We start from the raw sequence: 72089 nt of genomic DNA, 5'->3' as shown, positions 1-72089 counted from the left end.
CATATTTGCCCTAGATTAATCAATCTGAGAGAGGATGGTTATTCTGCCAATATTCGTATAACAAACAATAGCTTCAAAATATAGCTATAGAGTCCCTATAATTAAGTTTTGTGTTCTGATCAGAATATGTTGACTAGGCTTAGCATTTGATTTTCCTCTGTGGATTATGGCTTTTAAAGGGCTTTTTTTTTTTTTTTTTTTTTTTGTGGGACTGATGCTTGGGAAGCAAAACTTCCTCAGCTGTCCAGCTAAAATCAGTTCCAGCCAATACTGTGGTCCAAAAGGCAACCAAGAAGAAAGCTGTGGCTTAAACTCAGTAAGAGAACTGGCTTAACCTTCAGTCTATATGTACTTTTTTTCAATCCACACCCTCCTATACACAGCTTGAGGAGGATATTGAAGGTAAACTGTAGGATAACACAAGTATAATATAAGAACTGTACAAAATTCTGAAGGGGAATGGCGACACAAGTTGTATTTTACCATATGTCTGTACCAAGCACTGAGCACGATCTTGCTTAGTGCCTCCATGAGCTGTCAGACCTGCAATATAACTACTGATCACTGAGAAAAAATAAAAAATGTTTAAGTCAGAATTTGAAGGGAGGGTAGCGAAAGCTGGTTATTGTTTCATTTCTGTCTCAGCCCCTTCTGAACCCATAAAGATAGCAGAGGGTGTGTGGGGTTTCTATTAAAGAGATAATAATGGATGTGAAGTGTGAAAGAAATGCAGTTGGATGCTGCTTTGCACTCACTTTAATCACTTTTCCTCCCTACACGGCTGCTCTGCGCAGCCCCACTTTCGGGCTTGGTTTACCTCCTACTCAGCCTTGCTGTGGCCAATGTGGCTGCAGGAGCTGCAGGGAGTTGCATCTGGGGCAGCCAAGGGAGGCAGGGGTCATCATCCACAGTGGCAACCTGCCCTGGCTGTCTGTGCAGCAGGTGTTTTCTACATGGTTTCTGGGCATTGGTGCTGTGGACTTGGGTGCCTGTCCTCTGTCATCCATCCCACCACTGCTGAGGCACACTTCGGCTCCTCCTGCAGCAGAGCAGCCTGCCCTGCAGAGAGCCTGGCTCAGACAGGACCAGGCATCGCCCATTGCAACAGCTGCAAAACATCACGCAGTGTAGACAGATTCCCATGAGAACGACTGTCCCAGGTGTGTCACCCTAAAGCACATATTTTCTGGACAGATGCAGATCCACACTGAACATAGGTCAGAGAAGAAATCATCAGCTCTTCCTGTGCTTGGCCTCTGAAACAAGAGGCAGGTGATTTACATACAGAGGGAATCTGTTTTTTCTGATTATCAATTTTTACTAGAGGGATATGCTCAGTAAGGTCAGTGGTTCAGCATAGGGGTAAGGGTGGATAATTTCTTGATTTATTTCTGTGGGCTCACTGTGGGGTCTGTGGCTCACCAGAGACCCCAGAACAATGCAGAAACATAGTTTTCCGCATGTTGGTTTTCAAGTAAAGGATGAGACCCTTGATTTCACATGGGCTAGATCGAGGCATAGAGAAGGTCACTTCAGTGCAGGATTATTAAACTTCTCCTCATTTACTCCTCTGAACCACAGTTTGATCTACATGTCCGTAAAAGCTTTCCTGATTATGTATGTGTGTGTGCATGCCTGACATAAAAGAATTATGCACCAAAGAAGTGAAGATATTGAAAAGAAGTCCCATAAAATATTTTTACACAGAACAGCTGCATGTCTAGTCTCTTTAGCTTTATGTTACTTTCTGAAAAGTAGCTTCAAATTTCTCAGTACAAAATTCTTGTTCTTTCAGCTATTCTGTGAAACTTCTCTTTTAAGCCCAGGCACCAACACGTGGCTCTCTTTTCTCATCTTTCCTCATGCATCTGCATCAGACAGATGGTATTTGTTCAGCAAGACAGCTAAAGTCACTGCTTTTCAAACTTGTACTATGTATTACATTCTCCTACTTGACTCTCATTTTAAATAAACCTTTGTTCTTTGTCTACTCAGAGACCAGGAAAGGGACAATTTGACTGCAAAAGGACATGCTCTGGGATCAAACAGGGGTGCTTGTGGAATAGGTACAGCTCCACATCTGAGTTTTGATTCACCTTCATCCTCAATCATTTGGGGTTTTCTGGGTCGAGCAATAATCCGAGCAGCTCATTTTGACAGATTTAGAATGTTTCATACAGTAATTGGAATCTCTCTGCTTTAATGTCTTCATTCAAACATTTCTCTGATCATGGCACTGAAAGGGAAGTCTTATGCTATACATAGTTTTATGTGAAAAAATGAGGTTTATGTGATTATGGTAATAGTTCATAAAATCTAGCAGACAAAGAATAATTTAGAATTCATTTATTCGAAACAGCAGAAGTTAATATTCTTCTTGCCTACAAAAGAGTTTCAGACATTAATCTTTTCTCCTGGATTTCTGCTATTCTGCAGAGCTAGTTTAGATTGCTTCAGTATTACAGTTCCCCTAACTTCTTTTTTAGTCTCCTCAAAATATTATTTGTCATTAAATAAATAATGCTGATTCCATGAAGATAGTATCAAAGCTGTCTTCCAATTTCCCTGCAGATTTACGTAAGTATTTGGACAGAACACTGAATTTGTTTGGACAGAACACTATCTCTGTTTTGCAGCTAAGCATTTTACTGATACAGAATAAATCACTTCCCCACAACTGAAGATTTAAGATTTAAGCAACTTAGCATATCCTTTCACAATTTGAGAATTTCTTGCTAATAGTGCATTTGCTTCAGGAACAAGAACATTGTGTGTGTACATGTCTGTTTATATATGTTATTTGTATTATTTCAGCAGCATATTGCTTTTTTTGGTCTTTTTTCCATTTCTTTTTTTTTCCTTATCCAATGATCCTCCTCTATTTCTTCAGCATCTGTCTTATCTAAGATGCTTCAAACCTCCTTAAATATAATTTTAAACTGAGCTCATAAAAGGCTGGCAACAGCTTCAAATACTTAACTAGTTACTTGGGACTGAATTGTGTGCTCCCTTGGCCTGACTTTGTGGAAAGTCTTGTAGCTGAAAGCAGAAAAAATTTGGCATGTAGCCATGAGAGAATTGAAGAGCAGAGACCATAGGCACAGTGATTCAGATTAATCTCTGTATTAACTTCACTGAAGCAATACATCTGGAACACATTAAACCAATGTTGCTGTGTGATCTGTCAGTTATGTGCCATCATTCTAGAGAGCGGCCCTGTAAAGACCTGTCTTCCAGGTTAAATGAATTTAGTGATGATGAACTGACAGATCACAGGAGATGATTTTTCTTAGAGGTTTCTATGGGAGGAATCTGCAGCTTTCGGTGTTAGGCCCAATGCCTTTTCATGATTTTATTGGGGACCTGAAAATACAGGAAAAATTGCTGTTAATAAAATCTGTGGATGACCACAGGAATAAAATTTGCACAGAAATACGAGTATAGAGAAGGCAGGAAATTTCAAAACAACAAACTAGCCACTTGCCTTTTTCTTAATAGGGCTTGCTGGCTAATAAAAGTCCCTGACCACACATGCCTCTGTGTCTGTGTGTATGTGTGTACAAGGATGGAAATAACATAGTTCTCTTTTTTGTTAAACATTGGTGACCTCTGCTGAGCTTCTTGCATGCTCACTGTACCTGCGAGGTGCAGAGCTGGAGAAGGGGCTTTGTCCTTTGAGTCAGACAGGGGCTGGATGAGACCACTTGTTCAGGCCATTCAGATCCACAGGAGTGTGCCCCACCTTCCCTGGAAATCTCTGCAGTTTTTGAAATGTGATTTTTTTTGAGCTGTTTTTGTTTATGGCTTCATTGATTTACAGCTGTGAGTTACAGCTGGGCAACATTGCCCCGAGAGCTTTAAGAGAAGTGACCTTTTGGTTTATTCATTGTCACATACAGACTGTGAGGAGCAGAAACAAATAAGCTGTTGGTATCACAGAATTGATCTGAAGTGCTTTTGAGTTACAGTCCCCCCAAAAAAGAGGTGAACTCCTGACCTTGAAATTTATGGGCACTTGGCTGCTCGTTCTGAGAGTATGGCTTTCTTTCTGGGTCCTCCAGCTTCACCTATTCATCTAAAGCTAGGTACACATTTTTCATTTTTTTTTTTAAAAAAAGTCATATGCTGTAACTAAAAGGGGAAAAAAGTTCAGTTCCAACAATACACTCTGCCACAGAAAAAAGACACCTCTCTAGAACATAAGAAAAATCCCCAACAACAAGATGTACATCTGCACTTCACATCATCATTCCTATGATGCCTCATTTCTTCCCTTCTTTCCTTGCACAGGCTGGGAGACTGGCATTCCTGCCGGGATAGTCCCAAAAAGGCTGCCTGCAACAAGGAAAGCGGAATCAATTCATTGGGGTGATCAGCATCTGTCTAAAACGCAGAAACAGCACTGCTACCAATCGCTTGTCTGAGGTTTACGTTGGCATCCTTAGTCTCTGCCCCTGGCTCAGCAGCAGCAGTAGTACTGCAGAACCGGTGCGCTGAAAGGCTGTGCCAGAGCCGTGACGCTGTCGTCCTGGTAGGGCAGGATGCCAGGCCGTGTTCCTCAGCAGCAGGAGGAGGTAGCATCAGGACCTTTTTGCCATTTCACCCTTGCCTGGACCACCTGCCCCCTCACAGAAGCCTCTCAAGGCTGACAGCTGTCCAGTGCCCTTTGCACAAGACTTGGCAAAGGGCAAACAAGTTTCTCTGGGCAGCAGTGGATTTGATGAAGAATTACAGTCAGCCCAAGAGGAAGACCAAAGGCCATGCAGAAGTGCAGGACCAGTGAGCATGCAGCAGTATCTGCAAGGTTTTCTTCCTGGAATGGGCAGAGCTTGGCCAAGCTCTGTGCACTGCTGTGGGCTTGCTACAACCAACAGCAAGACTGGAAAGTACACGCCTGTTAATTAGTGGTGAGAATAAAATATTTCTGAAATAAGGTGTATATATACATGGTTCCATGTTGCTAAGCACAGTTTAAGGAAAATAAATACATCAACCAACAAAGGCACATTAATTTAATCTCACATGGGCCACAAAGATGAAATGTCTTTTTTAACAGTGTGCTGTCACAGTGCTGTGACAAATATGGTACGACTGCCAGGGTACAAGCTGAGCCTTATTGCTGGCCTGAATGTCCCAGACCCAGTTTCTGAGTACTCTAAGTTTATTAGCTTATGAGTGGAAAACTGTGTTTCTTGAAGTTTTGTCACGGATGATGCGTATTGTCTCTCTCCCCCTTCCCACCCCACGCTGCCTTTTGGAGTAACTGATTTCCTGGTGACACCCGAAGGCATGCAGGCACACCCCCTAGCCAGGGCATGAGCACACTGGCAGCAGATCAGCTCCTTGAGGAAGGATGAGCAAGGACTGGCTGCATTTACTGGTTGCAGGAATAAACACCCCTTCCCTTTAGAGTGCCTGTCCCAGTATGAATAATATTTCCATGTGTGATGCTTACGTTAGGTGAAGGGCATGAAGTATTTGGTATTTTGTTCCTCTGGGCTGAAGGTCCGATACTGCCCTCCTGCCCCCCACCCCGAGGGGTTTGGGTCACCATGTCTCTTGTGGCAGAGTTGTCCTCCACTCTTCTCCCACCCACACCCACCTCGACCCCTGTCCTTTGGTGGGCGTTTCCAAGGACTGTGACATCACATGCTGACGTAACAATCAGCCAGCAAGGCACGAGGGGTGGCTTGAGTGCTCACTGCCTCCAGGACAGCAGGGAAAGTGCCAGCACCATCACCATCATTGCTGGTTCACGCAGGTGAGCTGGGTTCACACCTCCCAGGGAGGGAGGGAACCGCCCTGGAAGGCCCCCAGCAAGGCCACCTGGAGCCCCCCACTACCCCCTTGATGCTCACAGCACACAGCCTACCTTGTACAAGCCTGCCTGACTTTTGCTCTAGAGAGGCGCAGACACACACAAGATTTATGTCAAATGGCAGCCTGCAAACAACCTTGAGACCCAGAGCCCCTGGATGAAGCACAAGGCTGTAGGAGAGGCTAGGTATTTCAAAAGGGTTTGAGAGTGTCTCACAAGCAGCAGGAATTGTCTGCCCCATTCATGGTGGGGCATTCATTTACAATCTGAGCAATGGCTTTCATGTTCTCAGAGATCCCTGACACTTATTTGCACTGGCGTAAGTTGATCAGTAGTGGAAAATTTACTGGTGTTGGGAAGAGGACAACCTAATTCAGGGAGCAATTCAGGGGATGAAGTGTGACAGGGAAAGATGGGGACAAGTCCTTTGTGACTATTTGCAAGAAGGTCTGTGACATTTAGGCACTTATTTGGGGCCTGGAAGACGAGTCTGGACTCTTCATTGTGCATGCATTATTGAGACAGTCTCAACCTCAAAAAGCTTCAGAAGCTTCGGATGCCTCATTCCTTCACATGCAGCAGTCATTAATTCATCCCAGAGCCTCACCTCCATACCTCCTTTGCCTTGCCTTGGGTCCCAAACTGTCCCTACCCCTATCTTGCCTGGACCCCAGGTGTTCTGTGTCAATACTTGTGTGATCATCATGGTTGTCCCATGGTGGAGAGATATGTGTGGGTGGTGCCCCTTGCTTTGCTGGAGACGAGATGTGTGGGACATGAGTGTGTGTCCAGCAGCTGCAGATGGTCCTCAGCTCCTTCCTTGCTAACTTCTTTTCTGCACAGCAGCAAGATGTCAGAGGTAGAAAACACTTTCCGTAAATTTGCGGTATACGGTGATACATCTGCCAGTGGCAACAACATGACAGGGAAGAACTTCTCCAAGATGTGCAAAGAGTGTGCTGTGATGGATGGGAAAGCTGTGACCAGCACTGACATTGACATCGTATTCAACAAAGTCAAGTGAGTGCTGCAGGGAGGCATGGTAGGCAGCACAGCTGGGTGGGAGGAGGGAATGGCAGGGGGCAGGCAGGCTCTCATGTGGTGGGCGGCCCTGGGGGATTCCCATCCTGCTGCCACCCAGTAGCAAGCAAACTTTCCTCTTGGTTTCCCCTCACCATAGGACAAAGGGTGCCCGCACCATCACCTTTGCTGAGTTCCAGCAGGCCATGAAGGAGCTCAGCAGGAAGCGCTTCAAGTGCAAATCACCAGAGGAAGCGCTGCAGGCTGTGTATGGCCTCATTGAGGGGAAGGAGCCCAGAAGTATGGGAGCCACGGTGAGTATGAGTTTCCTCACCTGCTGTGCACCTTCAGCTGCCAGGAGACCATTCATCCCTGCTGTAGGGACATGTGCTGTCTTCACACATAGGGAAGAGCTCTTTTGTGAGCTGTTTCCTAATGCCGGCTGCCTCTTGCTGGCCTCCTTTCTTGCAGAAAGCCACCAAGGTTGGTGGGGTCGAGAGGCTGACAGATACTAGCAAATACACAGGCAGCCACAAAGAGCGTTTTGATGAGAGTGGCAAAGGGAAGGGTCTTGCTGGCCGCCAGGATCTGACGGACAACAGTGGCTACGTTGGAGCCTACAAGGGAGCTGGCACGTATGACCAGACACACTAGGACTGAAACTGCATAAGGACACCAGGACTTTTCCCCTATAACATGAGAGGAGAGGCATCTCATGCAACCAGCCTTTTGTGTCTCAAATAAACATCTCATACAACCAGCCTTCTGTGTCTGTGTGCTCCAAATCTGACGAGGTGGGAATGCATGGGGTGGGCACTGGATGACTCCGAAGACCGGTACAGGTTCCCCATCTGACCACACTTTGATTCCTGTGTGTTGGGGTTAAATCCAAGCACAAGCTAGCCTTCTGGAGGAAATTCTATGGGCCAGCTAGTCCACTACCATCACACTCCTTTGCATTTCCAATCAAGTGAACATTAGGTTAGTTGCTCAATAGTCACTCATTACTATTTATTTTTATTCTCCCCTCCCAACCTGCTATACTTCTTGCTGTGATTTTTGGGGAGCAGTGTGTGCATGTTTTTGTATAGCTATGCTGAGTTACATTTGTGTTGATGGTTTCTGGTGGCAGACAGCCCACCAGTGGTGCCTGACCACATGTTGAAGAGCACTCTTACAGGGCATAGGATGCAACATATACCGCACTGTGGAGAGGGAAGGGGTACCAATAACACCAGTTCCTGCTTTTTGCTCTATCCTTCCCCAAGGTTAAACTCTGTCACCTGTTGCCAGCACTTGGCATGGTCGCTGGTTATTGTTTCCCCAGGCTTCAGGATGCTGTTAGCTGGGGAAGAGTTTGTGAGCCTGAAGAAAGCAAAGAGTTGTGGTGCAGAGGATCGGGAAGAAGGGGAGGCCTGTGTGGCGCCTGGCAGGTTCTCTGTATTTGGGAGAATGGTTTGCAAGCTCTGCCTGCACCCAAATCCTTTCCACAACTTCTCTCTCTTTCCCCCTGTGCCTCCCAGCCCTACTGCTGTGGTTACTGAGTTCCCTAGTGCTGACAAGGCCTAAAATCACACGGGCACTTGTTCTTTCCCCCTGGCATTTCAGCAGGCTGGTAGAATTATCAAGTCCCTTGTCTCTGGATCTGTGGCTGTGTGGCCAGTTTTGGGGTGCCCAATGTGGGGACCCATGCAGGACACACTGCTGGGCAGCAGAGGCCTGTGGGGGGCTCCTTAGGTGTGTGACTGGCTCTCATGCCACTGGGGCTGCCTTCCCTGCCAAGCGCTTTCAGTCTCCTGGATCTAGCCTAACTGAGCTTTTAGGGATAACTGAAACAGCACCTTCAGGACAGATTCCCTTGACATTATGGAGAATTACTTAGCTGTGCTATCCCAGTCCTACATGCCCTCATCATGGACCATGACATGGGTGCTCAAGGCACAATACTTGCTCAGAGTACATTACTCTTTGCCCCACAGCACTCAGGAATGTCCTCCTTGCTGCCCTAACCCCAGATAACATAGCAGTTGGGTGGATTTAGGAACTAACAAATCCCACTCATCACTTGCTCTCCTTTACACTGTCCTTACATGCTAATGACCTTTTAAGGTACTTCAAAACAAATCCATTGTGCCCCTAGATAACTTCTGCATGTAAAGTGATTTGGTGACTCTGGGATACGTGGCAGAATGTCCTACAGAAACGTGAGTAGGTACATTGGGCATAATTGGCAGGGTCTTGGTAGCCGGTGACTGCAGGGGTGACTTGAGGAGGAGGTCCACAGCCAGAGCAGGACTGGAGCAAATAGATACCTCCAGCAAGTGCTGGAGCAAAGAAACCCCTTGAGCAGGGGCAGGCACAAAAAAAACCTGTGGGAGCTTTGGGAACTGAAGGAGGTATGACTTTGAGAGACTGCAACTGGTGGAGAAGGCCACACCAGAGCAGTGCAGTGACAAACAAGGACGAGTAAAAGACGAGGAACCACAGAGGCTGACACCAATCTCCTGCACCACCCATGGCTTCCTTTAAAGCACTGACGGAATGGGAGACCAGGAAGCGTGAAGGAGAGGTGTCGGGGGCGGGGGGGGGAGGTGGGGGGAAGCTGCTTTATTTACCCCAAATATTTGTTTAATTGCTGGTCTTTATTTCTCAGTACCAGAATTGATAACTTAAAGTTTATGTTAGTTGACAATAAAATAAACTGTGAAATTCAGATCAAGACTGCTTCTTTGCCTAAGAGAGTAGGAACAGGCCATAGTAGAATGGAAACAATAACACTGGAACATATGTAAAAAAATAGGCCTTATGCCTGTTATTTAAATATTTTTGTGAACTCAGATCTTTAAAACACACACACAAGGTGGCTGCCCTCCGCAATGCTGTCTTGGTACGTTATGTCCTGTACAACAGTTTAAGCAAAGTACCTGTAAATTATGAGATAACAGGATGTTGTACGAAAAAGAAAAGCTAATGCATTCAATCAAACAGTGACAGAACATTCTCACATAGCTCTGCTTTTGGTGGCATAGCATTCTTTATATAAATACTGTCAGCAGGTAATTGCAATAGATACTAATATTTAAGAGCTATAATTGCTATTCCTGACACTTTCTCTTATTATTTCCTAAAGTGGCTCTACTCATCCTGTTGGTCTAGAAATGCTTCTGCAAAAACACAGCTGAGAGGCTGCAGGACTGTATGACAGTACCCCAGACCGGGACATAGCTCTCTAACTGTTTTCTGTGCTTTGTTGCGTAAGTCAAGTCACAGTCCCCTGGTCTTCCCAGGATGAAGGGCTGATTGATTTCTTCCCCACAACATAGCACTATGTGGGGAGCACAGCTGGGGCATGTTGCAGTGTAATCACAGAATCACAGAATCGTTAGGTTGGACTAGACCTCTGAGATCATCAAGTCCAACTGTTGACCTTATACCACCATGCCCACTAAACTATGTCCCAAAATGCCATATCTACATGTTTTTTGAACACCCCCAGGGATGGCAACTCCACCACTTCCCTGGGCAGCCTGTTCTGACGTTTGACCACTCTTTCGGTAAAGAAATTTTTCCTAATGTCCAACCTAAACCTCCCCCAGTCCAACTTGAGGCCATTTCCTCTTGTCCTATCGCTGTGTCACTATCACAGAAGAGACTGACCCCCCACCTCACTACAACCTCCTTGCAGGTAGTTGGAGAGAGCAATAAGGTCCCCTCTCAGTCTCCTCTTCTCCAAACTAAACAAACCCCAGTACCCTCAGCTGCTCCTCGTAAGACTTGTGCTCTAGACCCTTCACCAGCTTCATTGCCCTTCTCTGGACGCGCTCCAACACCTCAACGTCTTTCTTGCAGTGAGGGGCCCAAAAATTCACACAGTGTGGAAGGTTCAGCGTCATCAGTGCTGAGTATAGGGGCACCATCACCTCCCTACTCCTGCTGGCCACACTGCTGCTGATACAGGCCAGGATGCTGTTGGCCTTCTTGCCCACCTGGGCACACTGCTGACTCATGTTCAGCCGGTTGTTGACCAGCACCCCCAGGTCCTTTTCTGCCAGGCAGCTTTCCAGCCACTCATCCCCAAGCCTGTAGCGCTGCATGGGGTTGTTGTGGCCCAAGTGGAGGACCCGGCACTTGGCCTTGTTAAACCTCATACAATTGGCCTCAGCCCATCGATCCAGCCTGTCCAGGTCCCTCTGCAGAGCCTTGCTACCCTTGAGCAGATCAACACTCCCACCCAATTTTGTGTTGTCTACAAACTTACTGAGGGAGCACTCGAGCCCATCATCCAGATCACCAGTTAAGATATTAAACAAGACTGACCCAGTACCGAGCTCTGGAGGACACCACTTGTGACCAGTCGCCAGCTGGATTTAACTCCATTCACCCACAACAACTTTCTGTGCTCGGTCGTCCAGCCAGTTTTTAAGCGGGCTTAGTGTGCAGCTGTCTCGGCCATGAGCCACCAGCTTTCCTATGAGAATGCTGTGGGAGACTGTGTCAAAGGCTTTAGTAAAGTCCAAATAGATGACACCCACAGCCTTCACCTCATCGACTAGGTGGGTCACCTGGTCATAGAAGGAGATCAGGTTGGTTAAGCAGGACCTGCCTTTCAAGAACCCAGGCTGGCTGGGCCTGAGTCCCTGGTTGTCCTGCACATGCCATGTGAGTGCCTTCAAGATGAACTGCTCTATAATCTTCCCCAGCACCGAGGTCCAGCTGACAGGCCTGTAGTTCTCTGGATCCTCCTTCTGGCCCTTCTTGTAAATGGGCGTTACAATGGCAAGTCTCCAGTTGTCTGGGACCTCCCCTGTTGACCAGGACTGCTGGTAAATGGTGGAGAGTGGTTTGGCCAGCTTCTCCACCAGCTCCCTCAGTACTCTCAGGTGGATCCCCTCTGGCCCCACAGAGTTGTGGCTGTCTAGATGGCAAAGCACGTCATTAAATCCTTCCTCCTGAATTATGGGAGGTTTATTCTGCTCTCTGTCCCTGTCTTCCAGCTCAGTGGCTGTAGATTGCTTGTCTGCCTATTAAAGACTGAGGCAAAGAAGGCATTAAGTACCTCAGCTTCTACCTCATAATTGGTGACAATGTTCCCCTCCACGTCCAATAGAGGATGGAGATTCTTCTCAGCTCTCTCGTTGTTTTTAATGTATTTGTACAAACACTTCGCTGTCCCTCACGACAGTGGTCAGATTAAGTTGTAGTTGTGTTTTTGCCTCTCTAATTTTCACTCCGCATGACCTAAGGAGCTCCCTGTACTCTTCTTGAGTTACCTGCCCCTTCTTCCAAAAGTGGTAAAACCTCCTTTTTAACCTGAGTTCAAGCAAAGTCTCCCTGTTCAACCAGGCTAGTCGTCTTCTCCGCTGGTTCGTCTTCTGGTGCACAGGGACAGCCTGCTCCTGTGCCCTTAAGACTTCCTCCTTGAAGAATGTCCAGCCTTCCTGGACCCCTTTGCCCTTCAGGACTGCCCTTCAGAGACCCAAGGGACGCTCTTGACCAGTGTCCTGAACAGGCCAAAGTCAGCCCTCCGCAAGTCCATGGTTGTGGTTTGGCTGATTCTGCTTCTAACTTGACCAAGAAAAGAGAACTCTATCATTTCATGGTCACTAAGCCCCCGACAGCCTCCGACCACCACATTTCCCACTAATTCTTCTCTGTTCGTAAACAGTAATTTCAAGTGAGGTACCTCCCCTAGTAGGCTCCCTTACCAGCTGTGTCAGGAAGTTATCTTCCACACACTTCAGGAACCTCCTGGACTGTTTCCTCTCTGCCGTGTTGTATTTCCAGCAGACATCTTTTCCCCCATGTGTCCCCCATGAAGACAAGGGCTAACGATTGAGAGACTTCTGCCAGTTGCTTATAGAATGCTTCACCTGCCTCTTCCTCTTGGTTGGGTGGTCTATAACAGACTGTTAGCAGAATACCTGCTTCGTTGGCCGTCCCCCTCATCCTTACCCATAAGCACTTGGCCTTGTCCTCATAATTGTTAATCTCTACATAATTGAAACACTCCCTAACACATAAAGCCACCCCACCGCCTCTCCTTCCTTGCCTGTCCCTTCTGAAGAGCTTAGCCATCCATTGCAGCACTCCAGTCATGACAGTCATCCTACCATGTTTCTGTGATGGTGACCAAGCCATAGCTGTCCTGCTGCACAGTGACTTCCAGCTCCTCCTGTTTGTTGCCCATGCTGCATACATTGGTGTAGACGCACTTGAGCTGAGCTATCGATTTCACCTCCAACATTGGCATGCCACCCCTAGGTCCATCACTGGTGGGACTTGTTCTGTCCCACTCCCCCCTCAAACCTAGTTTAAAGCCTTTTCTATGAGCCCAGCCAACTCATATGTGTGAATCCTCTTCCCCTTTCTAGAAGCTGAACTCCATCTGTCGCCATTAGGCCCGGTGCCATGTAAACGTTCCCATGATCCAAACCAAAATTCCACCGATGACACCAGCCTCTGAGCCACGAGTTAATCAGGTGTGTTTTCCTGTTCCTTTCAGTATTTTTGCCCGCCACTGAAGGGATTGAGAACACGACCCGTGCTCCAGAACTTTCGAGCAATCTCCCCAGTGCCCTGAAGTCCCTTTTGATGGCCCTTGGATTTCTCTCTGCAATGTCATCACTATCAACTTGCATAACCAAGAGTGGGTAGTAATCAGAGGGCCCATATCAAAGATACGGGTTTGAGGTTCTCCCAGTATTTTCCATATGCCTTCATCCCAAAAGCTTATTAATGCATAATGGGTAGTAATCAGCAGGGTCCTGCTGATGCTTGTGGCCAAGCAGAAAGGTATACTGGCTTCATGGGCCCAGCAGTGTACTACCACCAATAATGCAGTTTTCAAGGAAAAGGTGGATAGGTACCAGCAATCTCACAGCTGTACCAGTGTCCAGGTTGGTGTGGCATCTGATGTCTCCATTCCTTCTGGCTGCATTTTAGACATCTCAGGACCTTTTAATTTTTGGGGAAAGGAAGACAAGGACTGCACTCAATAACCAAGCAAACCTTGAGTGTATCTCTTTGTTCAGGCCTCAGCTTTCTTGTAATTAAATGACTCCAGAAATTGCCCATATGCAGTTCTACAAACACACACAGGAACACATTGTACTATTAGTTTCTTTTATACATGTATATCTATATCTGGCACGGAAAAATCTGTGGGAGCTTTGGGAGCAAACCAAGAACTTTGTACTTGTGCTTGTGTGAGTTCTGGTTTACATTAACTCAGGTACAATGTGACAGTGGAGGGTGAATTTCTGAGACATAATTTAATCTGTACTTCATCCTGTAATCTAACTTGTCTAGTACTTCAGCACCAACAAGAATCACTACTTGTCCTGCTTATTCCTTATAAGCAGAAACTACAATAAGATAAGGAATGCCATGTCCACTCCCTAAGGCAGCCACAGAGTGGACAGACAAAAAGGAAGTAACAGTTGACTGGAGTTTAAAAATAATACCTGATTACTGCATGCCCCTGGGTAAGCAGTAATACCAGTGGATATAAGATTTTAAAAAGCGAAAAATATGCATGTATCAATGACAGAGTCAACAACACATTTGCAAAAAAAACCAAAAACAAAACCAAAAAAACCCCAAATGTTTATGCTCTAGTGCATTGAGAGCCTGCAAAAACTGAGGTGGCACCTCAGTGCAAAGTGTGTGGGGGAGGTCCTGTTATACCACTGTCATCTGATACTAAACACCTGTACTATTTCATACGATTCTATAATATTTGCTCTCTTAAAAAGGCCATATTATCCAGGAAACCATCTATGCTGGGAGAAAAAGGTCAGGAGCCTTCGTCTTGGTGGTGGCTGAAGTTTATTGCACATCACTTCTCTGCACTGTCCTTTGATGGTCAGAGGGAGCATGAGGTCCTCGGGAGAGGGCTGGCTGCTGGTGCTCCTGTTGCAATTTAAACACATTTGCATAGTAGTCAGAAGAATGAGGCCCATGGAAGCTCCTAGAAGAAAAATGTAGCTGCACACATACAAACGGCCCAGTTTGGGGGATTTACCAGCAACAGTGGAAATCTTCCTGAAACAAAATGACATTGATAAGCTAGGTGTTTATACCCAGCTATGGCTAAGACACATCATTACCATTGAAAAAGAGGGAAGCACTACCTCCAAATCACACAACTGTTGGGAAAAGAAACACCAAACCAAGCCAAACAGTCAATTTACAACTGCTTCAACGTAGAGTCGAAAAAATACCCGAAGTCCTGCTCTTTGGCAAGTTCAGTGAGCTTGTTCCTCTGGTGCATCTCTTGATGTATCCCTGCCCCCCACAGCCGTTCCCTTCCATGCAATTTCCTTGCTCTATTCTAGAAATACAACTCAAGACCAACATTAGCAAAATTGATGAAATCTGCACACAAATTAGAACAAGCTCTGAAGATACAGCTACAGTGGCTGTGTAGTAAGAACTGAGGCAGTAGGACAGGATGTTATTGAACACAGGTAGGAAAGAATGATGAGAAACTACACGTGAGCGTGTGCATCTGTATATGTGTAATGTTTTTAAACCAAAGTCTTTAAACCGTGCAAGAGACAGTTATAAAAGGCCTCTGCTACCTGTTCTGCCACTCTGGCATGCAGCTACGGTCTTGGTGCTTTTGCTGTTGCTGAAACTAGCACAATTCCAGTTCAATAAAGCAGAAAGAAGGAACAGATGTTGATGTCAATGTAGCCACTGTCTGGTGGCAATGTGGCAGGGCAGACAAGTGAGCATCTGTGCAAAGTAATGCTTTGTGCTGCAGCGCAGGCTGTTGGCTCACACTATTTTTTGTGGTACTGAACCCTTTCTTGCAAAATCATTTCTATTTTTTTTGTTGCAGATTGTATTTCTCACATGACAGAGGCACGGGGAGGTGGGCACTCAGCTTACCAACCCGCTGTCACATGGGGTGTGCCAGGTGGGCAGCTGTAGCTGCATCTGCGTGGCAGTGGGAGTCCTTTGTTACAGTTAAGCAAGGCCTGAGCCTAAAAGGTTCTTAGCCTGGTAGTTTAAGGCACTTGCAACAGTAGAGAGACATGGGAAATTAACGATCTGTGCACCTTTATACTGGACTGGTCATACACGTGCTATTCACAAAGTTACAAATTTTAATGGACAGCAGTGTAATGCTTTCCCTAGCTGCCTCGTTTCCTCTGCTTCTCTGGTTATCGAGAAACGTGCACATCTCCACTGCCTCAGGGAAGCAGTGGTTGTACTCAGCGCAGAGTTAATTATATGCCAAGGAACCCAGTGGGTATTCACCTCAATTAACAGAAAAATTAACATTTAAAGTAAAAATGCCCATTTGGAGATTGATGCGCAGTGCTAGCCTGGCTTCAGAGAGCTCTGGGTAGTTGGAGAACTGTTGTTTTCAGTCCGGTTAGCGCTACATCACTCTGACTGTTGTTTCAGAGGAATCCATGGTGTAATACAAGCCCAAAGCAAGATGTGCATGTCATAGGCTTGTCTCTTTTTTCCAGCACTATTAACCAATCTAATACAGGCCAATTTCTTTCCCTACACACTTCATCTTTCTGACAGTCACTGCATGCTCCACCCTCATTCCTCCCTCCTTATACCCTGCAAACCTTCACACGTTACCCAGCTGCCCCAGTAAAGGTGTTTGTGTCTCAACACTCATCTGCCTGTAGTTACAGTAGGAGGCATTCAGCTGTCCAGTCTTGCTCATCAGCCCTACAACCACTCCCCACTACCACCGGGCCCCCAGGCCACCTGGTGGGGAGAGCCGGGGCCCAAAGCTGGTTGTGCCGCTGTCTTGTGTCGCACCATGGCGTGTAGCTCTGGGACACGCTGCTGAGGAATGATCCTGACTCTTGAAGTGGCTCTTTTCCATCTGAGTCTGGGATCATTTCAAGTCCAATACTGTTTTTCTTCACTGCTGTTTTTCTTCACTGTCAAGAATTGGTGCTTTTTTTTTTCTCTCTCTTTTTTTTCCTTCTTCTTCTTTTTCTGCATGACTTACAGGCTTTCTGTCCTCTCTAAACTTACAGCTGGTAATTACAATTGCCGGCTTAATGTTCCCCTGTTCTATTCAACTCAGATGCCACCCTCACTCCCTTCTATGCACATGTGGGACACACTCTGTATCTTTCTGCCTGCAATCCCCACTGCTGGTATCACTTACAAGGCAAGGGGACAGAGAGTTTCAGAAGTTTTCGTTAATCAACCACAGCTAACCATTCCTGATATGAATCATTAACAATTTGTCCTCACACGGAACTTTGCTTCACAGCAAGCAGCAAACGGACGAATGAGTTCCTCCGTGACACACAGGCACAGCAACAGCCTGATGGGAGGGAGAGTGCCAGAAATGCTCGGAGAAGTGCATCAGTCTGATACCGCTCAGGTATTGCCGCCTCCTGGCAGCCATACAGCTGCCTCAGCGCACAGCCCAGCTGCACAGCCGCTCTCATATGTGCTCTTTATCAAACCTGCAGTTCTGACTGTGTCGATTTCAGGTGTGAAAACTACAGGTATATTTCGTGGACTGATTAAAAGCCCCCTTTTCGCATAGTGTTTGAAGCAGGTGGAGATTGTGCCAGGGTTTTTAAGAAGTTTGGGTGGGTCTTTATGGGAAAAGCTGCATAGCCTCCCGTGCTCCAAAAAAACCTCCATGGTTTTGTAGATTTGAGCCCTAACCAAAGCTGTACTTAAAGTGTGTTTCCCTCCACTGAAAAATCCATTTAACATGTTCTCACCTGCTCCTTCTTCTCTGAGTTACTCATACCAGCATCCCTTCCTCCATGCTGCAGTTTGCTCCCCTTAGCTCTGCTGTGACAATTACTTGTGGGGCTACACTGCCAAATGGCATTTCTCGTACGACTCAATCTAAAAATAAAGACAACCAAATGTAGACAGGCCAAAAGACAAAAGCCCCTTCAGCTGAAGCTGCAGTCCCACAAGTGGGACAGTGGAACAATTAGGCCAGACCTGCTATGCAGGAAAACTACCACAGCAGTACAGCGTAAGTCAGTCAGTGACTGATCCCCCTCAAACACAAGTACCTGCTTGAAGAGTTGTCGACCTTTTGGGCTTTGTTTATTATTCAGATTCATATTCAGTCGCATTCAGTTTTTGCTCTCCTGAGGACTTGAGCTTGCAGCAAAAGCTAAATGAAAGACTAAGATCTCTCTGTTGTTATTTCAGAATACCTAGAATAGTTGCCTGCACCTTCGAGGAATGCTCCATGTGGTATAATGTGACTTAAATCCTGCACATCTGATACCTGTAATGCAGAAATCCTTGGATCACTGACATCCTGACACCTCTAACCTTCCAGATCCAGCACACTATCGTTGAAAAGCAGTATCTTAGAAAGGCTCAGGTGTAATAAAACACATATATTTTGGGAGGTTTTCCTGCTAGTCCTGAATAGCTTCAAAAGCAGCCCAGGCTTCGGTCAGGTACCTTTCAGTGTCAACAGGGGAATCTCAGTCTTCCAAAATAATCACAGTAATTCCATAAATACACATGCTCTGCACAGCACGAGCATTTTTCAGAAAGCACTTAAATATTAAAGGCTCCTTGTTGAAACAACATGTTTTGTAAAACAGTGTCTTTAATTTCAATTTTAAAACCTAATCCATTTATTTCACAATACTTTATATTCTCATTGTAAACTTCTATCACATAACAGTAAGGTTAAAAATAATCAAGTAACACCAGAAAGTGACATTCACTCAGAAGAGAGGGGAATAAAAATTCCTCCAGTTTTGTTGCATCATTGCATCAGATAATGCTGAGAGAGAGATATCAGGGAAATTGAGTACTGTCATTTGCTAGCTAGGAGAGATTTGTGCAATTTGTTTACAACTAATATCCCCATGAATGTACTAATTGCACATGTAGAGCTAACAATTTCTCTGCAGCAGGATTAAAGCAACAAAACATCTACATAAAACTATGGCAAACTTCTATACAAGCTGTTCATGTAGAAAAATGTTTCTTGAAAACAAAACAAAAAATAAATCATCTTCAATATAAGTCATGTTTGGTCACATTTGAAACATGTCTTTCAGTAGCACGTGCTTTCTGAAGTGTCTTGCACTGGACACCAAAGATTGAACTACCAAAAGTCACCAGGTATTTTTCAAAAATAGACCATGAACTTAGTAAAAATTAAAAAATAATACAGTAATTCCTACATTTACTTATAGTCATCACTTTCATGAAAATTCTTTCACACTTTTCACTAAGTTGCCCACAGTTTCTTTGCTAGAGAAAAAAATATCACAGCATCTCTAAGAATATCCTGTTCGCACAACAATTACAGACATATGTTCTAACCAGCCATATGCAATAAATATATCCAACTCTAAATCTTATTCTTTATATTCTTCTAAAATCTCTGTATCTAGTAGATGCAATGTATGTAGATTCCCGAGATATATCTAAATGCCAGTAAAGTAAGCTGCTTGTGAGGAAGAAGTGATAGAAGATTTGATATCTATAATATTTAAAATGAGATTGGACAAACAAACCATAAGGATAAAAACAGAATCAGAAGTTGATGATGTTATTTGTTATTACCATTGCTACACTTGCACATTAAAGGAGATGCACAGCGCATTACAGAAGAATAAGACAAATACCTTTTCCTGAGATGCTCACAAGGATTAACAGCAGGACAAATACTAACACCTAGAAGCTGACAAAAGTAATCTGCACGTCTACATGTCTGTTTTACAATGTTTGAGCTAGGGGTGAAATTTAGCTTTAGAAGGGATAAAGTGTGGTGAATTCTCACAAACGCTTTTCAAGAAAGGTCTGAGAAAAAGACAGAAATTGCTGCTCAAAACACAACACAAGGAGCTTTGGGATACCCAAAGAGATACATGGAAAAGATATCTCTGGAGAAGGCTGAAACAGCACAGAGAAAGAAAGGTGCTGCTTCATCACCTTTCACTATACAGCTGTCTTTTCAGGAATGCAGTAATGGAGTTTATGTTAAAACCCAGAATCATTGTCTTAGGTTGTTCCAAGATGAGAGCAAGCCCCTGAGTTCCCAGGTTTCACCAGGAAAAAAAATAACTGCCTGAAGGACAGTTTTTTACAGCTGGGCTTGCACATGAGATAAGGAATGAGAGAAGTTGGTCACATTTGAAGGAGAGGATGATGTTAGCAATTCACATCTCCCAGTTCCCCTTTGCCTACATTACTACTGAGAAGAATACAGTTTGGTTTTAAAGGGGCTTGGAGGTAAAATCAAGCATGCTATCAGTCAAAGTGACTGACACATTTTCACAGTGAATTTCCTTCACAGTGAGAAATGTTTATGCTATTCTTCCTTGGGGAGTGAGAAGGCTGGAATAACTCTTAATGAATTTGAGGACTAAGAATATTAATAGCAAGAATCTAAATTCCAATCTGCATTCAAATACAAGAGAGGAAGAGGTCTGAAAGACATTAAATAGGCTTTGCATGACCACAAAATGTAATGCCAATAAAGCTGTAAATAAAATTAAATGAAATGTAGCAAAACTGTAAGTGTCTGCTCTGACATCCATGCTGCTTGCTTTGGGGCCTCTCCACTTTCAACATGCTATTTCAGGGCTTGGATATTGCGTAGAAGGCAAGAAAAAGCAACCCTGCAGACACAGGGCTTAGCTCTGAGCTTTGCAGAGTGAAAGCTGCAGTACAAAAATCAAATTCACTCAGTTTCAGACACTGAACTGCTTCTCAGAGGGTGCTGGCTGGAGGCAGGGAAGCTGCTGTCCTTCATGCTGTTAGTGGGAAATGTCGTAGTAGTAGTTACGTAATCTCAGCTCGACCGCAACAAATCCTGGTCGGTCATCCACACTGCGGAAAGACAACAAGTATCACTGCGTAGGAAGGAGAAAGCTGGCAAGGTGCGTGGGCCCTGTAATGCTTGGGACTTTACCTCAGTGACAGATCACTTAAAGCGGCTCACAATATTTCAAGGCTACCAAAATGATGCTACAAAATTAATACTAAGTAGCAAATGTCACTACGGAGCATCCAGGCAGTGGATTCACTATCATGCCTCCTACTTTGTGGTTATAATGCGTACTGTCATACTATAATGCATACTACATTCATACAGAGTGTCTTAGCACCACTGAGAGGAGCCCATGCACACACCATACAGCTGTACTATCTTTCCTCTATATCTGCAACAATTTGTGGATTTGGAAGAACACAATTAAATTGACAACAAGCCCTTACAATAAAACATCACATATTGAGGTAGATAGACAGCCTGACTTGAGGCTTCTTTTTAATTTTTTTTTCTTTCCAATATTAAAGATACTTGAGTAAAAACAAATAAAAGGCAGCATGCTTTATGATATCCTTACTGTTCATGACAAAAAATGATCCCTTTCACTCTGGAACAGTTATGGCATTCTTCCAGTCAAATGAAAAGGCAGAAATTGTTTTATATCTCCACACTTTTTCTAGAGCACTAGGTGTAATAAAATTAACAAAGAAGCAAGGTACCTAAAAGTGAAGTACCATAGCTCCTTAAACGGAAACCAGAGATCTTTGTTGGACACACACAGTCTCCAGATGGCAAACTGGAAGAATAAGTGACATTACAGCACAGTTTGGGCGCTTTATGGAGACCTTCCTACAGCTGAAAGTAACTTCAACAGAATAGTTTAAAATGATAAATCTTAAAACATTTTTAATAATGTTTTTGCAATATACTAATTAAAAAAGAATATCAGGCTTTCTCCTTTTTCTTTGTATTTCATAATTCTAACTTCTGAATTGTTATTGATCAGAAAAAATGTTTCTGACATATTAGATACGATCTGAAAAGATGTTTTCCCTCTTACTAATAGGAAGTCAATGTGGGATCCAATCTGAGTATATTCAGAAATGAGAGAAGAGAAAAATAGGTCAAAACAATTAATTATTGAGGAATGGAATGAATAATTTGGCAATGTGACTTCAAAATTTCAGTAAAGAGAAGGTCTTGGAAATGAAAATTAAACAAAATACAATCCAAAATGAAATAAAAATAATTGCTTAATTTCAAACTTTCTTTTCAAAATACATGACTGCCCTTTTTGTGGAATTACTTGGGTTTTATGATATCCGATTTTTTTGATATATAACTTTTCCTGCATAATCAGCTGTGCAAAATCAGCTTCTTGCAGTACACACAGTAACTCAAATAATTTTCACCTGGAAGTGCAACTGACTCCTTAGTTTGGAGGTTATTTGTAAGCTGAAACTACATATTTGGAAATATAGCGCCCTGCCCACCCCTCCCCCTTTCTGGCTATTAACTAAGTAGATTAAAACATACTTCTGTTACAACAGAGAGCATCACATCATACTCACTTGTATGTCCAACACAATTTCATTAGATCATAGACTTCTGTTGGACAGACTTCAGGACACTCCATTCGTTCTCCTCTTTCAATCATCTGTGCAACTTCACCACCTTTCATTCCCTAGAACAGTGTGACCAGAACAGTCATCCAAGTTGCAAATGATTACACCACACATGCTAGTACAAAACAAACAGAGGCATGGAGTTTATTTTTGGGCTATCCTTTGACTCATTTGTTGCAACAGATCGAGCGTTAAGGCCTGCTTTGGCCTGCAATAACTCTTTTTAGGTAGGAAAAGGTATTGGTTCAAATTTGCTCTGAATTTTTACAGAAAAAACATTGCCAGATACAACTACTCACCTTATATGGTTTTTGTCCATAAGAGAAAGCTTCCCACATTAAAACCCCAAAGCTCCAGACATCACTTTTGCTAGAAAATTTGTAGAAATTCATGCATTCAGGAGCATACCACTTGACTGGCCATTTTCCATGACTTTGTGCCTAAAATAAGTCATAACAGAAAGGAAAAAAAGCAGTCTAGAGACAGTGGTAAGTAGTAACAACATCAGAATTCATATAAGCCAAGTTAACTTAGATCTGCACACTTTTGTACTAAGTACTATAAAATTTGTGATGCAGCTGGCATTAGAGAGAATGGGTAGCAGCTTCTTCAAAGTGTTACAAAATTGTTCCTAATCTTCCACTTTCAAAATAATGCACTGAAATGAAATCTATGGTAAAGCAAAGCAAAACGTGACATGAAGTCATATTTTTAGTGGCATTTAATTTAAAGCTGCTCTTTAAAAGTAAGAATTTTCATCTAGGCTCTCCACAGAGGGCGAGATACACATCCAGCTATGCTGAGTCTCATTATTACTTGAAGTTGACGCTCCATTTCAAAGCACAGCAACCGCCTTGTGGCAAACTGCAGTTTGATTAAATCATGCCGTAGCGCTGTGTTACCACAACACGAGTGTCAAGCTATCACAGCACAGTGCTAGATTAGGTGAAAGAACCCCACTGCATTCTGTGGAGTTGTAAAGAAAGCGGGACTTTGATACCAATTCTCAAACCTCTGACAAGCAACTAGCTAGGCTAGTGGCAGTGATTTAACATGTACTGCCTTTTCTGGCAGCAGTTACTGTTCCCACAGGAAGGTCATCAGAAGGGAGTATGTGCTTGCTCCTCCTCTGCAGCGTTTCATGGTGTGGCTTATTAGTTTTAAACAGCCGATGAAAAGGAATAGGCAGAAGGAAGAAACAATTTGAACTGCAAAAGCAATATATCAGAAAAAAAGATGCTGACACAATTAAAGCCTTCATCTCTCACAGATAGTTTTACCTTATTAAATGTGGGAGTTATTTCATCCCCTTTAGCTGAAATCAAATGAATTTAAAACGAAGCTCAACAAATTCTGCTCAGATCAAATGATTATTCACCAATGGTAACCTTTCAAAAACCTCCCCAAATTCAGTTCTATTAGTCAGTAATACAGTGCTCTAGCCTAGATTTTCTTTGGACACGGCGAAAACCTTAAGTGCCCAAAAGTTCGTATCTGCAACAAAGACATTTTCTGCCTTTTTTGTAAGGAGGTATCTCATTTCCACCATAAATTTCAATCTTCTAATGACAAGTCTACCAAAAGTAAATGAAAGAAGTAAGCAAATAAAAGAAGGGACTACCTTTTTCCTCCCTACACATCTCTTAATGTTGATCATGCATTTTGAAAATCAGTGACCTACTATCAGGGTATAAAATAATGGATGATACATATTATTTCTAATTTTCAACTTTTAAAAACAAGTGCACTTCAACTGAAAATAACCTTATTAAGCTATACTACTATACAGCTTTCATGTCTTGTGCAAACCTTACCTTATAATAATTTTCATCAGCACTAAGAGCTTTAGAAAGTCCAAAGTCACTAATTTTGGCATAATGTTGGGTGACTAATAGAACATTCCTTGCAGCCAGATCCCTATGAACAAAGTTATTCTCCTCCAGGTATTTCATCCCCATGGAAACCTGATGTACCAGCTCTGTTATATTCTTCTCCGTGACATGTCTGAAAAGCATAATTGAATTCTTAAGAGGTCAGGAGTTCATTTTCATGACTTTTCATGAAGTTCAAATATAAATCTTTACTATGAACTCCTCCACATCATACCAGGAACTTGATGCACTTACGTTTAGCTAAGCTTTAATTAGAACAGGCAGCATAAGAATGTCCTGAGCAAGATGATATGTGATCATATCAATAAATGAGCAACTGAAGGACATGTGAAAATTCTTTCATTTATTCAAAATGCACTGTTTTACCAGAAATATTTGACAGTGAGGACGCATGCACAAGATAATCATGTCCCAGTGAAAAGTAAATACAATCATTAATTACTACATTAACAACATGTCAATTTAAAATTGCTCTTAAAGAAAAAAAAAAAAAAGGACCTGTATCTTTTTTCCCCTTTGGATAAATCCTACAAAATGGAATCAAAGCTTACATACCTATTTTTTTGCAAAAATTTGTTCAACGGCCCAAGTTCAGCCATTTCCATTACTAACATCCAGGCCTCAGCTTCACATATGCCTATCATTCGGACAATATATGGGTTATCCAGTTGCTGCATTACATTTGCTTCTCTCAGTAATTCATCCTTTATGGCTGGATCATTACTCTCATTCTTAAGAATTTTTACAGCCACTGACTTGGCACCCCTACAAAAAAGAATTCGGTTCTGGGATTAGTTGATGAAAAATTTGTGTGCAAAGGCACACAATCTTCATCTGATGTTTCTGTGCACATAGTAGAAACTGTGACAAAAGACAGAATTGACATTCAGAGGGGAAAAACACCGACTGCAACAGGAACATCTCTATCAAATGCTCAGAAGACAGCTAAGCAAAAGAGAGAGAATGGAAAGAACCTGAGAAAATTATAAATAATCATAAAAAGGTCTTAACAAGGTTGAAAAACAAATATACCAGACAAAATTTTCTTGCCCATTCTGTCAAGAATGCCATAAAGCTTTTCTCTAAGCACTGAGGTGTTTTGGGGATGAGAACATAACATGCAGCATTTCAAGGCCCCAAGGCAGTGCTCTGAAATCCTGAGAAACTAAGCCTACTTCTGCAACCTTCAGCTCATAGAAGTAAGTGAAAGAGTGACTGATGAGATTGACAGACCTCAAGTGTGAAACAAGATTAGCAAATGCACAAGCTGGGACCAAAGCCCTTTGAACCCCCTCAGACTGTACTGGAAAAAGAAAAATCCTTCCTGGCTCTGAAAACCTTGGTTAAAGAAATGCCTCTGGCTTCAGGTCATGAAAATGTATACATAATGAGCCCATGGCCTTAAACAACATACTGATAACATTTTACTATGAAAATACATGAACAGTCAGATGCTCCCATTTCTGCCAGTATAACCAGGTTCTGTTCCTACAGCAATTACATGATAAAAGAGGTCACAATATGTTCTGCCTTCTTGAAAATCAACATTCCAGCTCCATGAAACAGGTATTTATCAGGCTTATTTTAGGTGAAAATTTCTTTGCTACAGGTAAGCTCTCCACGGCACTCTACGCTATTCCTCAAAGAGCAGTAGTACAAATGGGAAATACTGAGCAGCATGACTGCCCACACAAACTATGGAGGAAGACAGTGGACTGCCCACTCTGCTCTCCCTGACAGGAGAGAAAATAGTCGTAAGGGACACCTTCCCACTTTACAGACAAAAATAATGGCTGGGAGGTGACTATGATGCAGGCAAAGAGATGTCTGCAAACAGAGGAAAAGAAAATGAGCGTATAGAAAATCAGCATATGCGTGTATGTACAAAGACAGAAATAGGTAAATGTTAGCCCAAATTACCTAGGTACACTCTCACCTCAGAAGACATGCAAAGATTACTGGTGTTTCAAAAAATAAAGGCTAGAGCTTTTACATATTAGACTCTGTGAAAACAGAAGGAAACACTTACTTTTTCATCTTATAGAACCCTTTCTTTACAGTACCAAAGTTGCCAGAGCCAAGTTCTCCTTCCTCCAAGGTTAACAATTTCCTGTCAAGAGTAACATTTTTTGGTTTCATTTCATCTGGATCAGCATATGGACTTTCATAGACCTCAGTATCCATGGGTAAAGCCTCTCTCTGATCACCTGCAGTTCAATCAATGAAAAAAATAGTCATTATGTGAGATACTTTTGGTGCCACAGCTACTATATTCACTCTTTCTATGTTCAAGATCATCAGGGTGTTTGACTTGTGCAGTCCAGCTACAGGCACTCTAGAACACCCCAAAAGAGAGTGAACTCCACCTGGTGACATAGTCTAATTATTGAGCATCTGTGTAACACGAAACCAGCAGGTTCCTTGCCAGAAGTAGGGTTAAGGGCTGGCCCTTCTCCTTAGTACTTTCCATTAGTTACCTCAGACAATTCTTCACTCAGAATGCTGCCTCATGTAGTTCGTTCTTAGGTACCATCTTTAACTGCATTTTACAGAAAGCCTGAGCACCAACTTGGCACTGTGGATGCAACAGGACACAATTCTTTTCATGAAGTGCAAGGATGCAGCTTTTAGACTCAAGGAAATAATAATCTTTCATTTCAACAAGGAAAAAGGGATTTCTGCTAAACAACTTTTATTACAGATGGTGACATCTGGCAGTGTCAGCTACTAGGCTTGAGCAATGGTAGTGGCTATATCAATACACAACATGGTGTGAAATATATGCAAGAAAAAAGAAATACGAGTTGAGGGGACATCTCTGGCATAAAGAAGGAAATTGTATTAACAACATAAATTACTCTGCCTACCTTTTTCTGCTCCTGTAAGACCTCTCTTCCTTTGCAGCACATAAGGATTAAAAGGTGCTTCATCAGGTGGGTGGCCAATAGTTGTCTGAAGCTGTAGCACACAAATAGAATTTTTCTGTTTAGCAATGAATAGGTAAGTTAGCATTTTTTTCCCCAAGGATTATGGTATAATGATTGCAAGAGACACACAGGTGAGAATTAGAAAGTAAGAAAGGGATCCAACAAAGTTTATTTCATTCTGGAGGTTATTGCTTGAGTAAATATGCAGGCCAAATGAAATATACACTGCTAAAGCATAAAAAGCTATTGCAAATATTTCAGAGCATTTGATCTGAGAGAATTAACTGGAATTGGTCATGCACAAATCTTATTCTGCAGATATTGAATTTACATGCTCTTTTGAAATCTGTCTTGTAACACAAGTAGTCATAAGGATTTCTCTTTAATCTGTCCTTCCTCCCTCTCCAAGTTATCTCTCTCCATATCTAAGCCATAGAGAAATTCCTAGCACAAATGGAAACAAAAAAATACTTCCCTGTTTCTGTTGCGGATGTTATAGAGTTACTCCACTTGGAAGAAACTGAGGTAAAAAGTGATTATTTAATAGGCTTCTGTAATGTCATGGACAAACATCATGGATCAGATACTAGGCCAATCTGCTCTAAAGAGGGAGAAAAATATGTAGTTCTTACTGTACCTGAACATCTGGTTCAAATACAATCCCTCTGCCTTTACTCTTTGTCAGAGGAATACTATGGAGCACACAAACCACCCCAGCAGAAACACGGTGTGTTCTGGAGGTCCTTGGCTGAAGGATGAGTCTGGCATAATAAAGTATAGACAAGAGAAACTTGTAATCTGCTTTCTTCTGTCTGTGAACTGTCAGCAACCAGGAATTACAGAACTTATTTCTGCAGTTTAGTCCCTTTTCCTTCTCAATGTAGAAATTTTACTCTACTCATGAGTGACCTCATCCTCCTAAGAAAGTGTTTTAAAAACAGAAATTCAAACATCAACACGAGTTTGCTCAGCTCAATCAGAAAAAAAGGAATATTCTACTTGCAAAACAAGTACAATGGATAGGGCTATTTTGCAAATATTCGAGTATAAAATTCTTCTTTTTAATAACTAAAGCTTTCAGTAGAATGAAACAGTTGTGGTGTTCAAGAGAAACAGAGCCTGAGAAACATCTAGGAGTGAATTATTGGGTGCAACAGAAGTTTTATCACCTGGAAACTGCATTTTGTAGGGAAAACGCCTGACCTAGATGGTACAGACCTTTAAATCCTAATTAAGTGATCTGCCCAGTTGGATGAAGCAGAAAAGGTTTCACTAAATAGATTTTACAGCAAACCCCTAGTAGGAGGCCAACACTCAGCAAGATTCTGGCCTAGTGGGATGAGCATGGTGTCATCAGGGACGGTAAGGGTAACGCTTTTGACTTGAATAGTTCAGTCTCATGGAACAATGTTGAAAGGCCATTTGCTATCAGGGCAAGCCACAAGAGTCCTGAGATGGTTCTGAGGTAGCTCAGGGACCAAACTGTGCTGATGATCTCAAGAACAAGGAGGCAAAAGAATGATATAAAACAAGATCCTCAGCACTAGTTTTGTTTTTCTAGCCTGGTACACCTTGCCAGGTCTGCAAGTTAAGAACTGTATTTCCAAGACCTGTATCACTCTATTTCAGACACAGGCCATTCGCTAACCCCAAAAAATGCACTAAGATTGGAACTCAATCCTAAACCTCTTAAGTGATGAACTGGCAGTTTCACTGTGAACACTTAGGACATTCTTTCCCTGCACTACCTCAGGATGTATAACAAAATGCTTATGTTCAGTTAAAAATATTAATCATCTTTTGCAAAGCAAAACCAAATCAGGTGGAACTATAATTACTGAGACCACAGTGATTTTAGTTTATGCATTTCATATATCCTGTATTGCTTCAGAACATGTCAAGAATACTTAGGTCTTTTTATCTTATTGCTAGTAACCATGACCCATCCAGGATCACTACCAAAAGGTGATCAGAAGTTCCACCAGATAGCTTCCTAGATGTATTTTTGCTTCCTACGTTAACTATATTTACACTTTAAAAGTGAGATCATTTTACATTCCAAAAAGTAATTGGAATCAATTAACTGAGTGGATGTAAAGCAATATGGACTGACATTAATATCTGCTGCTAGACAGATACAAAGCAAGCAGGTGCAAATTGCCACATTGCATGGGTTTTATGGAAGCCTCTGATCAACACTTCTTGGCCAAGGGGTCCAAAAGGAGAGTGGGGAAAAAAAAGGATAAAAATATGGTGATTTCCTAAGAAAGGGACTGAGATGCTGAGTCTTCAGCGTCAGTTTCCAGGATACTGGAAGGAAAGTCCTGAAAGACTTAGGAATGATAGAATCATAGTTTCAAAGGATACCTTTTGCATAGTTTACCCTTAAAATAATTTCTCTGTTAGAAATGTAAAGTGTTCAGAAAATGACACCTAGAAGAGACTGCATTGCTCGGGGACTCTTTTGCTTTTTGAAAACTTTGACAGGACTATCAATTGTCCTCTGTTCACTGTGGGGAGTACCTCACCTGTGCACCAAAAAGTGCAATTGGAATATCTGAACCCAAGCCTTGAAACGTCCCACAGCACATCCCTCACTTAAAACATTGACACCTTTTCTGTAGTCACAGTCAGGTAAAGTCACACAGATGTAGCTGTATCTCTAAGCTAACCAATGAAGCATGGCAGCATGGCAGCTCAGTTTTCCGTCTTTCCACAAACAATCAAGTGCTGGATAGAGTTTGTGTGGTTGCTGATACGTAACAAGGAATATAAATTCAGCCCACAGAAGGGTATACCTTGAGCAGATCTTCCTCGTCTTTAAATGAGTAAAAAGATTGTGTACCACTTTTCCTCATTGTAACCCAAGCTTACAAGAAATAGGATACAAGCACTTTTGGGAAAGGCCTTTAAAATTGGTAAGCTCAAGACTTCAAATGGACTTGGACTTACTGTTTGAAGTGATAACTTTTTGATAGCAATATAACCCTGAAGGCTGAATCATAATGATGGAAATTACCAATTCCACTGCAACACCTTGTATAGGTCGACAAGTAAGCTTCATTTGATTGCTGCTGAACAACAGGGCAGAAACACTTAAGAAGTACTCAGCCAGTACTGGATAACCCCACAAATTTTAAAAAACTTGCAGGGCGTAAGGTCTCATGTGATTAGAGTTGCAAACTAGAGAAGTAGTTAAACATCCCTCATTATAGGTCTCAGTGTATGAACTGGCCTATTTTGGACTGGCAAAACAGAGTTCATGTACACCAAATTCATGCATCTCAAGAATCCATTCACCAGTGCAGAACAGCTGGGAAAAATACAGCTCTGGCCATGGTATAGCTGACTCCTCAAATGGGATGTGTAGAGATGTTTCTGCTCTTTCCATTTCAAGACATATACAGGATATTGACATATTTACTATACAGGATATATATAGGCATCAGCCCGACCTTGGTGCTGGGGAAGATTATGGAGTGGTTCATCTTGAGGGCTCTCAAATGGCAGGTGCAGGACAACCAGGGACTCAGGCCCAGCCAGCCTGGGTTCTTGAAAGGCAGGTCCTGCATAACCTCCTTCTATGACCAGGTGACCCACCTAGTCGATGAGGTGAAGGCTGTGGATGTCATCTACCTGGACTTTAGTAAAGCCTTTGACACAGTCTCCCACAGCATTCTCATAGGAAAGCTGGTGGCTCACGGCCGAGACAGCTGCACACTAAGCCCGCTTAAAAACTGGCTGGACGGCCAAGCACAGAGAGTTGTTGTGCTGAATGGAGTGAAATCCACCTGGCGGACGGTCACAAGTGGTGTCCTCCAGGGCTCAATATTGGGACCGGTCTTGTTTAATATCTTAACTGATGACCTGGATGATGGGCTCGAGTGCTCCCTCAGTAAGTTTGTAGACAACACAAAATTGGGTGGGAGTGCTGATCTGCTCAAGGGTAGCAAGTCTGTGCAGAGGGACCTGGACAGGCTGGATCGATGGGCTGAGGCCAATTGTATGAGGTTTAACAAGGCCAAGTGCCGGGTCCTCCACTTGGGCCACAACAACCCCATGCAGCGCTACAGGCTTGGGGATGAGTGGCTGGAAAGCTACCTGACAGAAAAGGACCTGGGGGTGCTGGTCGACAGCCGGCTGAACATGAGTCAGCAGTGTGCCCAGGTGGGCAAGAAGGCCAACAGCATCCTGGCCTGTATCAGCAGTAGTGTGGCCAGCAGGAGTAGGGAGGTGATGGTGCCCCTATACTCAGCACTGATGACGCTGAACCTTCCACACTGTGTGAATTTTTGGGCCCCTCACTGCAAGAAAGACGTTGAGGTGTTGGAGCGCGTCCAGAGAAGGGCAATGAAGCTGGTGAAGGGTCTAGAGCACAAGTCTTACGAGGAGCAGCTGAGGGTACTGGGGTTTGTTTAGTTTGGAGAAGAGGAGACTGAGAGGAGACCTTATTGCTCTCTCCAACTACCTGCAAGGAGGTTGTAGTGAGGTGGGGGTCAGTCTCTTCTGTGATAGTGACACAGCGATAGGACAAGAGGAAATGGCCTCAAGTTGGACTGGGGGAGGTTTAGGTTGGACATTAGCAAAAATTTCTTTACCGAAAGAGTGGTCAAACGTCAGAACAGGCTGCCCAGGGAAGTGGTGGAGTTGCCATCCCTGGGGGTGTTCAAAAAACATGTAGATATGGCATTTTGGGACATAGTTTAGTGGGCATGGTAGTATTAGTTCAACAGTTGGACCTGATGATCTCAGAAGTCTATTCCAACCTAATGATTCTATGATTCTAGGAACAAACTAAAAGAATCAGAAAGGATCGAATACTCTTGTTCAGGAACTGCATTTGGGGAAAAAAAGAAAAAAAAGTGCCCACTGCTGTGCTTGTGACTAAAACTCTGCAGCTGTGAATTGGAAATGTTGCAGTGACACCGTATCTAACAAAGTGGGTTCTCTTTCTCAAAGAGATGCTCATGTTTAAGGTGAATGATAATGTGTCATGCACCATCAGTGTTAGCTTAGTTAACTAGTATGTATATATGTGTGAAATGTTATATTTGATTAAACAGCTTAATAATGTTTTTTCATTAGTATTTCTGGTTGAATTGCAATTTGATGTTTCACAGGCACCTCTTCAGCTTATATTAGTAACTTGGGAATATTGTGCAGCACTCAGAAAATCTCAAACATTTTTCTTTAGTTCTGCCAGTTAGGTATTAGTGGTATGTAGCACCCTGCATGTATTTGAATAGGATTTTCTAGAAGAAAGGTTGGAATTTTTAAGTCAAGTGAGGCTGACTAGAACGGCCACAGGAGGTATGTATCACTGTATGTACAGTGGTCTGGATAACAGTACAATATAATTTCCTTTTTATTTAACTGCCATTTAAATGCAGAGTCCTTTCTGCCCTACACTTTAAAAACTGCAAGTTTAATTCTGCAGATCTTTTCCTGACAAAGGGAGCTTTGTCTTAATACAACTAAGGTATAGGGTAGGAGGTGACTCCTTACATTCTTACAAGGAGCAGAGTGGGCAAAATGACCATGGATTTGCTTGTCCAGTAAAAAAACAATGTAAGAAAAGAGTCCGCTAGAGGAGCCTGTTAAAAATGGCTATGACTATGTGACACCTTGTGGCACATACACTTGCAAACCTTGGGCCAGGCTGCCATTTTATGCTCTCATATGAGTAAACTGTTGTGGGCCTATCCTGTTTTCACATCAACATATTTCTTTTCTTCTGTTAGGGTTTAATTTCATTGGTTAAACTTCTCAGTAACCTAAGCTAACCTAAATGTTAGGTTAGCTTCTTCCCCTTCTTAGGGACCGGCTATACTTGTGTGTCACTTTTACAGTAATATAGCCACATGCACAACGAGAGAAAAATCAGAAGGCAGAGAGCTTGCGTTGACACAAAGGTATCTTTCTAGTTAAAGGAATACCACCTTCTAACATGGATAAGGCCTTAGTAGGATAACTGCTAAGCAAGTTTAATAGTATTTAGTTGATGCAATGAGAACAAGACCCAGTTACTGTTTGCTTTAAAATATGAATGAAACGGCTCTAACTACTCTGATTTTTGTAGTAAAATTATCATTTTATAGTAAAGAATATGCTTACGAAGGCAATCAGTACAGCAAGTGTGATTACTTTTCGGGTTAATAATTCTGATTTGCAAAAACGCAAACGTATATGTAGGACTATATAAAGTCGTCTTTTTTTTGCTAAACCACACTGAATAACAAAATACTGCATGACAACGATGTTATTAGCCAAATTCTCAATGAGCTTTGGCTAAGACATCTTAATCGCCGCTAGGTGGCACGAGTTCATCTAAATTGTCATCTACATTGTCAATTTTACATTAGTGAGTAAACCGGCCTGAAAATTCTTGAACTTGGTGCTAAAATTATATAAAAATAACCAGTGAGTGAATTTTTTTAAAACCCCATATTTTCCAAGACTGAGTAAATATAACAGCGTAAATTTTCCATTTTACTGTCTGAAAGTTTTTGACGCAAGAGAAGTAACTGCCTAATCAACTAGGTCTAAAGTAAATTCTGCATGTTGGAGTTAATGGATGGTAAATCTTGGAACCGTTCAGAGCAGGACTTTTGTTTAGAGTCTAAAATTCAGCAGTATGATGAAATTTATGGGTTTGAGTATTCAGGGTTAAGTATATGTAAATGGTGAACAAATCAGATTTCTGAAATTATTTTCTTAAATGATTGGCCCTTCTCTGCCAATACGCTTCAGTCTGTACTCTGTGTATGCTCCCCACAAGGCAGGGACGGGTATTTGACTAGAGAAAGCAACCAGAGAGAAGCATATGTCTTACCAGGTGAACAGCCAGCAGAGTGACCAGAGCCATGTTTAGAGAATTCAGACCCCAGAGTCACTTTTCTGAAGAAAACCAAATTACTTTCATCTAATGTGTGATAGTATGGCAATTTTTTTCAGATAGCTTTAGAACATGTCCTGCCACTGTACCTATATTTATACAAGATGACAGCACATTAAATACATGGGTCCTGTAAGGGTATACAAATGACAACAGCTATTGGTACTTCAGTATAAAAGTGAATTGAAGTTGTAAAAAAAGAATAATAGTTATCTACCAGGATTACTAAATACAGTATATGTCAAACACACTTTTTCACTCTGAACAGCAGCATACTTCTAGGGCTTTTTATGCCTGCTCATTTTTGTTGAACAACTGGAAATAAATAAATAAATAAACAAAAAGAGAGACTCATGGGTGGAACAAGGACACACATGTTATTCTCAGCATGCAAACAAAGCTCATAACTACATGCTTCACAACTACATCAATTACTGGACAGCATAATTTTCTGGCCATGCAGCAGCATTTTCATTAGTACAGGCCTAGGTTCCCCTTGGCTCCTGATGTCTTATCACCATTCCCATTTTGCTTGGTCTTGTGACACCTTACACTTGTCCAAATGTAATTAATGTCAATGCATAACAAGATTTGTGCACATAGGTTCTGTAAGAATGTATTTTGAGGTTGTTATTAACAAATTGTTCCCTAAAAGTGCTCAGTAACAGCATTGTGTAAGCAATCATATTTTCTGATTAGGAATGATAGTTCAGAGTAGAAATATCATTTTGTTCTGCTATAAGCGACTGTTTTATTATACCACATTTTATTTGCAGACATGTTGAGATCTGCACTTACAATTTGGGATGTGAGAAATCACTTAAAAACAGTCCCTCATTTTTTAAAACCTCTTAAAAAACATTGCTTTAGTTATAAAATCAAGGCCATAATTATGCAGATCATTAGGAAAGAAGCAGAAAGCTTACAAAATCTTCACAATCTGACTGTTAGTAGCCAAGACACACATTTAGTAACAGCAAGCCAAAAGAAGGGGGGGGGGGGGAAAAGAGTGAAATTAGTCAAGTGTAAGTCCTTTTAACTCAGTAAAAAGCCTAATAAGACTATATGAGGCACCTTTTTGCTGCCAGCCTTTGGAAAGGTGTACGATTTGAGTCTTGAGATAATTCCACCTCCTGCCCAAGTCTAGAAACCACAATGTCAAAGAGGAACAGTAAACAGGAAAATTGCTAACAGTATTTTACAAAACAGACGTAGCATACAAGAACAAAACACTCCCAACCTTTCTCCCGTGTGTGCCTGCAAGCACACAAACAACGCATCAAACAAATGTAGCATAGTACTAAGTTTTCTTTCAACTATATTACTGTCAAATCATCTTGAATCTGTAGATATACTTTAAGGCAGTTTTTAAATTCAAGCACATTGCCCTTTCCCCAGATCTTTTACCTAGTATGTTTCTCCTGCCTTTCTTATTGAACTTTAGCCACCTCTCAACATACTTAGCAATGTAAATCAGTTGATAACTTTAGTGTCTTGAAGTATGACTAAGGTATCAAGCAAGATTTGAAGCACACCTTGGTCTTACAACAAACGATGTGGTTATTGAAGCAAAAAGCACACAAACTGACATTAATTCCAAACAAAAATGAACAGGCTTTAGATTTTACATGTGCACTTATGTTCTGTATAAAGATACTTTTAAAAGAAATGCAAATATGTTTTAAAACAATACATTAATTTAATTAAAAGTGTCTAATTAGCATTTCTAGGTGTCACTGAGAGATCATACCTGCCTAACTAAAACTGTGATGGAGTAGTTATTGACCAAACATTTAGGTTGAAATAATAATCTGAGCCACATTCTCAGCCACTTTAAACAGCCTTTGAACTGACTTACAGTTAGATGTTCTGAACTTTTAAACAACCCATTTGGACATTATTAATTTTTTTTTGTCTGAAAAGATAGCTCTTCTAATGGATAGGATTGGTATCTTAGTTTTCTTTTAAAAAAAAAAAAGTCTGCTTTCACATTAAAAAAAAAAGGTATCTTTTGTTTCAAAACACCAAGGATATCCACGCAGTCCCCAATTCCTGCTGCAAGAACAGAAACTTTTTTGATGCTTGACAGCCTTCAGTGCTGTGATAGATAAAAATTCAGTTACTGCATATTGAAAAAGCTTACTGAATCCACTATTTTCTTTTATGTCACAAAAGTATCTTTCCATATTGGGAATAAATGAAACCTGAAGCACTTCTTAGCCAGAGTTTTGCAACAGATTTTGGAGTTGACCAAGCAGTTACCTGTACTGCCTTGATAGTAATATTGCTTAAATCAAATGTTTGTATTAGACATACAAATGCATGCTAAGATGGATACTTAATCAGGGACAGCAACAGTACTAGTCTAAAGTTAGGCTGTACTCATAAGGTTTAGGTCTATTATTACTATCTGATAAACTATGGCTAAACAGGTAAAATACTGAAAAAGGTTAAGTGGAGAATTTGGGAAGTGGCCAGAAGTTCGCAGCTTCACTGTATCAACAACCGATTTTAGGCTCATATCAAAAGCTCCTCTGCAGGTTTAAATTTATTTGGGCTGATGTGCAGGGAGAAAAAATGTAATTTACAAAGTCAAAGGGCATCAAAATCACCTTAAATATAGTTATGGAGCCTCTGGTGAAACACAAGAAGAGTCCTAGTCCATATATGTGCTGAGAGAACTAAGATGGAGCAAACCTCCATATTGTGCATGGAGAAATTATCTCCAATACATATTTTCAGCAGAAAGTCCTTCCTTTTGCAGAGAAATCATATGTGTACCACTAAAAAGGAGATGTCCATATTCCAGAAAAGGGGACAAGAAACAGTAACATTTTGTTACTCTTAAGGTTGTTCTTGGAGCATTAGCTAATTCTCCACAAAGCCCTTCCCTGATGTTTTAAATTTCACTCCAAGCCCTTACACATCAACAGTTTGCAGTTAAATTAGCTGGACAGCCTGCCTTGTACATCATCCAGCAGATCTTTCCACAGCAGTCATACACCCTCTTAGCTTCAAAGCAACTTCAGATTTGGGCATGCTCTCCACTAAGGCTTTGGAGTCTCACCAGTGTATTTCAGGTACTAATTTACATAAAAATAGAGAATTATTGATAAATTGGTCTGCATGGGACCACTATTAGACTGTCCCTCAGAACAGGCCATTACTATCCTTTCTTCAGCTGTTAATCATGTTCTGTCCCTCTACCCTCTCTCTTCTGCTTCTTTATTCTAATGAATCTCTTCTCACAAATCATGATCATCCCTGTTGCCTTACTCTGGATTATCCTGTTGGACAACATTCTTTGGTGCAGTGCCAAAAACTGCTGAAAGTATTCCAGCTGAGACCCTGCCAGGGTTGAACAAGCTGAAAACTCTATTGATGTTTCCCTTTCTTCTACCAGCATGATGGTTGCTGGTCCTTGTGCCTGTTTTGATCCATTACAGGCATCACATCCTCTGAAAAACTGTTGCTGCTCACCATCCTGTGTTCTGCAGCTGACTATTAGAAGTGCAGTATCTTGCTGAATATTCTACTGAACTTCACCTTGTTTTTTCCAGGACATTTCTCCAATTCATCACAATTATTCTGAGTCCCAATTCAAACATCCACAATCCCAATTCACATATTTTGGCAATCCATTTTGTAAAATAAAAAAGATGCAGTACTTCAGAAATGTCATAAACTCTTAAATCTTCATTGTGATGGCATAAATAATGTGAAGATAGATTGCACATCCTCCACATAAGAATTTGTGACTGTATTTGTTCCTTCCAGAATGTATTTTTGGTTTTGCAATCTGAGTTCGTTATACTTCAGGCTCTGAGTATAAAAAAAGCTACATGAGTGGCCTTCAGTGAGTTACTGCTTTTCCACAAATATATTAACATATCAGAACCTGGCAATATTAACTGATGTCTTTGAGCTCCATAAATAGTAATACTAATTTAAAATTTTCTGCTTTCTATTTTTATGTTTTTATACCACGGGAAAGTAACTTAGCAGGCTTGTTTTAGAAAACTTGTAAAGAAAACAGGAAATTCAGATTTCAGTTTTATGAAGTTCAGAATGTCAAATATATTGCCTCTTTAAACAGTATTTTAGGAGAATATTTGCAAAATATGCACTCAACACATCTCATTCATTTCTTTGGTGCTTTTACTTCTATCCATCACGACAAGTCTTAAATGAAACTACTACTGATCAATCCTGAAAACATTAATGTTTTTATGTAAAATGTGTAAGTGACCAAGCGTATTTAAGCCAGTTACAGAAGTACATGTTCAAGGGTAGAATTAATCTTACCTAACTATGGCTACATAAAATCAAGGCATATAGTCTTGACTAATCACCTAGGCACCTTCTGACTGGAAAGACATCAGCATATATTGGTGGAAAGTCATTCCGCCACTTTTAGGCTTAAGTGACATGTGGTTGGGTATGTGTCTCTTTTGCTTCAAAATTCCCCGAAAGCAAGCCTTTGTGATTTGCTGAATGATTGGCTCTTCATTTGAGTTCATTAATGTTAGGCAAGAGTAATCATACCCTGTTAGCATGACCTCGTCTTTCACTTGTAAAGCATCATGAACAACTGGTGCGGTATTACTGCAATATACTGATAAAAAGAGAAGAGGTTGGCCCATTTACTTTCATTGCACAGTCCTAAACATCAGTCAACTTAGATACATGGGTTTTTTGTTACTACTTCTTTGATAAGTTAAACACCTAAAGTTAAGATTTCTTGAATTTACTTTCATTTACACTTAAATGGAAAAATTTTCTACAGATAATCTAAAACCTACATAGTATTCCCACACCAAATGTGCTTGCTCCATCACAATAACTGTGTGTATACCAGATGATATACAGGTGGTCTCATGTTCTTAACCTTCATGTTTGTCCTGGTAAATGGTGTAGATCCAAACCTCAGGACAACATTTTAAAAAATGGCACCGATTTTTGTTGTCTAATTTCCAGTGATTTAAAAGGGCACCTGATTTTCAAAAAGTGGTGGTATGACAATGGCTGTTGATGGACCAACGGGGACTCAACAGTACTGAAATAAATGTAATTGTCTATTTGAACAAAAATATTTTTTTCTATAATGTGGGACTGCATCAGGATAATTACCTCGATGATGAGGCTCTCCAGGGAGTGGGGAAACAACTAAATTAAACTCTCTTTTTCAGATGAGATCAACTACAGCTGAATGAGATGGTGTTATGTATCACACCTCAGGTGGCTCCTCTAATCAATGGACTCTAAGAACTTATGCAATTATAATCACAGATGGGCTTGCTCACTCTTCATGGAGTTGATGAAAGAATTTCCCCTAATTTCACTACACAAGGAATCCAACCCTTGTGCAAAGTCTGATGTTAACCACACACACCATCAGGAAAATAAATTGAACCTCCATTTCTGCTTCAACCAGCAGATTCTCAAAATAGACAATGTAAACAAAGCAGTATCTCTCCTCCTAGCGTTGATACAGTCACTACAGAATGCGACCATCAATGAGGCATTCTGTATATCAAAAATACTGGTTTTCACCTGCATTACATGTATAAAAGTTCAGAAAATTAAACTGTGAATGGCTCATGCAAAACACTGATGAAAGCAATAACTGTGCTAGAATAGGTTAAGCTTATTCTTTTCAACTTACTGCTTATATACCTAGAAAAACAAATTCACTGCTGCAACAATTCCCAAGCCTTAGGATTCCTAGAGCAGTATGTGACTGTAAACATTCTCAAATGAATGCTACTGCTATATCACCACCTACTCTTACCTTAGAAGGAGTTCCAGGAAGAGGAGGACGAGTGTTAAAAACAACATTATCTATAAAAGAATAAAAAGTAGAAGGATACTGAGCAAGGTGAGAAATGTACTGTAAGAACACAGAATTCTACATAGGTGACCAACGTTCTATTTTTTAAATCACATTACAGTGTTTCTCCTGGAGGCCCATCATTCTTTGTTTTTGTCTCTAATGTGCAGTGGACTCTGCTACTTGCTGCCACAGAGACAAAAGTATGTGCAGTGCCTAAATGATTCAAAGGAGCAGAAAAAGCACATGCACATCCTCTTGCTATGGCACTGGTATTCAGTTGGAATGACAGAAGATCACCTTAGAGAGCACAAGTTAGACAAGGATCAGGCAGAGGCATCTTTTTTCCCCTGGCAGTCAGGGCAAGAGGGAGGACAATGTCCAATTGGTATTTAACATGACATTAAAGAACAAACAGGCCAAAGAGCATACTGGACCTCAGAACACTCCCTCCCACCCCTTCCCCTCCCTTCCCCCAAGTTATCAAGGAATGCCTCTCTGACACCCATTTTCAGCATCAGGTGCAGCCAATCCTTTGCTCTGCCCGACTCTTCCCAACATGGGAAGTAACTGCTCATCTACCAGCAACTCATCTGTTGGGTGCACCTCTCACTGCACACAACCTGACTGCCTACAGCAGCGCTGCTGATGTGCTGGCCTCAGCTTGGAGCAAGGACCACTGGAGGAATGCTGGGACGACCACCTTGTTTGTGGTGTGTGTGGTCCAAGTAACATACAATGCCACTTAGATCCAAAATGTACTTTGCTGCTCAAACATTAATTTAAAGCCAGCAATAATTGGAGTTGGTAGCCTCTCTTAAGCTACAGAGCCTGCCTCCATCCTGCATGGTCTGACAGATTTTAACTCATGTGAAAAGCTGGAAATTTAACATTTAAAATTTCTTTATGCAACTTTAACCTACCATAATCTGCACCCACCTACATGGCAAGTGGAAAAAACGCACACATCTTTATCATCATTAGCATGGCTATTTATACATATCAAAATAATAGGAATAACTCACCATTTTCTGAGCCAAGTTGCGGACAAGGGATGGTAAGAACCCTTAATAAGCCATCTGGTTTGTATGAATAATGCTCGACTAACTACCAAAATGGGGGGGGGGAGGGGAGGGAAGGAGGAGAGAAAAAGACATGAAAACGTAAGGGAGGTATAATTAAATATATTGTCTCTTTAAAATTACGTGCATATGTATAATAGTTGGTATATTACAGTAAATGAACTGGACATACAGCAGATCTTTACGGCCCATGCTTTTACCTCATTATTTTTCTTCAGCAGGGGTGAATGTTTCTGAAGTAACTTTGTGGATGAATCTGGGACCCGATTCAGGAACTGGATTTGTAAGACTCAGCATTCCACACCTGTTTCTGCTACTAACAAGCTTTGTAACTCTGAGCAAATCACTTCTTTTTATATCTCTGAGTTCCTGTCCTCTTTTTTTTTTTTTTTTTTTTTTTTTCCCCCAAGATGGGTATCACTGCAGTGCAGGAACTGTCCTAATATGCAATGCCTTCTTTGGACCTCAACGTTGCAAGGGGATGTAAGCAGTTAATAAATGTATAGCACTAATAGTTATGGCCATTTGTGTCCTGGATTGTCCTCTCCATGCCATTTTATGATAGGTTTGGTACTGCTATTTCGGCTTTGGTGCATTTGGGTTGAAAGGAGGGGGTCTGTGAGTGACAGTTGTAGCCATATTCAAAAAACTTGTAGGATAGCAGGGCTGCTTTTAAATTTCCAGTGACTCCAGGAAAGAAATACGCAGGGCATTTACAGGAAAGGCCAAGAACTGGTATATGCAAGTGAAGACTCATATTTTAGGTTTGTGACTCATTTTACTTGTTTTAATCTAATTTTAAGCAAAAGTACAGAAGAGATTTCTGCAGGGGTTTAAATTCCCTTAGCGTTTTCCATTTACACAGTCTTTTCTCTAGTATTCAGTTTTGTTGCCAACTATGGCATAGTAAACCATGCATTCCTTAATTGCTTAATCTTTACCAGGGTTCAGACATATTTTGGTGGTAATCCTCAGCAAATTATGTCTTTTCAGCCTTGAAGGTAGAGAATTTCAAAGCTAAAGAATACAGTACATGTACAGTATCCTAAACCATCTCCTTTGTGCTTCCTAAAATTCTGTTTATTGCTGTCATAAAAGACATTAGCAAAAGAGTATACCTAGCATAGCTATTATCGAATATGCAAACAATCTTCCATTCTAGAGAATGCTCAGTTAACTGAGTAATAATTACAGCAATTTTAAACTCAGCCAAGCTGCAACATCACATTTAAAAATGATTAAACTCTCCACGCTTACATAGCTTTCTACATCAACATACATTATCTTCATGTATAGAAACCAGATAAAGTTGGAAACACACGACAAATAACCTGCCAAAACACGTTCCTGTTTAGCTAAAGACTGTTGTTACACAGCAAAGTAAAACGAGATGCCTCAGTTGGTTATATGGAAACATAATGATAGATATCCAAGTGATTCAAATTTAACAGACCTGCCAGAGAGTGTCAAATCTTTTTCCATCCGGTATGGAAAGCTTTCCTGTCTTATCTCTGTCAATACGGTAATGCAGTACTTTTCCATCATTCAGCAGACACAGGGCATAGGAACCATTGCTGTCCCTTTCTCGGATACTGTAGGAATAAAAGAGATCTTCGGGGTTATGCTTTACCAGGCAAGACCATCTGTGTTGAAATTCTTTTCTTAAATCACCCTTTCCTTTAAGCTTTTGAATCAAAACCAAAGCAAAATCAGCACTACAACTTCTGAAGACATTTTGTTAAGCCTTTCATTTATTTCTTAGTGTCATTTATTTTCAGACAGAATTCCCTAAAGTTTCTTTTTTTTTTTCTCCAAAAGGCAACAGATGACAACAGAAAATCCACTATGTGGAGCTCTTTGCTATGCAGCTACAGAACACTGTGCATTGCACAAAGCACTCTCTCTGAGCAAGGAAGCTTATGAAGGCTTGTGCACTGCAGGCCTACAAAGCCCATGGAAGTCTGAGGTCAGGATCCAGCATATACAAGCAGTTACACTTCAATCTCTTCTACAGCTGACCTAAAATTAAAAACAACAGATAAGTGCCCTCATTAAAGCAAGACTTCTCTCTTATATCTTTTATTTTGAAATAAAAGGTGACATTAAAGGCAGAAAATAAAAATACTAACAGAATATAATGTGAAATATAAATTAAGGGAAAATCTTTGTACACTGAAACAGCTTGTTGTTTGGCTGGGAATCTAAAGTTAATAATATATTTCTGTAAACATCAATTCTTACAATTTCTGTAAAGACATTAATACTTTGTTGCAGATTTCATATAAAAATCACATGGAATTTCACATGGTATTGGAGTATACATCAGGTCTAAATTTCACCAGGGAGAAATCACAGAATGTAATATAAAAGCATTATCTAAAATTCATAGGTAGCCAAGATGATCTCCTTCTTCCAGGAGATCTGAAAGCAACATCTGAGATGCCTGTAAAGGGTTACAGAGTTGTTTTACAAGTATTAAAGGCTAGCTCACACTGAGACCATTGTCTTCTGGTGACTGGACCCAGAGTAGATAGGAATTTGCTACTAGCTCCACCATAGCTGGCGTAGCATTTCTGAGTTTAGAAAGTAGTTTTTTTTCTTTTTGTTTGAGTTGCCCATGTTCACTTGCTGCTGACAGTGAGACAGCAATAGAGCTATATTAAAATTTTCTGGAACAATGGGGTTTTCTTATGAAAAACCCAGATTCAATAACACTGAAACATTTCTTGTTCTAGTGTGCACAGAACTCTACTTACTCTCCCTTGAATTTTTCAAAAGCCCTGAAAAGAAATATAGTAGGATATGCTCACCAAGGTGTTGGGAAGCTTCGCTGGTGCAACACTAGTACTTGCTATCACATCTCAGAAGATTGCGGAGGCAAGCATTAAATTCTGCTCCTCAGCTGACTCACTCAAGGCTGAACTAAAACTGTGTTTTGTCTGAACTACTTATGCAACTATTTTTTCCAGCAGAGTGATTCTTGTTGCCTAAGATGTGAACGAGACACTGGCTAAAGGAAAAGGGAAGTAGGGTCAGGTTTTTTTTTCTGAAACCAAAGTAACTTGCCTACTGACTCTAAAGCAACTTGAAACACATTGTGGTTTTTCATGACATGCAGGTATTTTCTTAGCACGCTGATTTCCTGTGATGACTGACCACTGGAGAGCAACAGGTTGTGCTAAAATGAAGAATGACTTTGTCTTCCCCTCACTTGCTCTTAGTAAATAAGGCTCGGAAAAATATTTTCAGAATAGAGGGCATTGTTTCTAAACCACAAATGAATGGCATTTCATTACATTCAGGCTTCTGTTCAGATTACAGCACAAGTAGGATTATAAAAATGCAACGGATTGTTTCCCAGTAACAAATGTCCTTCATGTTTCACATGAGGAAATGGTGGCTTCAATACAACTAGCTCTACTGAAATTGATTCTCATTTGCAAGAGTTGTTACTATCACAACAGGCATCGTAAACATTTCTTGAGAGCACAGGTATCAGTGGGAGAAAAGAGTCCTGATTTCTAAGGACCACAGCACAGATCCAAATTGCCCCATCAGTATCCAGTGTAGGATTTAAGCAGAGTTCAGGTTTATAAGGTTGTAGTTGCATTTCTGAGCTCTTACTTCCCCCAACCCAACAGCTACATAACCCTGAAGACATCCACAGTTCACAGTCATGACAACTTCTGTCAGACAGCTCTGTCACTGCGATGTAAAAAGGCTCCATTCTAACGCTTATGATTGACCGGGGTCCAGAGGGAACCTTGTTCTCTGGGGGTTATTGTCCAGGTAGCCAGTCAACTCCAGCACAACTTGGATCCCTACAAAACACAACAACAGGAGGTACTGCTATCTTCCTAAATATGTCTAAAGGGCAGAAGCATCAAGAGCATCGAAGCAACAGCCAAATAATAGCCTAAGTCTTGGTTTTGGCAACCACATCCCTTACTGGTCCACAAAGCGCTCTCATAACTTACCATCACAGTCCAAACCAAAAACTTTTACTGCCTCTGGTGACAACAGTTGTCACAGGCCGTGCTTCACAATTTCATTTTGGTTTTGTAGACTGTGATAATGGCTGTCTAGGTTAAGCTAAGCGTCCAGAACTCCATCTGGGTACACAGGATCCAGTACCTTACAGTTACCGTAAAAAACAGAGTCAAAGAAAAAGGCAGCTCAAACTGAGAGGTTATAAACTGAAACCTTTTCAAACGGAAAACAAGGTTTTCACATCTTCTTGATGGTGCTGCCTGTACTACTCAGGATCATCACGTCAGATTTTGGGGCTCTCTTAATACATGTAACTTTCCTTCTATTAAAAGTAACAATTTTCAGAATGCTGAGAAAAAATCCTAAATTCCTAATGCACTTTCTGCTTTAATGTGCTCTGAAACTACACACGATATTTACTGTTCTTCAATACAAACTGGTAACAAAAAAAATCTTCATTTCAAACAGCTATATTTTTTTTAAAAATCATTTTGGCAAGGATGGAAGCCAGCAGTGAAATACCACCTGATCTTCTATTTCATGCCATTGCAGAGAACTACAGAGCTACAGAAGAAAAACATAAAGATAATAAATACCTGTAAATAAACAATATTGTCCTTTCATCTACTGAGATTAAGCAGAAACAGGAACAACTTCATGAAGAGCAAATTTGAATTCATAGATATATTAGAGAAGCACGAAGACATCTAGATTTTCTATGACATACATTTTAAAACAGCAATTTTAGAAGGAACTGAGAAACTCAAATTGTTACATAATGCAAAGAAGGTTTAGTTACTGATTTTAATTTTCATGCCATCTATGTTTGATTTTTTTTTTAATGTTTTTGTGAATGTAACCCAAATAGCAATCAAGAACTATTTGGATTATCATTACAGACTGTGTAAATAGCTATCCATTCTCTCCTTTGGTAAACTCTCTATTTCTGCTTAGAAACAAAAAGAACAACATCCAAATTTTTTCTGCTTCCAACTAAAAAGCGAAATGATCCCATTCTTTCTAAAGGAAAAAATCCCTGAGGGTAAAAAAAATTAATTGCTATTACAACATGCCTCATTGACTGTGTAGAAAAGAAGAAGTCACAGCATTCTACGGCAGAGAATAATGAAGGAAATAAACCAGCAAAATGCTTGCTGTAGGAATGGTGTGAAAATATTCTCAGTCCTGAATCCAAGGGCATGTTAAAATTTGTTCTTGGTCTTGCTCTGCCTTCTCAGTGATAACTTCCTTGATGCAGAGATACTGACATTTCCCACTGCTGATCAACTCTAGCCATTCCCTGCTTGTCTGCCCTTACGACCATCTCTCTTGTAACGTTATTAACAACATGGCTACTCATTATCACTTCAAATATCTGTAGCACACTGCACATGTTCCAATTTTGAGGGCAATAAGGAATGAACTTGGTGCCATCTGTAGAAGTTATCATACAAAGCAAAAAATGGATTGACTGTGGTATTCATTTACATTTCTTCCCCCCTCTCTGTTAATACACTCAAAGCTGTTTCAGAAATGTCAGCATACTACAGGATTTAGGAGCTAGCTCAGTCACACACTATTGCTACCTACAACGGAATCTAAAACTTCATCTCCTGATAAGGCTATTGTCGTATGCTGCAGAGTGACAGAACACCTTTGTGAGAAGAACTGCATCACTGCAATCTATTTTGCTGGCAGGGCAATGCTCTCACCAAAACCTTAACAAATAGCTTTGCTGTATAACTGCACCTGTAACAGGGGATCTTCTCAGTACAGCTATCTCAGTCAGGGATCACATCTTTTTCTTCATACCTCTGACCCACTCTGCTGCAGAAGCACACAGTGCAACCTAGCCTTGAGAAGGCACAGCCCTGCTGCAGTAGTCTGCAAGTGGCACCTAAGCATGTACCTAATTGAAGATCAGTAAACACCTCTCCCAAAGAGCTGTGGGAATCATCCAGGCTGCTCTGGAGTGGAATACAGCACCTCCAGAAACATGATTCACTGTCTTTATTTTATCATTTATCCTGGAAAATTTTTATGGTCATCTAAGCCTAGCAACTGCTTGGCATTTTGAAGAGGAACTTAGTCATTAATTAATATCCCTGAATTGAGATATTAGGGATAACAATAACATATCCTAATCCTACTAGTAGGATTGTTTTCACCTTGTCTCATGTCAACAATGTCTCATTCCATTTACGGATTCAAAAATAATACTGGTAGATTTATTTAAAGAATACTCTACAAGGTCAGATAAATCTCATAGCTCAGTATGAACTCCAGTAGTGGTAAACTCGTAGAGGAAGACAACAAGATTAATGTAAATATAGATTGTTACATGTATCAGAAACACAAATTCTGGGCAGACAAGAGACAAGAAAACTCTCATGGACAACTGCACTTCAGAATTTTTATTTTGAAATGGTGTTACTAGTGTTAATTATTGTGACATATAAGAGGCAGTTTAGTCTCTAGACGTCATAAGATGCCATGATGAGTAGTGCTGTGAGTCATTCTAATTGTCTAAACCAGTTTTGCCCTCTTTAGTATACCTTGTTGCATACTGAAGACATTCTTATGATACCAAAATTATTTTTTACTTTCCTTTTTCACAACTGTTCACATTTTATCTGAACTACATATGGCTATAAATCCATACAAAAAGAGGTTTATAGAGACTAAACTGCTAATTATGCAATATCTTCACTCACGATTTCCTTAATGTTGAATTTTTAAGTTTAACAGTATTTGCGAATATTGTTTATCTACCTTCAGCTTCAGAATTTCTGGTTCTTAACCAATATGCAAGATCACATGTTCATGTAACTGAAGTGGTCACTACCGATGACAAACCAAGATGTGCCAAGAGCTACCACACACTTACCAGAGTTGTTTCCTATGTGAAACTGCAGAGAAAACTAACATTTCTTATACTGCTTGTCTGTCACTGTTAGCAAATTTTTAATTTATTTTTCAACTGGTCCACACATGTATGCACTCACATAGATAGTATTAATAATATTATCAATAATAACATTATATAGTCTCAATATAAATATTATTACAATATTGAAAAGACTATCATTAATAATGATAGTATTATCTATGATCATCTAGACAATATCGATCATCATATTCCACAATTATGCCCCCTATCAGGCAAAGTCTAATGAAAACTCAGAAGTCTGGCAAGAACCAGCATCCTACACAGCATGCAAAGTAGTGTTAATGAAGCTAACAGGGGCTTCAGACTTAAATCAAGTTCTGTATTTGCAGTTGCTCTTCAGGTCATTTTAGAGGTATCATATTTTCCTTCTATTCTACTGCTACAGTCTCTTCTCCAGATTTTATGGCTAGAGCAGCAATCTTTCATGAGTGTTCTTCCTGGAAGAGGTGGGCACTGCTTCCTATTTCACATCATTTTATGACATTGTTTCTGTATTTGGCTTTGAAAGCGAACTCTATAGCACCCACATGCATACTTACTTCACTGACTTTTCAGTCACGACAAAGCTTTAAAAAGACCTTTGAAAATTCCCTAGTAAAATACCCACAGTTAGCTCAGAACTTTTCCAGCAGCTTGGATGAGTGCAGTGTTAGATTTATGATGCTATTCATGACATTTTGAACTGCAATCAGGAAGCTTTTCAACTATTTCCATACTTATTATATATATAAAAAAAATCCTAGATTTGATAATCTTGGAGTGCTGCAAAGCAGTGCTGAAGAAATCTAGGCACTAGATGTATTCTGACAGGTACTTCTGTACTGGATTCAGACAGCAGATTTCTGGGGTAATGAAGTTTTAGAGACCCTTGTAAAAGAATATATAGAAACATTGTAGCCTTCTAAAATTTATTATTTTTTCCATAATAAACAAGATTATTTTTGTCATATACCAGCACCTGCTTGTGAACAGCCTTGGAGTACCTCACTTCTTTGAAAATCTACCTTCTCTTTATGTTCCCAGGCTCCAATTCCTACCTCAAAGCAAATTTCTCTTAGACATCACATGTTCCTAAGTTTTACCTTTCAGTCAGCTACGAGGCTTGAGTGTCATGACCAATGTGAGAAAAACAGTCCCTGAGCAGTGATATTTACAAGCACAAATTCAGAGTCTTCACTACACAGACGTACAGAAGATGCTGACATGCACTGCTGCTGTGTAAGGAAAAAGTATGTGATGCCCATGCCTCAAATGGGAAACAATGCACCTCTCTAGCACTTAACAATTTCGCTGCTAATGTTTCAGTTAGCTAACAAATGAGTGGTTTATTTCTCAACACCTGCTGAGCAAGCCCATGTTAGGCAAACCACCACAGAAAACAGAAAACCTCTCCAAATTAGACAGTTCTTTTGTTATTTGCTATAAGCCTCTAGGTATACCGATCTGAGAACTGAAGAGCTCCAGAAGAAAAAAGAACTGATTTCTGATACAAATGATTAACACATTATTTCTCCTGCTGCTTTGAATGCTGAATAATGGGGCAGATGAAAATCTCACCCTGTTTCTTCCCCAGAAGCATCAGAGTAAACAGCAGCTAAGTGGTTACTGAGCTCTAAAGAACAATTGATGCATCAGAAAGCACCCTAAAGATGCAAAAACAAATGATGTTTTCCTTGATAAGAGGTATGCAAGCTCAACATACTATCAGTTATATTTTCATATTACTTGAGCTCCAGTGGCACTTCTCATGGTTTAAACAGAGCCATAAAGTTAGCATTTTCCCCTCTATTGGTTTATCCACCTGATGTGAAAGCAGTCGCCTCAGTTCCAGCAGAACTATGCAAGATATGCACCCACTGACATAACCAGTCCCACAGGAGAAGGTCGGACTGCCCCCTCTGCATGTCACTGTGAACAGCACCAGAAATGCCTCCTAGGCCATCTCTAAGGGAAACAGGGAAACACTGGGCAAGTATTGCTATTTAAAGCTGTAGGAATGCTTGTAGATGATTAAAAAGAGACCAGGGTCTACAATAGAGACTGAAAACGTCAAGTCTGCTAAAAAACTACACCCCCTCATTCCAAAGCCCATCCCTGTTGTTAAGAAATGTTAGCTAGGGGATCCATTTCTTTGAAGAAAAAATAGCTTCCTTTTTTTCCCCAAAGAGAAGTATTTTGATCACATAGAACCCAATGTGTGCAAGAGGTAAACTGGAAAAGCCCCAATGACTCAGCTGATACAATACCGATTTGGTAAGATATTAATACAGAAAGTAGCAATTTTTTAGAAAAAACAGGTCATTAAAGGAAAAGGTTGCTGCTTTGCTTCAGATCACATATCCACCTGGCCCTAGGTCTAAGAAGTAGGAAAAGAAACCAGCAAAGTCACAGGGCAATAAAAAGGAAAGGTGATATGGTAATGCTGTGCTGCTAATCTATGACAGTGACCACATTCATCAAATCAATGAAACTTTTCCTGGACTACAGAAAGAAGCATTCAGAAAAGACACATCTGTGATAGGGAGAATCTTTGGCTCCACAGACTTTTGTAAGAATTTTTTGTTACAAATGTAACAAAATTTCTAACGCATTTATAACAATTTCCTTTTACGACAAAACAACCCGGTAAATGACCCTCCAGGTGTGATCCCAAGAAATCGTGAATACAAGGCTGAAAACGTGAATACAAGGCTGAAAACGTGAATACGCATGGTGACTTGGTGAGACTGACTGTGAAAGAGAAAAAATTCAAGGACTGAGGGAAAGAAAAAGATTTCAAGAAATGAGGTGTCAGTACACTGAAAGTACTCATGGGTAAGACCTGGTAGGAATTAACTCTACTGGAAATAAAGATTTAGAGGAGTTACCAGTTTCTGAGAATTAAGATTGAAACATGGAAACATATGAAGGTTGCATCTACGTGAGCAATGACTGTGGCACAATTACACAAATAAGTAAAGTGAAAGAGTTGGTCCTGAAGAAGCACATCAATCCCACACTTACTCCTGGGACTTTGGACTAGCTTTAAAAAAGTCAAAGATAGTTGAGTGCTGAAAGAGACTACATAGATAGTTGGTGAAATTTCTCTCAGGAATTATACATCTCTAAGTGATCCTTCCTCAGCCATGACCTTTAAGCTACATTTTCTATTGTTATATAAATGCTTCTGAGGGAGGGGGGGGGGGGGGGGGGCACAAAAAATGGCACAGTGAAAACACTGATTTTTTTCAAATAAGGACTTTCCAAAAGAACGACTTTTTGTTAGAAGACTTTAACTGGCTCTAAACCTCATGAGATGATGTCACTGTCCTAAATGACACATTTGCACTCAAAAAAACCCAAAAGATCATGAGGTTGAGCAAACACAGACAGCAGCAGACACAAAATGGCATTACCAAAGGTAAAAGCAATTTCCGCTGTTGCTTAACGGCAAAACAAAGCACCACTACTGCCCTTGGGAAAACTGAGAGTTCTGGATCCCAACGGCTGTTAACACAGGGAGTTTGTTTGTATTTTTACCCCTTTGGTAAGTCAGCGTATTGGGTGCAGGGGGGCAGGCTTTGGCAGCGGGTCACGAGAGGTTCCAGCTGGCCCCAATGGAGACCCCTGCAGGGCACCACAAAGCCACTTAGCCATATATGTGGCACCTCCACCTCCAAGAAAATGTCCTTAAGAAAAGGCAGAAAAATGCCTGGTAGATGGCAGTGGAGAGAAAAAAAAACAAACACAAAACAGAAGCAGCAGTGCAAACACCAAGTGCAGAGGAGGAGGTGGGGAGGACGTGCTGCAGGTGGTGGAGCAGAGAGTCCCCTGCAGCCCGTGGGAGAGGCACAGTGGAGCAGGTGTCCACTCTGCAGCCCTCTGAGCAGGTGGATATTTCCTGAAGGCTATTTCCCATGGAGAGCCTGAACTGCAAAAGGGAACAGCGTGAGAAGGAAGGAGTAGCAGAAAGAAGCTGTTATAGACTCACCACAGCCCCCATCCCCCACCCATCCTCCCCCGCACTGCTTGGTGTGGAGGAGTTGGGTGTGAAGGGGTGAAGTTAAGCCTGTGAAAATTGGGGGTGTGGGGGTGTGACAAGAAGGTGGGTTTTTTATGTTTTTGTTTTTGTTTCTTACTGTCCAACTCAACTTTAACTGACAACAAATTAAATTTCTTTTCCCCAAGTGGAGTCTGTTTTGCCTGTGAAAGTTAGTGGTATGTAATCTCCCTGTCTTTATCTTGACTCACGAGCTTTTCCACCCTGTTTTCTCCCCCTGTTCTGTTGAGGAGGGGGCGTGTGACAGTGGCTTGGTAGGCCAAAGTTAACCTACAACAGTCACTTAGTACTGCTTATCAGCTATAAAACAAAGTTCAATGAATTTTTCCTGGCATTGAGTTTATCTGACGCCCTTTAGAATTAAACCTAGTATTTGATTAGAATACAATGACCCACACTTTTGCAATAGTTTCCCATCTTCAGTTAAGTGGAAACTTAGTCTTGGAGACACTTGCTTAGTAGACACATGATTATGTCACGTATATCATGATGGACTGGGCTCTTATCACTGTGAATGAGCCGCCTCTTAGGGCATATTCTCATTTGAGATGCATTCAAGGGAGCTGTGTAGTAACACTGGTGGCAAACAGCAATACCACAGAAAAAAGCACTCACAGAAATTTTCCATTGCTTCTTGACCCAATGAGGATACGGTGTTCTGATTCCTCCCGAGAGATCCTCCCATGGAACCACGGCATCTTCTCATGGGCTGTAGTGGCAATCAACTTCTCCAGTTGAGGCTTTTGACTAATGATAGCTTGTTCAAGAGCATGCCCCTAGAGAATGGTAAAAATACAGTGGGAGAGTCAAACTGTGTTCTGCAATAAAAATATGGCAGGTAGTCTCCCAGTATTGGCTTGCTTCTGGGACATCCAAAATGTGCAGATATTTGTTGTATGTGAAGAAAAGATCTGGTTGCTATAAAGACATTAATATGGAAACTAACATATGGCAATCTAAACATCACAAAGCTGGGATTCTTCCTCTACATTTGAGAAACAGAAAGAAAAAGAACCAGTAAATTAAGCCCTTAGTGTATCAGTATTTCAACTGAAAATTACATCATATTTTTATGCTAATGAGACATAGCTAAATATATTTAGTGTCACTCTGAGATGTTATAACATACCTCCATATCACATATCCTGTATTTCCCAAAATAAATCGAACACACTTCGCATTGTTGCAGCATGTCTATGTTGAAGACATCAATGCAAATTTCCCAAAAGCAGACAGGACAGTCCCAATTTTAGAGTGAGCTATGTTAATATTTTACGTATAACCTAGTCACTTCTAAAGCCATCTACAACCTATCACTTCTAAATTTGGCCCAGTCTGAGGGCAAAACCTCTAGTTTCATCAGTTTCCAACTTGAGTTCATCAGCTTCCTTCTAGATTGAGCTCAGACTCATCAGAAAAAAATGTAAGCCTCAGCACTTGTAGTAAATGCAGTATAAGTTTCAGGCTTTTCCAGTTTGGGCATTGTTCCACATATTTTACAGAGCAGAACACACAGCATTACTTGCTAGTACCAAAAGAGATGAAAAAAGTAGTGTAACACCATGAGTTCATAATGGTAACTCATGGCATCCCAAAGTGAAATAATGTTCCTGTTGCAGTCTCCTACACTAGTGTTCCCATGTTAAGACTGGCTTCTTCACAGTCATTCTAAGGAAAACATGCAGCCTGTCTTCCTCAGCATGGAACATTCCTGCTTGACCCAAGCAGTACTGAAGATGTATAAGCAGTGCTCTGCAGTTAAGAAACCAAGTTCTATTTTGGACATAATGTAACTAAGCATCACAGAGGTAAGGCCAGCTAAGAGGGAAGGATGTAAAACAAGCCACCATGTCACCATGCCTTTCTACACATCAAACCATAAAAATTCAGCATCAAAAGCAATCAAACACCAGAAGGTTGTGCTACCATTCAGTGAGACCTGGACAGGCTGGAGAGCTGGGCAGAGAGTAACCTAATGAGATTCAACTAGGGCAAGTGTAGAGTCCTGCACCTGGGAAGGAATAACCCCATGCACCAGCTTAGGAGTTGACCTGCTAGAGAGCATGTCTGCGGAGAAGGACCTGTGAGTTCTGGTGGACAGAGAGTTGACCGTAAACCAGTAACGCGCCCTTGTGGCCAAGAAGGCCAATGGTGTCCTGGGGTGCATTAAGAAGAGTGTGGCCAGCAGGTCGAGGGAGGTTCTCCTCTCCCTCTACTCTCCCTGGTGAGGCCTAATCTGGAGTGCTGTGTCCAGTTCTGGGCTCCCCAGTTCAAGAGAGGCAAGGAACTACTGGACAGAGTCCAGCAGAGGGCTACTAAGATGATGAGGGGACTGGAGCACCTCCCTGACGAGGAAAGGCTGAGAGACCTGGGTCTGTTTAGCCCGGAGAAGAGAAGACTGAGAGGGGATCTTATCAATGCTTATAAATACCTAAAGGGTGCGTGTCAAGAGGATGGGACCAGGCTCTTTTTCGTGGTGCCCAGTGACAGGAGAAGGGGCAACAGGCACAAACTGGAACTCAGGAAGTTCCACCTCAACATGAGGAAAAACTTCTTTACATTGAGGGTGACAGAGCACTGGAACAGGCTGCCCAGGGAGGTTGTGGAGTCTTCTGCCCTGGAGACAGTCGAAACCCGCCTGGACGTGTTCCTGTGCAACCTGCTGTAGCAGGGGGCTGGACTAGACGATCTCCAGGTGTCCCTTCCAACCTCTACCATTCTTGGATTCTATGAAACCATTCCTGTATCTTGTTCATTACATCTATTAATTTTTGGTGCGTGCAGAAATCTTATGACACAGGTTAGTGCAGTGGTAGGTAAGGCTACACAGTAGCCCAAGACATCACAGAAGTCCTTCGTTTTGTAAAATTTCAGGAAAGCTGCACTTACGGCCAAGTTACTGCATGTATTGGGGGGAAAAAATGCCACTGTTCAAAACTCAAACAGCTATGACTCCATTATGAAAAAATACTACACAGCAGCAGCGACAGCTAGAAACAAACACGGCAATCTCTTTTTCTCCTAACTCAAAAGACCACTTTACGGCAAAATCAGCCTGGATTTACCTGCAAATTCCAAGTTTGTTTGACATACTCTCTGATGAGGTTCTCTTTCAAATCTTCAAAGGGTCCTGTTTTGGGTTCAACACCTGGTGGTCGGTTGAAGGGTTTTCTCAGTAGACAGACAAGGCCATCAGCTTCCTCCGAGTGATAGTTAATGAGTTCAGCAGGACTGGCATGCGACTTGCCTCCTGCAATGGCATATGAGCCACTCAGCTCCCTCTCGATCGTATAATGATGGACCTTCCTTCCATGGGCCAAGGATAAGGCAAAGCCCCCCAGGTAATTCCGGCTTTGGCGGAGCAAGTATAGTCCATCACTCACTCCTCCTTGCATCAGATAGTCCTCAGCTTCTTCACGTGTAATATTGCCAAAGAAGTATGGCAAATGGTTAGCAGGATTCGCTGTGTTGGAAGCCATGTTTTCTCTTTTCCAAGTAGCAAACCCAGTATTCCGTATCTGAAAAACAAAGACAAAGACATGATTATCAGTCGAAAAAAAGAGGATGAACCAGTAACATGGCAGTTCACATGGGGTATGTTGGTAATACATTTTTGAAAAGATTTTGAGATGAAGATCACATTTTGGTTTTATCTTGTGTGAAGTTGCCTTTCTAAATCCCAACAGAAAGTTTTTCCCTGTTATATAGTAATATAGAAGTTTCCTATAACTGCACAAGTTTCCTTTAACTCTTCCCCTCTCTGCTCCTTTGTCTAATCATATAGAGGTCCTGATATTTTCACTTGCCTGAATGACTCTATCCATCCTTTTGTACTGGCCTTGAGGTGTTTCCCAACAAAAGAAAATTACTAGATAATAAAGATTCAGTGAGAACAGTTTCTCATTCCAGTTTTGCATCACTATAATTTTACTTATAAGAATATCTTATGCCATTATGTAGGCTGAGTATGGACAAAAGTCCTATATTAAAATAGTTAACATTCCTCTCACAGAGATTTACCAATGTCTTTTTAACGGGAAAAAAAAAAAAAAGTTAGTCTCTTTTTGAACAGTTTTCATTTCAAACAGATTATACTGAAATCATACAAAGGCACATACCAACAAAAACACAGAAGAGAATCAAGTTCAGCACCTCCGAAGAATAATAGTGAATATAACATAAATGGCTTCAATTCATTTTTTAATTTAACAATAAAAATAATCTCTTACATATATTTAATATATATCTTACATATATAAAAATAGATTATATTATTATATATATTAATATGACACATTTGTTAAAAAAATATGTACAAGGACTCTACAGAGCTCCAGCTACAGCAATACTGTTCTTCTTGTGTCCTGTCTTCCCTGAGTTATCCCAGCCTGTAACCTACATTGCCAGCAGAGAATTTTATTTTCATTAAACCCCATGGCAGATTTACACTGCTTGGACAGCTAAGTATTGTGCTGGAATTACTTTTGCCTCTTTCAAGTTATTGAGAAGGAGATACCAGAACACAAAAGCTGATTTTCATTTATTATTCATATTAGTGAAATTTAAATTACTTTTGAATGGATACTGGGAAGAATATCCCAGCTACCTGCTGACAACACTTAAGTGGACAGGAAGTGAATATACTACACCAATAACACGTGTATTCTTGCAAGAGTCTTTTTCAGCTCTTTTATGTCAGATGAAGTTGTCCACAACTGTAATTACTTATGTAATTGCAAGTTCACCAGTCAAGTCATTAATGGTTTCCTGCAAGTTTTTCATACACTTTTGCCTCCAAATGCTTCCCCAATCCAACCACTGTTTAATCAGGATTGGCCACAGACAGTGCATCTACAGTTTATTGTGCATAAGAAGAAAGGAACTCCAGTTAAGAACAGTTCAACATCTGCTTTCAGTCTAGAAAGAAAAGAAAAATCCCACTAAGTATTATGGCCTGTGCAACTGCAAAATTATTTAATCATCTGAAAAAATACTTTCAGAGAGCACATGAAATGCTGAATAAAACTAGCAGGACATGCTTATGTTTGTAGTACTTCCATGTGTTAGAGTAAACATTTCCTTCGGAAATATCTCACAACTTCATTGCCAAAATTTTTATTTCCTTGTCTTTTAAGTTCAGTTCTGACAACTTGATGTTGAAATACTCTCAAGTATACAAAACAAGTGACAGCCTCTGTTATCTGTTTTAGGCTACCTAGGCAACACTACAAGTATATCAAAGGAAAAACACTGTTGTTTCTTTGTATTTACAAGATCACAGCACATCTCGTATTATTTTTTTCTGATTTATATATACGAAGGAAAATGTATATATACTGAACGTGAAACCTATGAACACTAACTTACAAAATACTGTTATCTGTGTTTTATTCAGGATAGTATAGCTCACTTCTCCCACCTTCCATTACCTTGCCTAGAAGCAGACCAAAGGTTCAGAAGTCCTGCTCCTGTTTCTATTACTGTGCAGAATACAGCAGTAAAAACAATGTGCCCTTCACAGTTAAATGAGGGGCATGATTTCACGGAAGCCATGCAGCAGTCTATGGAATCAGCATTAAATAATTCAGGATGTATGTGAACAATTAACAGACCTCTTGGTTTGCAGCTGGCCAAACCATGCAACTGAGTTTCATGAGCACAGGTGAAGACTTTATGGAAGACCATGGAAGTAGGGAGGGTCCACAGTGCAGAGCTGCAACTGAAAAACGGGTGTCTTAAAGTAGGGCCTTTTAGCATGCAGTTCTTCAGGCTGATACCTTCCCTAGCAGCCCTGCAGCAGGCAGAGCCGTGGTGTGCCTACTGCTTAGTTGAGATATGGCCCATCAGTGGACCATAGCTGGTCTGCTGTCTCTTGTGCTTGGGACAAGAAACAGTAGAATACCTGTGCTGGTCTGTGAAGACATGACGAAGGGGCAGAGGGGTAGGGAGGAACATGCAAGTCAAATGAACAAGGCTCACACAGTACAGAAAACTAGACAGGACACGGTCAGGAAAAACCACATGTTGTGCCGATCTTCTGGTCTTCTCTCACCTTCCCAAAGAAGGGAGACATCACAGCTGCACAGCTATTGTAGCCCTACAAAATAGAGCTGTGTGCAGCATGTTATTTGTGGTTTGCAACCAAAGATTACTGGTTTAAGATCACATACTGATCTACTAATATATCTTTTCTTTATTAATTGCAAAAGAAAGCTGTAACTGAAGAGACAGAAGAAGGCAGCCCTCAGTAAGTCACAACCAAACATTGATTCTGCATAAAATACTATGCAAAATGACAATTTTGACTGCACCAGCTGAAGACAAAGACAGACCTCTTTAAACAGAATGCATTACTTCAGTAACAGAATGCAGGGCCACAGGATTGCAGTCAATGGCAGAAGGGCCAGTTCATAGTGTTGTAACTCAGGGTCAGTATAGGGGCCAATACTGTTTAAGACCTTCATTAAGGAGGTGGACAATGGGGAGAGCGCACCCTCAGCGAGTACATAGATAGCCCAAAACAGGGAGTAGTGGCTGAAACACCATAGGGCTTGATGCCATTCAAAGGGACATGGAAAGGCTGAAGAATTGGGTTGAGAGGAATTTAACAAAGTTAACAAGGGGATACATCCTCTGTAGCAAGCTTTCCCCCTTTGGGGCATTTGCCGCCTTAGCTGGGCAACTGTCAAGGGCAGCCCCTGACACCCCTGTAATCTCACTGCAGAATGGCTGTGACTGCCTGTGACCTCACCGCTTTTCAGCAGCAGCAGGCTCTACCCCAGCGCACTTTGTCCAGAGCTCCTGCGGGCACACACGCAAGGCGTGCAGGCTCCTGCAGGACCTTTGGCTTGCTCTTTGAGCTTTGGTGTCAGCGCGAGAAGCAGCAGCTGTGGGCGCTGAGCAAGACAGCCCCTTCCAGCGCTCCTCTCTCCTCTGCCCGGCTGAGCAGTGCTGTGGGGCCCATCGGTGCCTGTCCCAGGACTGCAGGTGCGGCGCGAGTGCCAGGGACATCGGCAGCGGTGAAGATCCCCTCGAGTTCCTGAGCCTTCCCTGACCGCCTCCTGCAGGTGCCCTGTGCTAACCTGGTGGTGTCTGAGGGGGAGCGCGGGGGGCTTTGGGGGCTCGGGTGATCCAGCGCTTCCCCCAGGGCCCCCCCCGACAGCTGGCCAGAGCCGAACCCAGGAGTCTCACCCCAGGTGGCTTGAGCACTGGGGAGGTGTGGAGGAGCTTGGGGCTTCCCCTCTGGCTCTCCATTCCTCCCTCCCCCACATCTTTCTGCTCTGCCCCAGGGCTGCAGCTGCTGCTTTCCACCCCAAAAGGAAAGCCCTCGGCAGGCCCTTGCCCCAACCCTCCCACAGCCTTCTGGGGCTTCCATGGCTTTCCACTCCCAGCACCAGACAAGCTCCAGACTTTTGGCAGGACATAGCGTCGGATGCTGAGGCAGGGCCCTGTCCATCTCTTCCCAAGTGTGATAGGATGAGAGGAAAAGGCCTCAAGTTGCACCACGGGAGGTTTAGATTGGATATCAGGAAAAAATTTTTCACCAAAAGGGTTAATAAACACTGGAACAGGCTGTCCAGGGAAGTGATGGTTGAGTCAGCATCCCTGGAGTATTTAAAAGACCTGCAGATGAGCCAATGGTCTCATGGCAGACTTGGTAGTGTTAGGTTTATGGTTGGACTCAATGATCTTAAGGTCTACAGTTGGACTCAATGATGTTAAAGTTTTTTTCCAAACTAAATGTTTCTATGATTCTATTAATCTGAAAGTCATTACAAATACGGAGACTTTGAATGCTCTAGTTCCTGTTTCCTTCATTTTTCCTTACTTGTTTCCCCCAGACACCCCCATGTCATTCTTTTTTACTCCACTCTGCACCACAGATACTGCTGGTTGGGAGATGAACATACATCACTCCACCCCTGGTAAAGTGCTCCTTGAAGGCACAAGTCTTCAATCCAAGTCTTCAATCTCACTTTCAGGAAGGGTGGAAGAAAACAAGACTTGCTGCTAGGCTTTCAGTAAGGAAAGAGCTTAAATCATGTTCCACCACAATTAAAACAGAAGAACAATTGCTACAATTTCTATTCTATGTGAATCTTTGTGGTCCTCAACAGCAGAGGCAGCTGGGACACAGAGGGCACAGCTGCCAAATGTTAATCTTGAACAGGAGGTTTCCACTGGCATATTAGTAGGAAGGCTAGCCTGGACACAGACAATTGGATGCATGGATGGATGACTGATCCACACTGGCTCTTCCCCAGCACTGTACTGCTAATTTGGAGGAAAGGCCAAAACAATCCCATGCAATTCTCATGCCAAGAATGGTACTGTGTTGCAGTACCTGTTCAAAACACCTCAGCAACATTGTAGTGAACTAAATTCAAACAGAAAAATGCCACCACACTATTTATCTGTGGAAATTTGTTTTTCATGGAAGTTCCTTTTCTCCATACCTTTAGTTTCAGATTTTAAAAAGTGTTAGGACATTCACCTCTAAAAATAATAAAGAACTTTAGAATGAAATTAAGAGCTAATAAAATAAAAGTGGGATGAGGGGTGCAGGTGGGTGGGAGGCGAAACTCACATTCTCTGGCTGCAAAAGATCCTGATGCAATAGCTACTGAAATTAAAATTCACTTTGATGTGTTTCAGATCAGGCTACTCTTCAGAGTACTGTTTATTTTCAGCTTAGTCTCAGTATTTACTATATGCTCTTCAGGATGAGCTGCCCAGACACAAGTTCTCTTTGGTGGTCTGCTTTTCGTGTAATCTGTAATGCTAAGTTCTTCCACTGCTGACAATTCAACATGCTTATGAGTATCAAAATAAATGTTGAAAAAACTCATGTCTACTCATTAAGAAGTCACAGCACACACACAAAACAGAAGTGATAGGTATGCACAGCAATAGGACCAACAGCCTCTGAGTAAAACTTCTCTACTCTTTCTAAAAGATGTTCCAAACCACTCTGCAAAGGGGGAGCATGTACAGACATAACAAGTTAAAGTGAACTACTCATCTCAGGTACAGAAAGCAGAGAAGGTGGTACAACAGGACATTCATTGGTGTTTAAATGTTGACTTGGAAATCTGACTAAATGCTCAAAAAACTACACAATGCTGAGCTTCATGCTGCTGTACTGGTAGTGCTGTTGTTACCAAACTATTAGATTTGAAAATAGTTCAAGTACAAAAGGTGTAGCCACACCTTTTTGGGGTCACCTGTGGATAGACGGCAGTAAGGTTGAAGCTGGAATCTGCCCAGTCAGAAGAAAGATACAGCATGTTCCTGGAGGGTCCTCACCTGCACACTCGTCATTCAGACTGAGGGACTGGAACTGGTCCTTCTTACTTCTCACTGGACCTTGAATTTTAATGACGCTCAATTGTCTACCCTGTTAACACATCATGGTGTTGGCCTCTTACTATCCACTAGCTGCAGTTCTACATACAGTTCTTCAATTTCCTTTAAAGCCCATTACGAGGCACTTTACGCTAGAAGGAAGTAATCCGTTATCCTGACCAGTCAGGTTCAACTGTGAAAGTGCAAGGGTACTTGTCTTGACAAACTGAGTCTTCATACGTTCCTTTCTAGTAGATGAGTTATGGATATTATGTCTAGATTCAATAGCTAGCTTTGTTAATGAAATTAGAGTTTGTGAATTTGAGTCAGAACTTCACTCTTAACTAAAATGAGGCACTCAGAAATGTACGCAGGTATAGCACTGCTGAAATAAAATACACAAATTTAACTGCTGCTAAAGATTTTTCTTTTAAGGGCTGGGTTTTTTTAAAAAAGTTGTATTTAAACATGGCAAAGGAATAGAAATAAACGATTTTTTTTTTAAAAAAAAGGGAGTTAATTAAAATTCCCCAAAGATACTGGCTGCTGTAGAAACCACTGAGATGAATTCTGTACAGTTATTTAAAGGCATAGATTGGGTTCTGTCCTCTTCACACTCTTTGACACAAAACCAAACTCCTCCATCCTGAAAAAGTATCAGCCCTGTTAGCAAAACTGCAAAGCACTGAGCGACTCAGCACCATGTCAACACAGGGCTAGGGACAACAGGCAAGTGGTTCAGCTGTTCTTCACTGATCCATTACACTGCTCCATTGGATCAACTTTTTAGAAGTAGACACTGTTTAGAAGCTTGCAAAAAAGGAAAAACTATTTTTAATTTCAATCCTCTTTTCCTTTTCATCTTTAACTCCAACTAATGAACAGCATGCAAAGACCTCCTTGAAACAGCAAATTGCTCTGTGAACAAGGCCTGGTTTCCTAGGAATTCATGCGCTACAGCCTTCAAGCAGCAAGCCAAGCTCCTCCTATTTAGACTTGCACTTGCTCCATCTTCCAAAATTCTCACAAGCACCAACTCAAGTACTCCCAGCGTCATCCTCATCCATTAACTACTGGAAAGCAGGGAAACACATTTACTGTTCACAGGCTTAGAAAAATTAGCACATGTTGAGTTCATGCTTTCATTCAATGGAAGTACTGTGTTGGCTTGTTCGCCTCTGGGCACATTTATTTATTCCCATAAATGACTGATCAGACTACCCATGAGACCCTCTCCTCTGAGAAACTAGGCCAAAACTAAAAAGCTATCAGGAAGAGCCTGACTGGATGGTAACTGCATGAGCAGTTTCTCTAGAAAACCAGGCAAAAATAGTTGAAATGTGATTTAGCAGTTCACAGCAAATCCAGAATTCTCTCAAGTACAAGAAATATCACAAAAGCCAACTCTGGTCCCCAGCAGGACTCTGGCCCCCAACAGAACAAGGGCACACAGATGGGCAGATAAAAACATTTTGAAGAAATGGTAGATAGAGTGGAGTCTTGAGTAGTAAAAAGTAGGTGTCTGTGATAGGTCTGTAGTTAGACATCTTGGATTCCTTAGTGACACTATGACCTCTGTTAGCAGCAGTCACGGGAGGTACACTACATGATCTCCAGTTTGTGAAGAGACTTCACTCCAGCACAGACAATGACTTGGCAGCAGCAACTTGCATAGTTGCAGGACCAAATTGCCTACGATATCCCAAAAATCGCCCAGAATGTTTGCTCAATAAGTCATCATTCTTTGGTAAATGTCAGTCACAACAAAAAATTAAAATACATCTCCTCTTTAAGGTGCTGGATGCTCTGAACTAAGGGCATCATAAAGACTTCTTATAATTCTGAGATGAAGACTGTGGGCAATAACGCACTTCTGGCATAACAGACCCCTCTATAAAGAGATTAAGATCTTCCTGATAGAAGCTTTGACCAACACATTGAATAAAAGAGCAGTAAAAAGGGCTGTTCCAGATGCAAGACTGGTTTCTTTGACTTTGTTTATCATACCTACAAACTGACCCTCCAAAAGACAACAAACGAGTATGTACACTCACTCCAGCTCCTAAAAGCCTATCAACATGTTCTATGTGCTTCTCACTTGGGCCAAAATGTGACAGAAAAAGTGACACTTTGTATGTTTAGTTATGCTGCCTATACCGTAAATTAGTTACTCATACTGCATCATGAGAACGATATAAGTGCCCTGTCTGGATTCCTCGCTTCACCTGGCTGCTTTAGGCATCTATCTGATGGTACCCAAGAGGACAGAAACTCTCTCCTAGGCATGCTGCATGCCTATTTTCAAGACCTAGGCTACAGGCAAATGTTCTACTGTCTTAAAAACAACAAGTAAGAGGCTTTTATTTTATGATGATCTTAAGATACAGCATTCACTAAAAAACTGCTCCATTGCACTGGCATTTGTTGAAGACTCATTTGAAGTTTGAGTTCACACAAATAACAAAGTCCACGAACATGAGCCAGATCATGCACAGGTGACTTAAGCCTTCCACTCTCTACAAAACTTAAACCAAAACCATACAGCCTTTCACAGACAGCAAATATTTATGTATAAAACTAAACAGGCAACAAATACATATAAAACTTCAAGTCCTTTCCTGAGTATTATGACTTCTCACAAAAGTGGAAGGCTACAGCCCATCAGTGACCTTAATGAAAATCTATGCCATTATATGTCATATATAAAGTTATACCATATGCTATTCCTACAAATACCAATTAAAAGTTTGTAATCAAATTATGAAAAATATCAAGGCAATATTTTGGGAAGAATACTAGAAACTTCCACTGCCAGTGCTCAATATTGGTCTACTCTAGCTGGGTAAGCACTGCACGGCTTCAGCCACTGACCGACCATTCTCGCTACTTCAACTTAAAAGATTCACCTGGAATGGGACAAATTCAGCAGTACGAATTTATGAAAACTTGCTTCTACAGAAATCTGCATTTCACAGATCCATCAGAACAACTCTCACATCTGATTTTATTTTCTCATAATCTCATAGTCAAGATGCTGGCTAAAGGTTAAGAAAAAAAAATACTTTCTTCACTTTTTTAAAAGGATGCTTCTACACTACACCTAACGCCTCCCTGTGATGGGCACATTTGAAAATATTGTTCCTTTTCACCAGTTCATAGTTCCTAAAGCAGAGAGGAAAAAAATCCACTAGCTGCGATTTAGATGAAACAGCAGTTGCAGTGATGAGGGACTATCTCTTAGTTCTTCAGAACTTAAAATGGAGAAGTTTCAAAGCTCAAATAAATAAGATGACCTGCTATAAAAAGTGCATAAAATATGGAGAAGACTTGTCAATTATCACTGAAAGAATAGCAGCAGGATCCTTATGATCTCTTAGGTTTCACAAGCGGTTTATTTATAGCTGTATCAGACAACAAAGGTCTGATTTACTTTTGCAAAACTGGTTAATGTTGATGGATTTCTGGCAAGTTTTCTCCACCATGTCTAATATATGAAGAATATTCAGTGTGTAGCAATGTTACGAAATGTTTGGACTCATGTAAGAAGCCAAACAGACATGCACAGCATTAGATAATGGTTAAAAACTTAGTGTTTTAGAAGAATTTCTGAGTTTGAGATGGCTGGTTGGACTTTCAAAATCTTGCCCTCCTTTTGGGAGTTTAATACCCTTATAGGATCAGTAATAGAGTACAAGAAAATTTATTTGGACCTACACTTTCCTCCTCCTCTAAATTCCTACAGGGGACAAATAATGCTGAGCTTGTCAAATCAGCACAGTTACAAATGCGAGGCTGTAAGACGGAGATTAAGTCCCCAAAGGGCTGAATGTAAGGCTTTACCCTTAAAAGGGCTGAAGGAAGTGTGGCTGGTTACCTGAGAGATGCACTTGAGTGTAACAGTAAAAGAGGCTCAGTAAAAGTTGCAACTCACCCCATAGCCATTAAATTTGACTTTTAAGGAAGCTACAAATTCAAGCAAATATCATGGTTATCTTACAGAAAAGAAAAAAATATTATGCAAATACATAGGAAAATTAGGTACCCACTTCCCCTCAGGTAGCTTCCTCATCAATGTTACTGACAGTAACATGTACTCCAGACATAATGCAAGAGTTTAGTATCTCACACATTTCATGCACGCAGGGAAGGGACGCAGAACATTCTTAAAAAACAAGAGGAGCAAAACTCAGGAAAACTCACCTGGAAAGCATTAGAAAGAATCTATGCTGACCATACTGCTACCCTTAGCTTGCTTCTCTTCTATCTCTTTTATTTAAACAAGGCCAAAGGTAGAATCACTGTTTTATGGAAAGGTTTCCATAGCAGTGAGCACAGTGCTACTGAGGTACTGATCTCCATTCTAACATAAAAAATTATAAATAGGAGTATGAATCCTCCTACAAAGTCCAAAAAGGAATGTGGAAGGAGACTTAGGAACAACCAACTGATTAGTTTACTTGTCCAACTATTTAATGAGTAAAAGGACTGAAGTGTGACAAAAGATCAAAAGCCACATAGTGGTAAAAGTGTTCCAAATAAGCTCTTTATTTGAACACTTAATTTTTTTCCCTTACCTTGTTTTTTAAAGTAGTTTTCTGTGAGCAATGTATGAAAATAAAGAAGTAAAGTTTAGAGCAAGTGTCTCTTGCATCCAAAAGACATAAGAAAAGGTCGCTAGGCAGCACAGAATGATAAAAATACACTGACTGAAACAATTTGTTCTAGCACAGGGTGATATTTTAAGCACCCAACTTGTAACTTCAGTTCTCTGGTCACACACAGAAAAAAAAAAAAAAGAGAACAATGTCAATATGCACTTTTTTGTAAAATTATTGTTTAATCAGGATTCTTAGAATCAAGATGTGTGCCTTTGTGAACAGTGCTACAGTTCGGGTTTTTTACTCTAAGATTCTTTTCTACATTTCCATCTTACATAACACATCTAAAAACTGAAAGGACTTAAGCGCACATAGAATCAGAAATATATATTGAAGGTGACTTCACATAGTATATTAAATACTTTGGGACTTTCAGGGTTTAGTATAATCTTAATGGTATACTCCAAACTGATGTAAATTCTGACATTACTACCATCAAGGTATTATAAATCCATTGTTATTGCCTGACATTTAAAGCAGATATTTACATTTTTATAGTATTTTAACAAATAAAATAGATTTAAACAATTGTTCTATTCTCATTTCTTCACCTTTAAAATCACCTTCCAATCTGCCTAGGCAGCTGAATGGTGGTCTTAATTTGATTCATTAGATTATCTTTAAATGTCTTCTTTACCTTCCTGCATAAACATGAAGTTTTAATTTCTATCCAGACCTTAGGAGAAGAATTTTTATGAGAAAATTATGCAGAAATAAAGGAAGAACACAGTAAATTATAACACACTTTAAAAGTAAGTCATTAGGGAAGGAAATGAAGGAGAATATCACTTCTCAAGTCATTCAAACAAAATAGAATTTGATTGGGACACTAGGGTGAACTTTCGGACCTACTGAAAAAAAAAAATCTGAAATCTTACTTAATTCAGCTGGTAACACTGATGATTTTTACAACTTTTGCAGACAGTGACATCTCCAAACAATGTCCCATTCATCATACTGAAAGAGAGGCGTGCAGTACTGCCACAAAGGGAACAGTGACATACATGAGATCACTACCATGTTTCTTCCAGTACGCTGGTCTTCCTCAGGGAAGTGCCCTGGCTGCATACTGTTGCCTAAGGCAGTACGTCTCAGCCTCCACCCACTGCGTCTCTAACCAGCTTACAGCCTACAGCAACTTTTCCATCATTCATGCTTGGGTCTCCTTCCCCATGTGTTTTCTCTGTCTTCTCCATGAGAAGTCTTCCTCATGCAATCAAATGCCCATCTGTGAACCATCTGCATCCTTGTACTGGCAATCTAAGCACTACGCTGGACTGTCGTTTTTCCCTGCACTTCAGACTCTAAAACACACCTTCTTTCATCTCCAAAGGCTTTCCTGTTGTTACACACACATTCCTGGACAATGCTGATGTACACACAAAGCATTTCTGTTAGTTTTTAAGCAAGCTTCACTTTTACTATTTCTTCAACATCAGTCTCTCTCCTCAGAGAGAGACATACCTGTCTTGGGTGACAAGTTCCACATTTTCCTTTGTAGCCGTTCAGTTTCAGAAGCATTTCTTTTCTTTCAGATATTTCTGATTTCTTGCAATGCTTTTAGGATAACTACAGTTCTCCTCCTAGGGTTTTTAAACACTAAGATGCATTCTTTAACAGAACTATCTTAATTTAACTCTGTCTGGGAATGAATAGGGAATGTGTCAGCTTTGGGCCCAGGAGACTTCTCCGCTGGGGACTTCACAGCCTGGATCTAATAACACCACCAGTAACCTGTGGGATTGTCCAATCTGTGGCAAGTTTTTGTGTTCTCATGACTCTGAAAGTTAGTGGACTTACTAGCACCTTTCTCAGCTTAAGAGAAAACAACATTTGCCTTTGTCGATGTAAATCCTCAGCTTTTTGGCTACATTAGAACAAAAAAACTGCCTGCTGAACAGTGGCATTGGTGCTTCATCAACTAGGTTTAGAGAAAACACCATTTATCTTCCCTCTTGTATCAAAGAGTTATTCAACCAAAGAACTGGGAAAAAAAAAAAAAAATCACAAACACACTTAAAGTTATCTTTAAAAAATTGTGATCTTTTATTTGCTTCCCAGAGTCACTTTTATCTATACTGAAGACAGTTAGCTAGATGTTTTTATCTCCACTGAAATATGCCAGAAATGCCCTCATTTAATCTAAATGGCATCTGACATTCTGATATCATCAGACTACTCCAGGCACTCTAGCTATTGAAATATTTCCTAAGGAAATACTACTCAGTAACACTATTACTACCCTATTATAATGCAAACAGATGCTTAGAAAAAACACTAAAGCATTCATATATTATTTGGGGATTTCCTATATAAGCTTCTGTAGTGAGGTCATGGAGGGGCATTGATCACTAAAAAACCATCATCTTCACTGACGTTAGGAATCTACTGTCTCTTTTCCACAACACCTTCCTTTTGGGACTCTACTATCTTTGGTAATCTTTTCACATGTCCTAGTTTTCCTCTAAAAAGGTTTTTCTGCTTTGATCTCTTAAAAAGCTCAGAATGCTGCTGAAAAAAAAGCCAACCCAACAACAAAAAACCAAACCAAACCACTAAAAAACCACCACCCAAAAGACCCCCCAAAACCCCCCAGGCATTTACGGATTAGAATTATTCTTTCCCTGGCAGTAGAAACCCTAATTTTCACATACATTTAAGAAAAAGAGAAAAAAAAAAAAAAAAAAAAAAAGAAGGAAAAAAAAAGGGGTTGGAGGTCTTTTTCCCTTTAGAAATCAGAAAAGAAACCCCCACCAACATAAAATATCAACACTTTCCTCCACATCCTCGCCATGCTCTACTAGTCATTCCCTTGCCTCCTCTTTCAGAGAACTCTTACACTGCCACAAACGCAACCATTGCCACTCGCTAAAGAGGTCTCTTGTAAAAGCAAGCGCTTCTGCCTTAAAACAGATGGCATCATTTGTATGGAAGCCTGCTCCCTTTTGGATACTGTGATCGGCACCCATGAAACCACTGAAAGCATTCAAGATACTGTGGGCAGACCCTTCTTTAATCTCCCATCTTCCCGCTGTGACAAGGTGTGAACAAACTCCTTTGGGCACAGACAGACCTCTACCAACACCAGCTGCAGGCTCTGCAGTGACTACGGAAGGGTACAGGGATAACTGTTTCTTCCCAATGCTGACAAAATAAAGCCTCAGTTGGTATGCAGTTACAAACACCTTTCTCAGGGAGCCCCAAACTACCTCTGGATACTTGAGGAACTACCGAGCTGAGTTACATAATACATAAAGTTCCTCTTTGGTTCTGTTTCAAGTTTAGTGCCTTTCCAGAAATACAGTAAAAAGTAAAACTCCACTATGTACCGCGAAGGCTACTATGGTTGCATAGACCAAGCTGTGAAATGAACTCAGAAAGTCAGTGAAAACATGTGAAGAGCAAACCAAAAATATTATCAGCCCTCTTGCAAAAGAATCACTAAAACCAGATGGAACTGCCTACCCAATGACCTGGCTATTTTCAGGTTCAAAGGTACGGTGACATTAAGTATGTCAGTATAGCTGTTTTCTGGTGCAATATATTCTTATTTTTACAGCAGACTTTTTACAGAGACAGCTATGACAAACTGTTATGGACAAGATATCACAGAAAAAACAAGACACATCAAACTATCACCGAACTTTCATTAAAAAATTACTCCAAAATCTTTTTTTCAAGGTCCACTACTGTCAATTTTTCATGATTCAGAAAGAAGTTCTAAGAAGTAGATCTACCAGAATGATGTACCACAACAATGCTGAACCAAAATTTTCCTCATTTTCCGTGAAGGCAAGATGTGGAATACCTGCCCAATTTCCAAACACAGACAAAAAGATAAAACTGTAGCTCTGAGCACTGAGCTGGTGATATAATGGATTTTTATTACCATGAGACCTGAGACAGACTGGCTTCATTCAGAAGGAAAAGGCCCCAAGTGTGGACAGATGCATAATCCGTAACCTTGTTTTTCATTCCTTGTGGTATTTTTAGCAAAATCTTTGGTAAACAAGACATCTCTTAGAACTAAAGCATCATTAGTTCTAGAAGGAAGTCACTACTATCAAGCAGAAGATGGAAGAAAAGTAACAGCTCCATCTTGAAAACACAAGATATCCTAGCAGACATTGAACTTTATCACAGCAGTCTCAAAGTTTGAAAGCCATCACAGGACTAAAACAAAATGTCACGTTTCATTCAAAATTTGGGATAAACACAACTTCAGTTTTACTAGTGGAAAGACCAAAAGATATGTTTGCTTTTAGTTCCAATAAGCACCTTAATTTAACTTATTTTTTACTAGTTGTTTAGTTACCACAGGCTGACATTCCCAAAGCTATCATGAGGGTATGAACTCTGCTTCTTTGTACAACTTTGTGTCTACTTAGTTCCCAGTCTTAGAGGCTACAAATGTAGATAATGATCTCTGTTTCTCAGCCACGAATATTAGCAATTATGTATTATTAAGCGAACAACAAACCAAGAACATTTGGATCCCATTATTTCACTAATTGCTCTGAAATGTATTGCTCTATCTTTAGGATCCATAAAAGCGGCTGCTGAATGGATGCCTCAACAGACTAGCCTCATTATGACTTAGAGTGACAAAATCAGGCACGTACCTCTTTCAGACCAAGGTTATCTGTCATCTGAAACAGTCTGCAGTATCCTGCTTTATACAGAGAAATTATTGCAGGAACAAAAATAAACTTGCTTTTCATACTCCTAGAACAGGCAAGTTTCTACAACACTGATCAAGACTTTTCAGTCCCACTTTTTTCTAGAGTCTATAAAAACTGTGCCACCTTACTTTAGCCTTTGAAAAGCTCCTGGTAGGAGGATATAGCAAGGTTAATGTTCTGCTGTAGAGGCACTGTAACTGACAATGGCTTGTCTCTTGCTGACAATTACAGTCAGAAAGAGTTCACACTCACAGAGGTGTGGAAGAAAGGATATGCATTTTTATTTCATTTTTTTTGAACTGAAGATGTGATACCAGCTCACACAGCCAGACTGCCAACACTAAGGATCAGCTTCTTAAAATCTATGTAATAGTTTTTTAATTAGGAACGAGATCAAAGGAAGGCTTCTTTCCAAAAAAAAATTATCCTCCAGCAACAGAGCCAGCTCTTCCTAACTAGCTTTTGTCTAGTACACGTACATCAGAAAGGCAGACTGCAGAGCAAAAAAGCCCCTCATACCAATTAGCAAATCTATGAATCAGCAGTCCAGAGAAGACGAAGTCTGCGTCTTCTCCCCATAGCACCCTATATCCTCAGAACAAGCAGCACAGCTAAAGCCTACTTTTCACTGCTATAAAGCGTGGATCAGTTTCTTAGCAGGCAGGAATCCCTTTTAGACTGAAAATGACCATGTGGATTACTGTAACCCCACCTCTCACGTAAAACATGAGAACGTTCCAGAAGCACTGTGCAGAGAGAGGCACGGGCCTTCTCCTCCCCTCCTACAGAGGAACCCTATTTGCAACACCTGGACCAGTGAAATACTCTTGTCAAGACCCGTTTATCACTCTGGGCGGAGAGAGGATGCACCTGGCCTCAGTAAGTTCTGGGCTAACAGGCAGCATTTCCCTAGCTCTTGCATGACAAACTGCCAGGCTGGAAAAAAACAGCTCATAGTCAGCCTTCTTTTCTCATGTTGTACTGTTCTCTGTACAGCACCAATGGTTATATTGCTAAATGGTCCATTAGTAATTGTCACTACAGATAGTTGCTACACCAGGACACCAAAATGCTGCCTCCGTTTGATGAGACTTGCCCCTTGGGAGTCAGAGGCAACAGGATTTCACACTAGCAACATTACCCCCCGAACAAGCCACTGCTTCCAAGTGAACGCAGCCCTGCATCCTTCACAGAAAGCAGGCTCCGGTGGGTTTAAGTTCAGTCTTCCCTTACTGGATTTTTTTCCTGCACTTCTGTGCCTAGGAGTACCTGCGAACCGGATCTTTGTTACATCCACTGGATGAAGACCATCACACAGTCATTCAGTTTGCCTGAGGCAGCATGAGATTTCTTACCAACTGCACATGATAACTGAAGACTGGATAGTTACTCAAAGCCTCCCTCGATGCCCACTTCAATTCTGGGGTGTCCTGCTGTGTGCATGACCGGAACTGTTCAGAGCAGCACTCTTCCTCTTGATACTCACTTTAAGTCAGTCATCATTCTCAGAAACTTGCAAGATGGTCCATTGATTCAAAAGATAGCTAATCCCATTATCTGATTTACAAAAA

The 72089-nt window shown here is 41.1% G+C and overlaps 2 protein-coding genes across 3 annotated transcripts; one reads left to right on the top strand and one right to left on the bottom strand.

Annotated features, from left to right (window-relative positions):
- Window positions 1-6668: 6668 nt before the first annotated feature.
- On the top strand, window positions 6669-7492 carry LOC104346697 (tubulin polymerization-promoting protein family member 2). The gene is made up of 3 exons (XM_009951536.2): window positions 6669-6838; window positions 6999-7152; window positions 7310-7492. Exons 1-3 carry the CDS (start codon window positions 6669-6671, stop codon window positions 7490-7492), a joined length of 507 nt encoding a protein of 168 aa, XP_009949838.2.
- Window positions 7493-20561: 13069 nt separating this feature from the next.
- On the bottom strand, window positions 20562-55347 carry SYK (spleen associated tyrosine kinase). 2 transcript variants are annotated; one of them, XM_086479566.1, is made up of 13 exons: window positions 54899-55347; window positions 52449-52609; window positions 42308-42446; window positions 40798-40879; window positions 39734-39783; window positions 35017-35085; window positions 26988-27078; window positions 26150-26327; window positions 24676-24885; window positions 24043-24232; window positions 22528-22668; window positions 22175-22287; window positions 20562-20662 (listed from the first exon to the last, which is right to left on the bottom strand). In XM_086479566.1, the coding sequence occupies exons 1-13, from the start codon at window positions 55310-55312 to the stop codon at window positions 20590-20592; spliced, it is 1911 nt and encodes a 636-aa protein (XP_086335692.1). In that variant the 5' UTR covers window positions 55313-55347; the 3' UTR covers window positions 20562-20589. The 2 variants fall into 2 exon arrangements, with proteins under 2 accessions (XP_086335692.1, XP_086335691.1); XM_086479565.1 differs by lacking the exon at window positions 35017-35085 and having other exon boundaries at window positions 54899-55312.
- Window positions 55348-72089: the final 16742 nt, after the last annotated feature.

Source organism: Leptosomus discolor, chromosome Z (genome assembly GCF_034619465.1).
Source record: "Leptosomus discolor isolate bLepDis1 chromosome Z, bLepDis1.hap2, whole genome shotgun sequence".
NCBI classification, from domain to species: Eukaryota; Metazoa; Chordata; class Aves; order Leptosomiformes; family Leptosomidae; genus Leptosomus; species Leptosomus discolor.
The sequence above is the reverse complement of the archived record's forward strand: the minus strand, read 5'-3'. Positions and strand labels throughout refer to the sequence as shown.

Bases quoted from the DNA above. Each gene is read 5' to 3' on its own strand.
- LOC104346697 (XM_009951536.2), top strand. From the start codon at position 6,669: ATGTCAGAGGTAGAAAACACTTTCCGTAAATTTGCGGTATACGGTGAT. The intron at 6,839-6,998 runs GTGAGTGCTGCA...CCCTCACCATAG, and splicing joins ATCGTATTCAACAAAGTCAA to GACAAAGGGTGCCCGCACCA. The intron at 7,153-7,309 runs GTGAGTATGAGT...CCTTTCTTGCAG, and splicing joins CCAGAAGTATGGGAGCCACG to AAAGCCACCAAGGTTGGTGG.
- SYK (XM_086479566.1), bottom strand. From the start codon at position 55,312: ATGGCTTCCAACACAGCGAATCCTGCTAACCATTTGCCATACTTCTTT. The intron at 22,669-24,042 runs GTAAGGTTTGCA...GACTTATTTTAG, and splicing joins CTGATGAAAATTATTATAAG to GCACAAAGTCATGGAAAATG. The intron at 20,663-22,174 runs GTGAGTATGATG...GTCTTTCCGCAG, and splicing joins AAATTGTGTTGGACATACAA to TGTGGATGACCGACCAGGAT.